This window comes from Melanostigma gelatinosum (assembly GCF_949748355.1).
Source record: "Melanostigma gelatinosum genome assembly, chromosome: 8".
Classification (NCBI taxonomy): domain Eukaryota; kingdom Metazoa; phylum Chordata; class Actinopteri; order Perciformes; family Zoarcidae; genus Melanostigma; species Melanostigma gelatinosum.
In genome coordinates, this window is record NC_136641.1 from 26718163 (window position 1) to 26782702 (window position 64540).

A 64540-nucleotide genomic window follows, 5' to 3' on the forward strand; every position below is an offset into this window, starting at 1 on the left:
AGTTCTGTAGAAGCATTCAGCACCAAATGTCCTCTTAGATATGATTCATAACAATACGCTCATAGAAAATGGAACTGAATAAAGCGCTGCTGAAATCCGGAGATGAGTCAGCATTCTTTCACTTCCTGTTCCCTTGAGTGGTTTTGAATTAGTTTGTGCGTAGATGTCTGAAATAAAGTCTGTGTTTAACACAAGCTGGAGGGATTTTGACGTCAGTAAAACTCTGGTGGAGTTATCGGCTTTTTACGTGTTTTAAAGAAGACGACTGAACGAGGTCACGTGACCTGCTCGCTCCCTGCAGCTCTCTATAAATTCTTTCGGCTCGACTTTAATTCAAAGTGCGCAAACACAGTCAATGAATCTTGTTTTTTACACGTGCCGCCCTGAATCTTCAATGTGAATGCCGTGAGCGATGAGGTCGTGTTCGCTGCTCTGTGACAAACAGTCCGAGACATCGTGTCTGGGTGGAAAAAGGTTTTTCAAACACAGGATGTGTGTGTGCTCCAAAACAAACACTGCGGCTCAGTCGGAGGAAATGTAATCTTCTAGCGAAGCCTGAATCACGCTGTTCATCCCCAGCAGTGAGTGATGCTGAACGTCTCGGGGGTGTGGGGCAGAAGAACCCTCACAGATTGGCCTCGGTTCCACTCACAAACGATTGATTGCCAGGTAAACAACATTACCAATTTAAATCTGCCCTCGGGGTTGTGAGCAACTGTTTCCTGACTGGATGAAAAATGGATTGAAGCTGCAGCAGCAATTTAAATCTTCTTTTTTCCATTAAGGTCATGGATGAGTTTTGAACAGCAATATATTGAGAGCAACATGCTCTGATGGCGCTATAAGTCCCCCTCATAGGTAGGGTTGGGGATCGTTTGGCTTTTTTCCGATACCGGTGCTAAAACGATACTTTTAAAACGATACCGGTGCCTAAACGGTGCCTGAACCGATACTTTTTTCTTCAAATTGAACAATATATTAACTGTTTAAAGTATACTATAAATACAAATAAATACAAAACACTTGGCTTCAAACTACAGCTTCAAACTTTTTAACTATGAACAATATGTTAACTGTTAACAGTTTACAGGATACTTAAATAAATATAAATAAATACAAAACACACACACACTCTGTACACACACTACAGCTTCAAACTTCAGCAATTATTTTGCAGAAATATGAGAATATTTTCCTTCTCTGGCAAAATACGACACGTCTCATGACTTATTTTATTTTACCAGTTGGTGGCGGTAATGCGCCAATTCGTCGTTTGCCAACCGCCAGTACTCCTCAAAGGAGGAGAAGAAGAAGCTTTGGCGTGCCGGTGTTGTTGTGCTTATGAGCGACAGCGCTACGTACCCGTTGTAATAATACTGTGAGTGAGGAGCGGAGGACCGAGTCCTGCTGCCAGGACGGAGTCATCAGAGTAGTGTCAAAAAAGTATTTCAATCGGCTCAGGCACCGAAAGGAAGCACCGAAATCTGCGTTGCGTTTCGGTCCGGTAGATACCGGACGTATAGGAACCGGTGCCGTATTGGCACCGAGTTTCGGTACCCAACCGTACTTATAGGCACACTATGTTGACGGTAGCGAACGCTACGCTAACACACACAACCGCTCAAATGAGAGCAATCGCAGCCTCCGAATGTGTCGCTGAAATTGGGGGATGTGGTTATTCAATGCAGAGGCGTGTAGCATGTCCTCTCTCCCTCCCACATACAGAAACAAGAGATATTCATGCAGTAACTACATTTCTCAAGGTTTTATTTGTCCGCTTGGCTCCTGTTGCTGATTTGGGGCCTGCGGAGGCTCAGCGAGGCCTCACCGCTCACCGTTCCGATGTCCAGACTAACTCTCCAGTGTTAATAGAAACGAGTTTATTCCTGAGTGCACTGCGATGGTGCCAGCCATCAGCAAAACAAATGCTTGTAATGCACTAAAAGTAGGGCACTGCCAAAGAGCTGCTGCCTGGTGTGACACACTCTTGTGTATGTACGGTGTGTGTGTGTGTGTGTGTGTGTGTGTGTGTGTGTGTGTGTGTGTGTGTGTGTGTGTGTGTGTGTGTGTGTGTGTGTGTGTGTGTGTGTGTGTGTGATGGTGGTCAGGTTGGCACTGGATACAGCTCGGTTATCCAAAACAGCCAATCTACACCGCGGTTCCACGGCGTATTGCGTTACAAGGGAATCCACACTGGTCAGGATGAAAATGGACGCAGCTAACGGGAGAGTTACTCATCGCTATCGGAGTCTCAGTTACTGACAGCATGCCCAGCCAGAGGCCTATCGGACTCTCCCCTCGGCTGCTGCTGTCACCTGAGTCCACCTGTACTGAGGACAGGAGGTGATCCGGTGTGCAACAGAATGTCATGCAAGTAAGACAACGTGTAACTAGGGCTGTCAACATGCACATACATAAACACAGCGTACTTTATGTTTCAATGAGGGCACATGCATCAGAATGGATTCAAGGATCGTTCATTGTCTTAATGGAACACAGGGATGCACAATGAAATTCATATGTAGCTAATTTGATACACAACAAACACATGATGAACAAAACAAAAACAGAACATTCCTGTAGAGCAGGGGTCTCAAACTCATCTTCTCTCCGGGCCACATCAGCATCACGGTCGCCTCAAAGGGCCGGTTGTGACTGTAAGACTGTGTAAATGTAACTTCTCCTAACATATTGGTAAATAACTCTGCATTTGATTGTTGTTGATTCAAGTGTAAACATATTGTACATGCAGTTATATAAATGTAAAAATATATTTCAGCACATTTCTGTTATTGTTGGAATGCTGTTAAGCTAATACTTCTACTACAACTTCTACTACTACAAATATCACCACTGATGAATTTCTTTAAGCTACAGAAACTGTTCAAATATCAAAATGTTCAGCTCTTTCAGGAGAGGTGTGATATGACTTTTCATATTTGTAATCTTTAAACTTTTTGAATTATTAAGCTTTTTGCAATTTGGTTTTGAATTGGATATCTATTTTCAGCAATGTTTTTGAGATTAATTTCAGTTTTCAGCATTCCAACGCATTTTCAGCAGGAACTGCTTTTTCTAGTTATGACTTTCTATCTCATAATTTCGACTATGGGGATATTTTTATTATCAAATCTAACTTTACATTTTATAAATTTTTTTATCTGGCAGATTTGCGGGCCACATAAAATGACGTGGCGGGCCGGATCCGGCCCGCGGGCCGTATGTTTGACACCCCTGCTGTAGAGCATTTTTTTGAATTTGCATGATAAAGAATGTAACAATTCTCTGTGCGGACAATGTGGCAAACACAGCTGTGACTGTTTGAGCACCGAGCCTCACGATGTAAACACAGAGGCCTCCTCTTCTGGTCCACCACAGTTCCGCTTTATGCTAGTGATTAGCATTAGAGCTATCCGCAAGCTAACTGAAAGGCTAACGGCCACTCTCCTCAAATACTCTTCTCTCAGCAAAAGCTAAATTCAACAACCATAGCCGGGTTACAACCAGTAGAGGGTGGAAGCGATGCATATGTCTAAGACGATATGTCGAGTTAAAATACTTTGCACTGAAATGTGGACCTGAATCCATCAACAACACTAAATATACAAAAACCTTCAGGGTTAGAGAGTTGATAGACGTTTTAAGTCTCTTTCTCTTTCTTTCATGCTGTCTTAGTCGTCAGCAGCATCCACACAGAGCTGCTTGTTTACTCCTGAATCAGAAGAGAAAAGCAAAAGGACAATAATACAGTCGCTGATTATCTAAAGCTGAGCACTGCTGTTCACAAGCCGAGGTTATTCACAGTGATGCTCGTCTGTCACAGTTTGTCTCCAATGTTTCAGATATAAGAAACCTTTCACAGCTTTGACTGGGTAGAAGTACAGACTGGAAATTAGTGCCAGTTACACAATAGCGAGCTGAAAACCAGCAAGAAATTACGAGGCAATACAAAATAAAATGAGATTAACAATGATCACTTGCGTGGCCCATGAAAGGGAATAAAAGCAGCCAAGCTACTGATTGCCAACTGTGCTTTAGGATCCCTGCAGCACAGCCTCACCTGTTGCTCAAAGACCATCGCTCTCACTTCTACTGTAATACTCGTTCACTCCTCTCTGTGCGCTGAAGCTTTCTACAGCGAATTGCTCAGCGGAAAAGTCGACGCAAATGTATTTTGGCACTTCAGTGATGAGCTCCGTCCGCCATCAAAATTGAAAGTGTCGGACTTATCTCTGCCTCCTTCTTCTCCTCCTGTCCTTTCCTTCCTTCCTCCCTCTCTCTCTGTGAGGCCTTGCAGCAGTTTTCATCTCTTTCTTTTATTGTTGGCACATCCACTTCCCACAAGACTCACTAAACTGAAACCAGGATCTTTCCCGAACCCACCGCTGTGCTGTTGATGCCTAAACCACAGACGGCGCTCAGGACTCACCGTCCACGCAGAACACCTGATGTGACGCCACGGGGTCGCTCATAAATGTAGGCCTTCATCAATTTTCACAAATTCTGTCTGGGGTTCTGTCGTGTCTTTCCATTTGCTTGGCGAGATTTGGTGGCTCTCCACCATCAAGGCCGAATGAAGACAGTGCATGAGTCACGACTCTTTTGTTATATTTCGTTTATTTTCCGTACATTTCCACAGTATAGCCTCCATTTAAGAACACATTCTTTGTCTCTTGGGTTTAATTAAGCTTCTTTTCCTCAGACTAAACTTATGATGAGTGGTCTTTTTGATTGTCTTGGAACACAAACTATAAACTTACACTTTCAGTCGACACCAACGTCATCCAGATTATGTTGCTGGCAGATCTGTCATGTGACAAATATCACTCCTCTGTATAATTCCTGTCGTTTTTCAGCAGTTTAAAATAGAGAACGGAGAACATCCCCAAGCATCCCACGAGGATCGAACGGAAGAGCTCACAGACTTCTGACCGTGACTGTTTTTGTAAACCTCGTCCCTCTTGACAGTGATTCATTTCAGGTGCAGATACCGGCTCCGTGGAAGCAATAAAGATGCGCGATCGCTGCACGAAACAAGCAAAGACAGCTGCAGCCCATTCAGCCGACATGCAAGCGCTTCTGATAAAAGTCTAAAACCAACTCTGTCAGAGGGAAAAACACCATCATCGACACAATACAGTACGAAGCAAACAAGAGACATTAATCATTGTGTCGAGCGCGATAAACATGCTTTGAGAGACCCGCTTCTGCTACGCAATTATCCAATAGAGCATGTTTGTGTCGAAGCCCTTCGGCTTCATTCTCCAGAGAATGTCGGCTGATGATACACGGCCGTGTTTCCTCAAGTGGAAAGAAGAGATAGAAGTTAATCTGTCTGGTCCGCTGTGTTCTTACATGCTGACAAAAGCCTTTGAGAGATGTCCCACAACGACAAGAGGTCATTTAATACCATATACATATTGGCATTCAGCTTCTTTGCTGTAGTGTGTGTGTGTGTGTGTGTGTGTGTGCGTGCACACGTCCAACCTTTGCCTGTGCAGGTGTGTGTTCCTCGACGAGGAGGAGAAAGATAATTAAACATGATTTAAAGGGCACGAGAAGATTCCAAAATGAGAAAGCCACCATTTAGAAAACTGTGACACAATGATTGCCGTCGTCGAGGTAAAACTCATTACAGAATACTAACGGAGGTATTAGCCATCAAAATAGAATCATTTGTGATGAGCCGATCGATCATCTGTGTGCTTTAAATATTGAGCGCTACCTTTCAGGTCAGGCTCTTCTCATCCAGCGTTCGTAGCTTCACCCACGAAAAAACATCTCAAGTGATCAATTGGTGAACCAGGAAGTAGGTCTGTAAATAAGCACACACACACACACACACACACACACACAGGTTGGTCAAACAGAAACCCATCCTTGACTCAGGAGAACTTTTGTTCCACGGGTGAAACGAAAGTTCACTGTTGATTCATTTGTCACATAACTTGCGTTATAACTTGAGTAATAACACTTCCACAGTTATTTTAAACTCGAACAACGATCTTCACTGAAAATATCGGAGTATTTTATGATCTTTTATTAAACATAACTAAGTCATTGAGCTGCCTCCGTAACGAGCGCCAATAGATACGTGATGTCATGGATGCGTCGTAGGAAAAGGCGGGAAAAGGAGCAGTAACTCCTCTCCAGGTATCACACGGTCTGCTGTTCAAACAGGATACAACGCGGTGGAACACATTCATCATCCAGGCTGTTCCCTCTCGAGACTTCCAGAATTGATCTGATTGATAATCTGGTCAAAGGATTAAAAAAAAGTCAAATGAAATAAAGACCACGCTGTGCACCGATGTGACGGATCACAACTGGTCACAGTCTTTAAATAGAAGACCGACCGAGCACGGACGTCTCCAAGATCATCTGAGGGGCAAAACACACTGCCTTTGATGAGGAAGATATGTGGTCATGCTTTCACTTCAGATCAGTTTATCTTCGGTCCATCCATTGATAGTGTGTGTGTGTGTGTGTGTGTGTGTGTGTGTGTGTGTGTGTGTGTGTGTGTGTGTGTGTGTGTGTACCCATGTGTTTGGGGACGGAAAAGATGCACCGCTGTAATCCAACAATCCGACCTCATCTGTCTCTGTCTGAGCAGGACAAAGCTCCGGTGAGCTCCCTTCTCACATGCATCAGCCAACCTCATTCGTCGTGGATTGAAATATAATAGGAGAGTGTGTGTGTGTGTGTGTGTGTGTGTGTGTGTGTGTGTGTGTGTGTGTGTGTGTGCGTGTGTGTGTGTGTGTGTGTGCGTTGAGATTTTAGGCTATTTTGCTTCATAACTCGTCTTCGTTCAGACTGACAGGAAAGAAAACATCCTAAACACACATTCAGGTTTTTATTTTACTATTTTGTAGATTTCTGCTAAATTGACAGAAGTTACTGTGATACGGGGTCAGATCAGCCTCAATAATCACAAATGCACGCAGAACGATTCACAAATACATTCCAATGCACAAATTTATACGATTTATATAAAAAAAATCACAAATATATTTCTGCATTTGTAAGTATTTCTGTGTGGATTCTTTATATTTGTTTGTGGATCACACTGCATTTCTTTGCAGATCGCTACACATTTCTTCGTGGATTTTTGAGACTCCCCTGAGTGGCTCGATTCACAAATGCGTTTTTTCAACATTCTCTTTTTCAACCAATCACATGAGCGCAGCTCCCCCCTCCCCTCCCCCCCCCCCCCCCCACACACACACACACACACACACACACACCTCAAACAGAAAGGACAGACTTGTGCCCTCTGTGTTGCGCTGCAGTCGGGACCTTAACCTCCTGAATCAGCGATGTGTGAGCGTCCGCCACCACGCTGGGAAATATCCTATTTCACAGCGGATGAGAGGCTAATCTGGCTGTAATGACGATCACACATACACACTATCCACTCATACTGCACTCGTGTATTGTTCTGTGTGTGTGTGTGTGTGTGTGTGTGAGTGTGTGTCTGTGTGTGTGTGCAGACAGTCAAAGGCTTCTGATAAATCAAACGCCATTCGCTGTTGTTTTATCACCTTCTGACCATTTCCTTGTTTTTATTTTTTACGTTTCACTCTAAAATACACCATTAACGTGTCAGACTCACAGCGACAATACATCATCCGTCTCTCTCTCTCCCTCTCTCTCTTTCTGGTGAACGGCAGCATCAAGCTAATGGTGAGAAATGGATTTCCCCACAAGCGTTGTGTGTGTGTGTGTGTGTGTGTGTGTGTGTGTGTGTGTGTGTGTGTGTGTGTGTGTGTGTGTGTGTGTGTGTGTGTGTGTATTAAACTCTGACATGACTTCAGCTGTCTGAAAATGAATTCCAGTGTCACTCAGCTCCTGTTATACAGCTTTGGTCTCAAACCGCGTTACGTCTCAACGTACACATGACTTTCTCGTGTGAGTTTTTAATGGGAATAAAATGTAGCCTGTCGCTACAGTCTGCTCGCTAATGATTTGTTTTATTCATGAATGTAGTTTATAATAATGTTCTCGAACCATTTCTTACTAGTTTCATCCCGCAGCTGGGATGGTAGATTTCTGAATCTCCATATGTGTTGTTGTCTTTCTAGTGCAGAAGAACAGAAGTCACGTCACACGTGTTATTCTATAGAATCTCTGGCAGCCTGATCGATGCCTTTGAGCAACAACCTGTTCTGTAACAAAAAAGATCTGAACTCTAATCTCAGACAGGCCGAGCCCACTCACTGTCTCTCCCATCAGTCATCGTCACAACTCACACAGATCAATGGTTTGATCGACTTCCCCACACACACACACACACACACACACAGAGGCTTATCCCCAACGCGTTTAAATGCACGTGCACAGCGGACGTGCTCTCGTTAGCATGCGGCGCGGCCCGTCTCCACTTAAGGAGTCGGTCGCTGACGACGTTGGCGGTTGTGCAGCTGAAGGCAGTCGCTGGGTTGGAACGCGTGAGTCGGTTATTGCTCTCCGGTCTGAGACACCGAGTCCTCACCGAGCCTGAAGAAGAACAGCTGTTAGACGTTTCTTTATTTTAGCGACAGCCCGCCCTCCATCCTCATCCTCCATCCTCATCCTCCATCCTCATCCATCCTCATCCTCCATCCTCCGCCCTCCATCCTCATCCTCCATCCTCATCCTCCATCCTCATCCTCCATCCTCATCCTCTATCCTCCGCCCTCCATCCTCATCCTCCATCCTCCATCCTCATCCTCCATCCTCATCCTCCATCCTCATCCTCCATCCTCATCCTCATCCTCCATCCTCATCCTCCATCCTCATCCTCCATCCTCATCCTCATCCTCCATCCTCCGCCCTCCATCCTCATCCTCCATCCTCCATCCTCATCCTCCATCCTCATCCTCCATCCTCATCCTCCATCCTCATCCTCATCCTCCATCCTCATCCTCCATCCTCATCCTCCATCGGCCCGACTTCCCCCTTTAGAGCACAATCGATGCTTACCAACAAGGTTGCCTGGCACCAGTTGCTTAGTAACCACCAGGCCATTGCTTTCTACTACAGAGCGTCTCACTAATTCTATGTCAGAGCTAAATTTAGAAAACCGCCTTTGATTCCCCCCCCCCCCCCCCCCCCCCCCCCTCGCTGGATTGACAGACGCTGGCTGCACAGAAGGAGTCTGTCTGCCTCCGAACGGCAGCTTGATTTCCTCTCCTGCAGCTGTTGTGAACAGGTAGAGTCCCATTAAAGAGACGGAGGTATGATTCATTCCTGTCAGCCGCAGCTCAGCGCCGCTGATTATCAATCAGGTGTGTGTGTGTCTGTGTGTGTGTGTGTGTGTGTGTCTGTGTGTGTGTGTGTGTGTGTGTGTGTGTGTGTGTGTGTGTGTGTGCTGACTGACAGATGAAGAACAGAAAAGTAATAAAGCCGACATCATGTCTCAAATGTTAATCAATGCAGAAATGGAGTTTTCTGTATTGGTGTGCAGTGAACACGACGTCATCTTGATGCGATGGAGTCACATCACTGACTGTATCGGTGCTCAGCTTCTTCTTCCAGGTTTTAAAGATGATTTCTCTCTTTTAAAAGAGTTGTGGATGAATATCACCGGAGCAGATCTCGGGTCATCTCAGCCTTTCACAGCCTTGTTAAAGTGGAGGAAGCTCAACATAAAGAAAATACAACCAGAGCTAAATATAGACGTTCAGACGAAGAATGGCCTCAGATAAATGTGTGGGGAGAGTTTTTCACAACACTCCAGAGGAGAGCAGCTGAATGGTGACAGGAGCGTATTTGTAGAGCACCTTTCCAGACTTCCGACAGCTCAAAGTGCTTTAACACTTCATGTCGACGTTCACACACCAACTAATTCACATTCACACACATTGGTAGAGCTGTGGCGAAGCCTTCAGGAGCAATGTGGGGAGACGCACCGGAGGACGGCCCGCCAGAGGCCCGGTAACGCGTGAGGTTCTGTGGTCCATCCCAGCCTTCGTGGGGAGGCAAATAAAGAGCAGGCTGTTTTTTTCATGTTCGTGTAGCCGTCTTGCATTACGGCCGGTTGTGTCTTGAGAGACCTCCGAATCGATCAAATCAAATACTTGATTGAGATCCGATCGGTCGAGGCTGGAGTTGGTGCTGTACTGTCACATTGTTAACGTGTAACTTCCACTACTTTACTTCCAGTCATGACGTAATCATGACGTGGTCTGTAAAACAGTGTCCATACGAAAGGAAAAGGAACAACACGGCCATAACAAACACCAGGCCAGCCGCCTCTCCTGTCAGCAAACACACCGCGCTTCACCTGACTGATGACAACACCGTTCATTTCCCCTTTCTCTAAAACAAGAAGCAGATAAAACCGCCAGCCGCCCGAAGCGCTCCGGCAGGCCCGAAGCGGTCGGCTGCTTCACCGGCGCCGCCCTGATTGAGCTTCTGATGACCCGTGTCTTTCTATCCAGCCTGCTTCCTCCAACCTTCTGCTCATGTAAGATATGCGTTAACTCCCCGGCTCCGTCTCTGAAGAATGAGACAGCTGCGTCCAAATGAAGCAGCGTTATCGTTCCGCGTGTGCAGCGGGGATGATGAGAGGAAAGGTCTCCACGCTCGCTGGAAGGTGCAGCGGCTGAACGACTGCTGTGTGCGGTTCAGGACATGAGCGGCTGAACGCTTCCTGTCTTTAGAGTCAGAGGCTTACAGTCGGCCGCTCGGGACGGTCGACCGCATTCCATTTGTTTGCGTCTGCAGAGCTTTTCCAAAGGGCCAAATGCAAACAGACCGCCGGCATTCACAGCCGCATGCAAAGGGCCGCTCGGGTTTTATCCGTTTGTGAAGCGAGTCATGTCCCGAAAAACAATGAGACAGAGAGCAAGGCCGCTACCAGCTCAGTGCTGAGGATGATGCACCGCATCGATGCACCGCACCATCAACTCTCTGTGAAGTGTTGGATATGGAGAGCGGATATGGACCGTTTAAAATCTTTGTTGAGTGATGATGAAACCTACAGGAGAGGAAAAAAGAAACAAAGAGGAACAAAGACAGAGGGACAGAGGGACAGACAGAGGGACGGAGGGGGACACTTTACTGGTCCAGGACATTCTACAGTCTCAGAGACATGGACTTGTATTCTGAGGCGTTGTTGTTTACCTTTACATACTTAATGCAGATGTGTCTGTAACATACAGTTCATCACACCTGTGTGTTCCTGTGTGTTCACGTGCGTTCACGTGCGTTCACGTGTGTTCCCGTGTGTTCTCGTGTGTTCTCGTGTGTTCTTGTGTGTTCTTCTTCTGAGGATTCACAAAGAGTCGTGTTCTTCATTCTCTTGTCACGCAGGTTGTCGGGTTGTGTCTCGAAATGATTAAAACACTGAAGGATGTGAAGAGAGCACCGAGACGAAGGCTACTAGTCAACTCGTAAAGACACGCACCAACACACACACACACTCACACACACACACACCAACACACACACACTCACACTCACACTCACCAACACACACACACACACACACTCACACACACACACCAACACACACACACTCACTCACTCACCAACACACACACACACACTCGCCAACACAAACACACTCACACACACACACACACACACTCGCCAACACAAACACACTCACACACACACCAACACACACACACTCACACACTCACACTCACCAACACACACACACACTCACACACACCAACACACACACACACACACTCACTCACACTCACCAACACACACTCACTCACACAAACACACACACACACACTCACCAACACACACACACACTCACACACACACTCACACTCACCAACACACACACACACTCACACACACACTCACACTCACCAACACACACACACACTCACACACACACTCACACTCACCAACACACACACACACACACACCAACACACACACACACTCACTCACACTCACCAACACACACTCACTCACACACACACACCAACACACACACACTCACACACTCACACTCGTCAACACACACACACACACACTCACACACACCAACACACACACACTCACACACTCACACTCGTCAACACACACACACACACACTCACACACACCAACACACACATACACACTCACTCACACTCACCAACACACACTCACTCACACACACACACCAACACACACACACTCACACACTCACACTCGCCAACACGCACACACACTCACACACACCAACACACACACACACACTCACTCACACTCACCAACACACACTCACTCACACACACACACACACACACTCACTCACACTCACCAACACACACTCACTCACACACACACACACACACTCACACTCACCAACACACACACACACACTCACTCACTCACACACACACACCAACACACACACACTCACACACTCACACTCGCCAACACACACACACACTCACACACACCAACACACACACACACACTCACTCACACTCACCAACACACACACACACACTCACTCACACACACACACACACACACACACACTCACACTCACCAACACACACACACACACACACTCACACACACCAACACACAAACACACTCACACTCACCAACACACACACCAACACACACACACCCACACCAACACACACACACTCACACTCACCAACACACACACTCACTCACACACACACACACCAACACACAAACACACTCACACACCCACACACCAACACACACACTCACTCACACTCACCAACACACACACCAACACACACACACCCACACCAACACACACACACTCACACACACCAACACACAAACACACTCACACACCCACACACCAACACACACACTCACTCACACTCACCAACACACACACACACCAACACACACACACTCACGCACACACTCACACTCACCAACACAAACACACACACACCAACACACACACACACACTCACACACACCAACACACACACACACACTGAGAAACTGAGACACAACTTAAGCACATGGACGTAAACAGACATCACCTTTTGAGTTCAACATGAGGAGAACTCGTGGACGATGATGTGACGAGTCATTGCTTCTGCATTTTTTTTGTTCTGCTCAATTTCATCTTCCATTTCATGTCTTCACCCCCCCCCCCCCTTTGTGCTGCTGCATCAGCCTCCCCCTCTCTCTCTCTCTTTGCCTCTCTGTCTCTCTGAATCTGGGGCAGTGAGTCGGATGTCAGTGTTCTGTGTTCAGTAGCGGCCTGACAACACAGTTGGTGGGTAGTTGGAGTGATGAGGAGGAATGATCTGTGTGTGTGGAGAGATGCAACGTTGAACAAATACAAACAAAGACAGACCAGGCAGCAACTTCTGGTTCTGTTCTCTCTGGTGTCCACCAGGGGGCGACTCCTCTGGTTGTATAGAAGTCTATAGAAAATGACTCTACTTCTCTCTTGATTTATTCCCTCAGTAAACATTGTAAACATGAGTTTATGTCTCAATCTCTAGTTTCAAGTCTTCTTCAATACAGCGTGATGTTCATTTAGTACATTATGCTCCATTTAGAGTCACACAGACCATAAAGCAGGGGATGCTTTAGGGCGGGGCTACTGTGATTGACAGGTCTCTACCGGAGACGTATACAGCGTCTCTACGTCACTCCTCAGTCCAGATATGATCACTTCCTGTTCACTGGCTGCAAAAAAACAACATGGCGACGGCAAAATCACCGAACTCGAGGCTTCAAAACATCCACAAACCAACGAGAGACGTCATGACGACTCCGTCCACTTCTTAAATACAGTCTGTGATTCAGACATGTAAACATTCTCACCCTCAGCTTTACAGTTCAGCTACTCGTTGGCATCAACTTCTCCGTTTGGGCTCTATAGAGATTGAGACAATCAACTTTATGCAACTGCACCGCAGTTAAACCTCTTCCTGTTGTGACGGGTTCCAAATGTCAGCCGAGAAAACGTCTCGTCAGCTTCACTGAATTCCACTGATTTCAAATCATTTCAGTCGATTTCACAAAATTCAATCAAATTTGAACTCCCCTGAAATGAAGCGAGCGCCGTTCATCTGAAGCTGCAGCAGCGTGAGACAGCAGCCTCTCTTCATCTGCTGCCGTCTTCCTGCTCTGCTGTGTTTCCATCACGAGACCTCGAGCAGCCCGTTAACGCCGCGCGTGGCCAACACGGATCAGTGCGCATGTCCACGCCGGCTGATTGCTTTCCTTTGAATCAGTCCGAATGACTTTGCCTCCTCTATCGGCTTGCTGTGATTTCCCATGAGTGAGTTCTGTCTTTCACTTAAAGCGTGCGTGTGTGCGTGCGTGCGTGCGTGCGTGCGTGCGGCGCTGTCGAGTTCTTCCCTGAACACTTGAAAGGTCGAGGCAGCTGTGGAAGCGCTCAGCATGCTTCAGATGTCTGTTTATGGCGGCATGTTGTTTTTCTTCGGTGGGTTTCTTGTTGGGAACTCAGAGTCCGTGTTGGATTTGGTGCAACACGTCCTCTCTGGCAACTCGTGGAATACAGACGCTTGGTCAGTTTCTCGAAGCTTCACTGAGCTTCAAACTGTGGAAGCTGTGCTGAGGTTTGGACTCGGTTTCCACTCCTTACATGCAGAGTGTCTTTTCAAAATAAACTTCCGTCTTCGCAGAAAGTTAGGCAACAACACGACTTAGCTAGGTTTAGGAGGGCGTGGTCGATGTTAACTCGAGTGACTAACGGCCGCAGACTGTAGATAAGAAGTGGACGTAGTCATCGTGACGCTCCTCTTGGTTTGTGGACGGATGTCATGAAGCCTTGAGTTCAGCGACTAGTGACAGAGAGAGAAACATTGATGCGTTACAGTGTTGATATTGCATGCACTGCTGGAGTCTGCTTACATGAAGCACAGATAGTAAAACCACCAAATGTAAACGACGGGGTCACTGAACTCGCCCTGAGACAGACGGTGTTACACTACTACGCCTAGAAATCCACCTCCGATCATGATGAAGAGGAGAGGAGAATACTTCATATGAATAAATACATTGTACTGTCTGCTAACTTCTCAGCCTTCCTGCTCTTTCTGGAAAAATACAAAAAGATTGTTTTATTTTGCACCTGGAGCTTTTTGTGCTGCCATTTCTGCTCTTCCACACACACACATCATCTAGAAGTCACACGGAGAGAGCTGGAGCATGTTTGTGCCGCGGCTGCCTCACTAGCTGCAGACTTGTGCTGGCGATGGAGGCAGAGCTGGAGGCTGGAGGCTGGAGGCAGAGCTGGAGGCTGGAGGCAGAGCTGGAGGCTGGAGGCTGGAGGTTGGAGGCTGGAGGCTGGAGGCCTCCGTGGTGGAGCTGTGGTTCCAGAGCGCCTCACAAAGAGCCGGCGCTCCACACGACTCTTCATTGCGTGACCTTCCATCACAGCAGGACTGTCTCTTTTGTGCTGCACATGTTTCGAGCACCAGCTTAAAAGCTGTTCCCAGCCTCCTTTTGAGGACATAGATTTGGTCATGGAGAGATGAGAGTGACAAAGAACAGCAATCTGTACTGTCGGATCTGCAATCTTTCCCTCTTTCTTGCGCTCGTAGTTTCTCTCATGCCGGTAAAGAGAGATGGTGCAGAAGACGGGCGAGTTAGAGAGCTCCTTCCATTCCCTCGATGGCCGACTCGCTCTCACAAGGATGAAAGGGATCAGCGGAGTCACAGATATAGTGTCTCCTTGTAAATGCAAGCAGTGACAAAGTAACATTTGGTAAATTGGGTTCTTCAAAGTTTTGCTGTGAGCAGCAACTGCCTCCCAAAACGTTGCTTTTACCAATTGTCCTGAAAGAAACAATGCTTGAGAGAAAGTGAGCAGAACAGAAGGAAGGCTCCTGATATTGGACCCGTGCGTCCCGCTCACAGCTCGGTCACCTGCCAACGAACAAAGGAATCCACACAACACCTTCCATTTGGATGCATTTTACAAACAAAAGCAAAGGTTCCCCCGGCAACCCTGAGGTCATACCTGGAGCAACAGATTTGGGTGGAGGGTGAAGCACACCAGGACTGAAGTCATCGCTAAATATTCAAACGTCTTCACTTCATTCCATGTAGCCAGAGAACAAACAGCTTAACTAGAACTACTCGGTGTTCATTATCACCAATTAACGGACGGCCTGCAGCCAATCAGAATGCATCCAGACCACGGCATGAAATCAGGGAACGAATCTCAGAATGAAAAAGGAAGAAGCCGTTCCATCGGCACATGCAGGGGACAGACGGAGATAATTGCAATAACGTGTCTCCGGGTCACTCGCTGATGATATCTGCATGTTGAGACTCTCCTCTGGGCTGTGACAGACTGCTGCTGAGATGAAAGTTAGCAAACACACATCTGCCTCCTGCAGACACCTCGGAGTCAGACATGTTGAACTGTTCTGAGTGATGTGCGTGTGTGTGTGTGTGTGTGTGTGTGTGTGTGTGTGTGTGTGTGTGTGTGTGTGTGTGTGTGTGTGTGTGTGCGTGTGCGTGCGTGCGTGTGTGTGTGTGTGTGTGTGTGTGATAGAGAGGTTTTGCTGAGCAGGAGGCATAGTGATTAGTAATTGTGAGGAATGTAAGTTTTAAAGCGCTCCTCACTGGATGTCATGTGATTCAGTATATTTGCGAGGAGGCTGCTCATTTCATGCATTGTGTCTGTGAGAGCGGGTTTGAGGAACGCATCACGTTGTTGTATCAATGAGCAGCAGCTTCATCACCTGGTTATTTTAAAGTTGTATTTGGTAAAGTTACCTTATAAAGAAGTCTTTAGTTCAGTGGAGGGTAGAGCTGTTCCCTCGTCTCCACCACAACTCAATCAAAGGTCCAAACGTTGGAGTTGTGTTTGTGCACTTTGTATGAAGCGGTACGGAGCTGACAGCAGCAGCAGCACTGCTCTCCTGGTTGTCATTAAGTAACGCTGCAGTTGCTGCTAGATGGATTTTGAGCCAAGCTAGCTCCACCTCTCTGTTTCCAGTCTTTATGCTAAGCTAACCAGCTGCTTGCTGGTGGTATCGACCCTTTGATCTTTAACTCTCGGCAAGAAAGCGCTTTTCCCAAAATGTCGACTGATTGGAAGGAACTAAAATGCCTCAAAACATAAATGTCTTTGCTCCGAATGAACTGATTACTTCCTGTTTTTTAATTTTTTTATTGTGCAATTTTATGTGTGTGTCTAGTGTTGCAACCTTCAATTATTCATGTGTTCTTGTGTTTTCTCTCACACCTTGGGCTGCTCCAACGGGCAGCACAGCAGAGTCACTAGAGGCATGAATAAGTTAACAACGCGGCTTCATATCTGACACACAGCTACACACAGAACCAAGTGTTCTACAGCAGCTAGAGCGGTGCACACACACACACACACACACACACACACACACACACACACACACACACACACACACACACACACACACACACACACACACAGAAACAAGACTCCACTAACATCTCTGCATCAAGAAGTGTCAGTCCAAACAACAAATACAGCAGCGCAGAATGAAACATACACTCAACTGTGTGTATCAGGGAGGCGGCAACCTCTAGTTCTGTTTGAAGCCGATGTTAAAGTGTCTTAAAGCTGCATTCTCTCTAGTGTCCACCAGGGGGCGACTCCTCTGGTTGTATAGAAGTCTATAGAAAATGACTCTACTTCTCTCTTGATTTATTACCTCAGTAAACATTGTAAACATGAGTTTATGTCTCAATCTCTAGTTTCAAGTGTTCTTCAATACAGCATGATGTTCATTTAGTACATTATGCTCCATTTAGAGTCACACAGACCATAAAGCAGGGGATGCTTTAGGGCGGGGCTACACGGTGATTGACAGGTCTCTACTATACGGCGTCTCTACGTCACTCCTCCTCAGTCCACATATGATCACTTCCTGTTCACTGGTTGCAAAGAAAACAACATGGCGACGGCAGTAAACCAAGATGACGACAGCGAAATCGACGAACTCGAGTCTTCAAAACATCCACAAACCGACGAGGTGATGTCTCGATCATACGTCCACTTCTTACAGACAGGTTTTCGTTGAGCAGTATCAGTAAAAATGTGTTCTCGCCTTTACCAGCCGCATTGATCGACGTCAAATGTACAAGCACCACTGTGTGTGTGTGTGTGTGTGTGTGTGTGTGTGTGTGTGTGTGTGTGTGTGTGTGTGTGTGTGTATGTCTGCCCAGCTCGTCAATGTCAGACGGCGCTCACACATTCCTGATCTCGGGCACATCGTAATAAATAACCGAAGATGGAAGTGAAGCCGTGGTTCTGTAAACGGCGCATAGGCAGCAGTCAGACGAGGACACGGCTCTGACCGAAGCTGTCTGACCCTCGGGCTGTGGCTCTACGTGGAGCTGGGATTTAGGATCCCGAGCAGCGGGCTCTGTGCCTCAGACATCCTGTAGGAGAGGCAGCCGAGTGTGGAGCAGGTGGATGTCAGTGGATTCAGAGATGCAGCGCATGGCGCGGGGACGATGGCGGTGATGGAGCCTCGGGGTCTTCGCGCTCTCTTGTTCTGACCAGCAGAGATCTGCTCAGGGTGTCAGTGTGCTGGACTCTCCAGTGTTTGTGGGCCCAGCGCCTGACTGCGGAGCCGGATCTGGTTTCATGTCGTGTACCGGTGTGTGTAATCCAAGCGCTGCTCTGAGAGAAGCGACGAATGATTAAAAGTGCAACTGATGACAGGTGCAACAGCCCCGCAGAGAACAGCCAGCGAGGACCAGAGCAATGAGCCGATCCAAGCTGGAGACGGCCGGCTTCCTTGAGAGCAAACTGAATGTTGTAGAAGGAAGGAGCCGCCGTGTTCTACGGCCTTCACCAGCAGCACGAGGTGAAAGAGGTCTCACCCTGCAGCAGCCTCCTGCTGTCACAGCTGCTGCCCTGTGCTGCCCTCTGCTGGTACGCTCACACAGTCTTCTGTGGGCAGAATATGCAGTCATGATGAAACAAGAGGGCTTCTGTCTGTGCCTCGCTGTTGGTGATGATGCGGTGGAAAGACGTTTCACCTTTAAAACCACCAGCCTGCTCTCACCACGCTGACATCTGCACTCACCGGCTCGTCCTCCTGTCCAGCAGCTGCAGCAGACTTCTCCACCAGCGTGACTCACCATGTACTACTGCTCACACACACACACACGCACACACGCACACACATGCACGTGCTCGCTGGTGGTACAAGGTGACATTCACCAGGCCGTGCAATTAACTGTGTGTGTGTGTGTGTGTGTGTGTGTGTGTGTGTGTGTGTGTGTGTGTGTGTACGTGCGTGCGTGCGTGTGTGTGTGTGTGTGCGTGTGTGTGTGCGTGTGTGTGTGGGAGAGGGTAAAACCAATTACAACTTTGCACAATTTTATATTATTATTTCACGAAATTGTTTATTGTATTGTATTGTATGGTATTGTATTTATTGTATTGTATTGTATTTATTGTATTGTATTGTATTTATTGTATTTATTGTATTGTATTGTATTGTATTTATTGTATTGTATTGTATTTATTGTATTTATTGTATTGTATTTATTGTATGTATTGTATGTATTGTATTGTATTGTATTGTATGGTATTTATTGTATTGTATTGTATTTATTGTATTTATTGTATGTATTGTATTGTATTTATTGTATTTATTGTATGTATTGTATTGTATTTATTGTATGTATTGTATGTATTGTATTGTATGGTATTTATTGTATTGTATTGTATTTATTGTATTTATTGTATTGTATTTATTGTATTGTATTTATTGTATTTATTGTATTGTATTGTATTGTATTTATTGTATGTATTGTATGTATTGTATTGTATTGTATTGTATGGTATTTATTGTATTGTATTGTATTTATTGTATTGTATTGTATTGTATTTATTGTATGTCTTGTATTGTATTGTATTTATTGTATTTATTGTATGTATTGTATTGTATTTTATTGTATGTATTGTATGTATTGTATTGTATTTATTGTATTTATTGTATTTTATTGTATTGTATTGTATGTATTTATTGTATGTATTGTATGTATTGTATTGTATTTATTGTATTGTATTTATTGTATGTATTTATTGTATGTATTGTATGTATTGTATTGTATTTATTGTATGTATTGTATTGTATTGTATTTATTGTATTTATTGTATGTATTGTATTGTATTTATTGTATTGTATGTATTGTATTGTATTGTATTGTATTTATTGTATTTATTGTATGTATTGTATTGTATTTATTGTATTGTATGTATTGTATTGTATTGTATTGTATTTATTGTATTTATTGTATGTATTGTATTGTATTTATTGTATTGTATGTATTGTATTGTATTGTATTGTATTTATTGTATTTATTGTATGTATTGTATTGTATTTATTGTATTTTATTGTATTTATTGTATTGTATTGTATTTATTGTATGTATTGTATTGTATTGTATTTATTGTATGTATTATATTGTATTGTATTGTATTGTATTTATTGTATGTATTTATTGTATTGTATGTATTGTATTGTATTGTATTTATTGTATTTGTTGTATTTATTGTATTGTATTGTATTTATTGTATTGTATTGTATTTATTGTATGTATTGTATGTATTGTATTGTATTGTATTGTATGGTATTTATTGTATTGTATTGTATTTATTGTATTTATTGTATGTATTGTATTGTATTTATTGTATTTATTGTATGTATTGTATTGTATTTATTGTATGTATTGTATGTATTGTATTGTATGGTATTTATTGTATTGTATTGTATTTATTGTATTTATTGTATTGTATTTATTGTATTGTATTTATTGTATTTATTGTATTGTATTGTATTGTATTTATTGTATGTATTGTATGTATTGTATTGTATTGTATTGTATGGTATTTATTGTATTGTATTGTATTTATTGTATTGTATTGTATTGTATTTATTGTATGTCTTGTATTGTATTGGATTTATTGTATTTATTGTATGTATTGTATTGTATTTTATTGTATGTATTTATTGTATGTATTGTATGTATTGTATTGTATTTATTGTATTTATTGTATTTTATTGTATTGTATTGTATGTATTTATTGTATGTATTGTATGTATTGTATTGTATTTATTGTATTGTATTTATTGTATGTATTTATTGTATGTATTGTATGTATTGTATTGTATTTATTGTATGTATTGTATTGTATTGTATTTATTGTATTTATTGTATGTATTGTATTGTATTTATTGTATTGTATGTATTGTATTGTATTGTATTGTATTTATTGTATTTATTGTATGTATTGTATTGTATTTGTTGTATTGTATGTATTGTATTGTATTGTATTGTATTTATTGTATTTATTGTATGTATTGTATTGTATTTATTGTATTTTATTGTATTTATTGTATTGTATTGTATTTATTGTATGTATTGTATTGTATTGTATTTATTGTATGTATTGTATTGTATTGTATTGTATTGTATTTATTGTATGTATTTATTGTATTGTATGTATTGTATTGTATTGTATTTATTGTATTGTATTGTATTTATTGTATATATTGTATTGTATTGTATTGTAGTATTAGTTTGTTGTCATGGTATCCATTGGTTTCATGGTCCATCTGTTACTCACTGCTTTGCTGTAGCTGCTGCAGTGGAGCATCTCTGTTTTAAAGGCTTTATATGAACACACTTCTTGTTGTCACCGTGTTGTTCACGTCTGTGTGCAGGAGACAGACAGAGAGGGTCAGAGCTGACAGGAGGAGCCAGACTTCATTAGTGGCTCAATTAACACTTTCCCAGACAACATCTGGAGGACACACCGGCCCCAGCTGCTGTTACGCACCTCTGTGTGTCTCTGCTCGATTCTTCTGCTGTAAACTCTGGCAGGTAATGTCCTCTGGGATTAACAACGTTTTATCTTAAAACGTCATAGGATGATTAAAACACGTCATAGTTAGAGTATGTTATCATGGAAAATATTTTAAAAGGGTAAAATGAGGGGATGTACATATAGTATATTATTTTTAAAAAGGTGAAGAAGTCAGTTTTGTTGATGATGAAAAAGTAATCCATCAAAGTATAGTTTGTCATAAAAACGTGAAAGAAATGGCGACTTTTGATGTAGACATGGGCGAGTAGATGATTATTATGTTTATTGTGCTCAATATGTGGACAGTTAAAATAAATATCATTGAGATTGTTTAACCTGCTCGCGTCACAAGAGAGAAGCCACGCCCACCTCAGAGTGTCCGCACCTGTGTGGATATTTATACATATATATTTATATACATACATATAAATATATATAAAAAATATATATATATATTTATATACATACATATAAATATATATAAAAAAATATATATATTTATATACATACATATAAATATATATAAAAAATATATATATATTTATATACATACATATAAATATATATAAAAAATATATATATATTTATATACATACATATAAATATATATAAAGAAATATATATATTTATATACATACATATAAATATATATAAAAAATATATATATATTTTTTTTATATATATATTTATATACATACATATAAATATATAAAAAAATATATTTTTTTTTTATATATATTTATATACATACATATAAATATATATAAAAAATACATATATATTTATATACATACATATAAATATATATAAAGAAATATATATATATTTATATACACATAAATATATATATATATAGAAAATACATATATATTTATATACATACATATAAATTACATATATATTTATATACATACATATAAATATGTATAAAAAAATATATATATGCAAGTCACAGTATAGCGCGTCGTTGTAGGTCATAGTCTGTCTCATGTGTTTTGCAGCTGCATGTGATGAACTCGTGATTTGAAGGTAGTGAGATCTGTGATGTCTCAGTCGGTGGTATCGCACCTCTTCCACATCTGTCCAGCTCCACAATGATAAAATACATCAACGTTGAACAGAACCAGGCGTGTCTTCATAAACACGTCAACTTTTAATACTTTGAGACCTCGGGGATCTCCTGTCAGGAAGTTCGACCTGTAAACCGTTACTCATTCATAAACCTGCTGTTGAGTTTAAATATGTATTCAGGAAAACAAAAGGACTTCTTTGTTTCAACAGATGTTTTATTGGAGTCACAGCAGCAGCACGACATTCAGGACCTTACATCACATCATCGACATTCACGACTATCATCTAAATCAATAAGCAGTGAAACGATCATTTCACGTTGAGCAGAATTCAGTGACTTTAAATAATGAATAAATAATGTTCAGCACGGTAAAACAACCAGCGAGACAACCAAAGACACGAGTAAATGTTCATGTTCATGTAAATGTTAAAGTTTAATGTTGTACTTCAGAGGTCCTCATGGTCTCATCGCCTCACTGAACTAGAATAAATGATTCATCCACACAGAAAGTAGTCCCTTCATTTCACTCATCTACTCAGACACACACGACTGTAAACACACACGAGTTTCACCAATAAATAACATTTCATAATTCATTTTTCATAACTTACTTTATGTACAATTGTAAAACTTTCATGGGACGTTGATCCTCCTGAGAACTCGCTCCAGCTTGTGCGCCTCATGTTTCATCTGTAAAGTATTTTAATGAACAACACTTTGTGAGACTCTTCTGAATAAACAGATCTTCAGTTTGCTGCACTGGTTCTCTCGACGAGAAGCCGACGGGATTATTGATGACATTCTGTGTCACAGCAGAAACTAGGAACTAAATTTAGGATTCGTCGTCTCATACGGACCTGCTCGACGCTCAACATGTTCACAGACTGCACCGCATCCCTCTGACACACTAACAACACGAACTAAAGAGACTTCATGTCTCAGATGAATACTTGAGGTTAGAAGACTCTGAGGATCCTTCAGGTGTTAACAGATGTAACTACTACATGAGGAGCACGAACTAAGAGGCTTCACTCTCAGAATGCACATTGAGTATAAAGTGACACATATATTCAGTGATGACTGGTCCTTATTCTGACAACACCGTGTGTGTGACGCCCAACTCCACATGGAGGGAGGACCGGTGGGACACAGCGCGTTACTCTGTTTGGGGCACGGAGATGGCCGGTCCTTTGGGGTCGTCGAAGCGGTCCATGGTGCGGAGCTGCATGATCATGTGCAGGCCGTAGGTCAGCACCAGCACCATGAGGAGGCTGGTCATCAGGCCCATCCAGATGCCCGGGGAGAAGAAGCCCGCGCAGTCGCTGGCGTAGGAGAAGTCGCTGCCGCTCACGTTGAAGCCCTGGATCTGTGGAGGGACACGCAGAACAAACAGGGAGCGCTTCAGCAGCTTCATCCCTTTCATTTCAGGCTTCAACAGACTTCATTCACAACGGACATGTTGACTTGTGATAGCAGGACAAGCAGCTGAAACCTTTGGAACAAGTGTCCAGCGGACATTTTTAATATCATCAATTACACCCGAGCTCCTTCCTGCTGTCCGTTCATGAGCCGACAGAGCCAGGAGGCAGGAACGCCTCCAGTCTGGATGCTAAGCTGAAGCTCTTCAACACTTTCATTTGTCTCGAGAAAGAACACAATCTAGGAAACACATGATGAAGAGGAGAAAGGGGTCCATAGCTCTGCCAGAGTAAGATATGAGAACGTTCTCCATCACTCAGCAAGAACACAAAACAAACTCTCCTTCTCACCTGAAAGTCTTCAAAGGAGACCCTCCACTGATTGGCCGGATCGCTGAAGGTGCGCGGGACGAGTTGGGGCCACCGGAAGTTGGTGACGGACTCGCAGCGGTACGAGTACTCGGCGGGGGCGTAGACCTTCCTGCTGCCGTTGAACTTGGCTTTGGTGCCGTCGTACTCCAGCTCCACGGTGTCCAGCGTGAACCAGCGGCGGGCCGACACTTTGTAGAGACGCTGGCTCATAGCGAAGCTGGAGAGTATCAGGGAAGGTTACAGGCAGCCATCAGCAGGAGGGAGCCAGTCAGAGCTCAAATGGACATGAAACACAAGCCGCAGGATCTGTTCAACACACTCACATGAGTTTGAAGCTGCGGTGGCCGAGGACGTTCTCATAGTTAAGAACCAACCTGCAAAGAACCACAAATACAAACACTTCTAAACACCGCTACTGTCTCTTTAAGACACACGGTCTAATAACCACTGCTCATGAAGTAGATCTCAGCTTTTGACCCACTTGGATCTGCTTTTGTCGCAGCTTGATCCGTGGAGTTTGGGGACGACTCCCTCCCCGAAGGTGGACGGGGTCAGGTCGTGGTCCTCCCAGCGACCGCTCCGAAGGATGCTCACCGACAGACCTTTAGCCCAGAGCAGGATACAGGTCTCCTCACCCTCCTGGGGGGGGAAAGCTGATATTAGTATATTGCTCTTACTGTCCTCCTGCTGGAGACTGAAATATCACAACAACAACTCTAGTTATTAATCAAACAAACAGCAGGAAATACTTCGTTGAGGACTATTTTCAGCGGCGTATTAATCCACATTTGGTGCTCGAGTGAGTTTATGTATGTGGGGATTGAGACAAAATAAACGTGTGTGTGTTCGTGGTAATGAAGGAACATCTCACACACACACGCTGTTTTCTGGCTAAATGAACAGCAGCATGCAGGACTGACGATGCAGAAGACATGATGAGTGACTCCACCTTAAACTCCACCGGTGCGTAGATGCCAGCCTTCTCCTTGATCCTGCGCTGCCTCTCCCGTTCTCTCTCCCTCTCCCGATAGCCTCCTTTGGCCTGCAGGAGAGAGCGTCCTCCCCCGAGGCCGGCTTCCATGGCGAGAGACGCCGCCTCCTGAGAAGACAGAAGACACACGATGAACACGATGAACACTCTGAACCTCGAGCAGCGTCGAGTCTTCTCACATGTTCCTCTCTGTGAAACAGAACCAGCATGACAGAAGTAGAGAACTACAACATGTCCAGTGCAGAATCACAGTTCATTACATCAACCATTAAAAAGGAAAAACTAAAGTTGGATTTCTTTGATATATTTTACAAAAATTGGAAAACAATATAATCTATACAGCAAACATGTTTCAAGTGTCTACAAGTGTACAAATGTAGGCAAAAAGGCTTTACGTTCTATATTCATTGAACTATTCACATCTTTTCTTCCTCCTCTCCTCTCCCCTCCTCTCCTCCTCTCCCCTCCTCTCTCCTCCTCTCCTCTCTCCTCTCCCCTCCTCTCTCCTCTCCTCTCTCCTCTCTCCTCTCTCCTCTCTCCTCCCTCCTCTCTCCCCTCCTCCTCTCTCTCCTCTCTCCTCTCCTCTCCTCTCCTCTCTGTGTTCACTTCCTGTAGTTCAGTCAAAGTGTCTCCTCCTTCTTGTCACATGACTGTTGGTCTCAGATGAATCCATCATGCCTTCATAGTTTCTCTGAGGAGCTCACACTCTGATGTTTTTACACACTCTGGTTAGTGAACTCTTTTGGTGAAATATCACCATTTTAAGCTTCCTCCTGGTTGATTTGTCTGACTGAAGCGTTTGTCACGCGTGATGTGTTCACGGGCCGTGGGAAAGATGCCCGTCGGTGTTCACAGCGTCTGGCTGAGCTGGTCGGTGTCGCTCTGGTGAACGGACTCACCCTGGAGGGCTGCAGGGCCGTGTAGATGGCCGTGTACGGGACGGCCTGAGTCTTCATGGTGCTCAGCACCTGACCTATGACCTCATCTGAAAAACAAGGTGTTGTGTATTCATTCATCATAGGTTGATGTATTATTACTGCCGTTTTATATCTCAGCACTATTTACCTGCGTATGTATTCATAATGATGCATCATTATTATGTTTATAACTCACATTTGCATGCATCTGTACACATGTTTTTGTATTTTTCACTTCTGCTTTTGTTCTCACATACAAATGGAAACATTTATGCATTTAAATATTGCACCTTTAAATGAAACAAATCTTCACAACACAAAGAACTACAGACGAGTTGCAGATTAAAAGAGGAGAAACTTCAGAACTGCTCTCTATGAACACTCACCGTTTCCACTGAGAATCTCTTTAGCAGACATCAGATCAGCGCTGCAGGAGAGACGAGACGACAGTGAGACAGTGAAGGAGAAGGAGAAGAAGAAGCAGAGGAGCGGTTAAATAAAGCGTCCACTGAGGGGATCTCCAGCAGCAGCAGTGGTGGTTTGTTAAACACGACGACGCCTCCCTGGTTTCTAGTTTTAGTCTCATATTTGTGCAACAGCATGTTAATGTTAAATCATACTTTAGTTCAGAAGAGACTAGAAACATTGTGCAATATTTACTGAATATTGGAGAACCATCATCAGTAAAACCATAAAGGTTTCCATACAGAACTGCCACATTACCAGCATCAGTCTACAAACCCACCCGATGCCGTACGGCAGCCTGAACACCAGCAGGGCGGGCGAGGAGGCGTTGAGTCTCAGCTGACTCAGCGTCTCAGGGTCCATGTACAGAGGGGAGGTTTCTAATTGGTCCTGCAGCTGACCAATCACTGCATTGGAGGCGGGCCAGGACACGGCAGGTAACACCAGAGGAGAGGACGAGGACATCAGAGCCCCCTGAGGCACAGGAGAGACCAAACATCCGTCAGTGACATGTGACCCACACACACACCTTATAAACGAACCAAACACACGTCGTGTTGGTCCGTTTATATTTACATGATAGTTTCACTTTGATTTGTTGCTTCCTCTTATGTTTACTTGGCTCAGAAAAATGCTTTATGGTCTGTGTGACTCTAAATGGAGCATAATGTACTAAATGAACATCATGCTGTATTGAAGAAGACTTGAAACTAGAGATTGAGACATAAACTCATGTTTACAATGTTTACTGAGGTAATAAATCAAGAGAGAAGTAGAGTCATTTTCTATAGACTTCTATACAACCAGAGGAGTCGCCCCCTGGTGGACACTAGAGAGAATGCAGCTTTAACACATGACGCTTCATCTCACCTCCAGGTTGGGGAAAGCCGTGTCCTGCTTGTTTCCAAAAGCTCCTCCGTACATGGTGAAGTCCTCGATGCTCATCTGAGGGGACGAGGAAACACAATCTCAACTAGAGAACTCACCGTTACAACGAAGAGCTGGAGAGAAATATCATTTCAGAGGGTTTATAATGACGTTTGGATCATCATCAGATCAAATATGATTTTGAGTGCAGGTGAGAGGAGCGAGTCATTTTAAGACGAAGTACCAAACGTCTCTTTGTTTTTACTCAAGGCTTCTATTGAGCTTCTTCAAATGAATCTTTGAATGTCCGTCACCATATTGTATGACCTCTTCACCCTGAACTAACTCTCAATTTGAATAAAGTGACTCATCAGATTTAATGACTCAGCCTTTTATGACAACAGTGAAAATGCTTTTGAAAGTCGAAACGCCAACAAACATGGGTTGAAGCAGAATCTTTTGTGAAATGATTTCATCTTCTTTTCTTCCAATAAATGTTGACTTTTAGACTTTACAATGTTCTGGAGTTACTGGAAATGTTTGAATCACTCGAGTCTGAAGCAATCGTACGCAGCCACCACAGGAAACTTATTTTACTAATAATATAATGTAATAATATTAGTGGAGCCTGATCGGTATGTGACAGTGAGAGGAAATACTGGGTTTCAACAAAATGAACAAACATGCATACAATAGAACGCTGCACAGTATTCGGATGTCGAATCAGAACGTCAACGTTGTGACATTTTACAGTATTGAGTACAGGCCTCTCATCTCTTCTCAGTGGTACATCCGTCACATGACGTATTCAGACCCCGTGTACTTGTAAAGCCACAGATTCAGATGAAGCATACTAAATGTGTGGACCTTGTCCTGGAGGAACAGCACCACGTTTCTTGGGCCGTCACTCAGAGCCGTCTCCAGGTACGAGCTCAGCTGCTGCTGCCCGACGATGTGACCGGCTGCAGGCGGAGACGGACTCGGCCGGGAGACGCTGCAGGAGGAAGTATTCAGAGCGTGTATTCATGTAAACATACCCTTATAATAATGTGAAGACACTGCATTACATGTACAACATCAAGCATTAAATACCTTAAAGTATGTGCAGCAGCATGAATGCTAATTTGTTTGTTTTATATTATATATTATCGATACATTATCTAAATTGTGTCTCCTTTTCCAAGGCTGGCAACTGGGAATGAAACATCAAGCTCAATTTTGTGAAATCATTATTTATAATAGTATATATTAATGTTTCTTTCCAGTATTTCAGATTCTCATACAAATCTTAATATCTTGTTTTTGTAGTACAATAGCAAGGACTACAATATGTACCTCTGAGATGTGGTACAGTACAAAGTACAATATGTACCCCTGAGATGTAGTACAATAAAAAGTACAAGATGTACCTCTGAGATGTAGTACAATAAAAAGTACAAGATGTACCTCTGAGATGTAGTACAATAAAAAGTACAAGATGTACCTCTGAGATGTAGTACAATAAAAAGTACAAGATGTACCTCTGAGATGTAGTGAGTAGAAAGTAGCATAACATGTAACGTTACACTTTCAGATCTTTATTTTATTTTATTTACGTCCTTCTGCTGCTGACTTCCCTCTCTTGGACATCAATAACAGTCTCATCCTATCTTTATGTGGAGAACACATTTGTTGCTGTAATTCAATCAAACTGCTCATCCATCCAACACAATGAGACAACGGCTCGTCAGGTGACAGGTGATACAGCACCTGTCACTCATGAGGATTACCGGGAAATGATCACGTTCCGCTGCCTTCATTTAAATTTAAATAAAACCACATACATGAACCACAGTTAAACATCATTCAAACGACATTCTAGAAGCTAACTGTCGATGCTACGCTCGGCTAACCGTTAGCTTAAAAGGTAAAAGCGGTTTCAACCGCTCTCGAGACGATAAAACGCGATAAATCCACCGGGACTCACCCTACGCTCGTCCACAGAATGAGCGGCACCTGCTCATCGCAATTCACCGAATCCAGCGCGTTCAACAAGGCGAGAAAAACGGTCAAACGCGCGGAGACGCTGCGGAGGTGAAGCGTCCCTGTGGTCGCCATCTTTAGAATCTCTTTGACAGCAGGTGACGTAGGATGAGGTCACGTGACGTGAGAGACGCGCCTCTGTTTTCACTGCAGCATCAAATACTGCAACACACGCAGTATAAAGTAGTACTTTATGTATTTAAAACATGAAGTACATTTCAATTTATTACACAAGTACTGTACAATTTGAGGTACATTTTATTATACTTCATACATATATAATGCAAATATTGTACTTAAAATATCTATCTAAATAAACTAAAATCAGATTAGTATTTATTAGATTATTAAAATGTCCATTTTATTTGACTTTATACATATACTCCACTAGATTTTGTGAACCAGTATTGTACTTTTTACTCCACCACATTTAGTTACTTTACAGATTATTAACAACATATAAATCAACTAATAAATTGTGATGTTATCAGTTAAGCTAACCAGCATTAGCTGCACTTTGATCAGCTGCAACATTAAAGTGATGAAAACATGAATGCATCAATAATATCATATATATGATCATCATATGAGGATGTTTTAAAATATGATAAAATACTTCACTATTAAACTAAACTGCATTATTATTTATATCCTCACGTGACACGACGACATGATTGGGAAGCGTTACATTCACAAGGCACAATTAAAATGTATAAAAGTTGAGCATTTATTGGCGTTCACATACAGCAGGAAAGAGTAAGAATCAGTCAGGCCATAACATTCATAAATCATCTCCATTATAAAAGCCTGTGATTAAATAAGTTATGTACATCTGTAACGGGGCAGCATTCGAAAGGATCTAAAGAAAACTCAGCGGTTTAATAATGTACAAGAGCGATGACAGAGCGAGGAAACACGGTGACGTTGTGAAGAACAGAAGTGAAACGTGTGACGGTAAAACAACCATTAAAGTAACAATCATTCACTCTGCATGCCTGCTTCTGATGAAACACGTTGACCAGTACAGCGCTGATCGATTCCCTTCATTCGATCATAAATCCCTCGTGTGTGGGTGCACAGAGGAGCACCCGAAATACTCAGATCTAGTATTTCATGGTGTGAAGTTCTCCTCAAACAGGTTGATGCAACCTGAACACCAGAAAACAGGAATACTGTTTCATGAAATCCTCAGTTTTTAAATGTTATTTCTGTACCAACATGGTCGTGCTTTTATCTGAACTTTCTATTCCTGTTTTTGTGAGACACATTCATCAAACGCTCTGACTTCATAATTGTAAATGAGCTTAATTAACGGCCCAATAACACCACAAACCTGCTCCGGATGTGCTGCTTTCACAGATCAAATAAAGGAACGAGTCGCCTGAGGATCGCACCGTCAGCGAAATAAAAGAAGAAACGGTTCCATGTGAAAGATTCTTATCGAATATCTCTGACTGCAACTGGAGCCGTCAAAGTATCGAAGAGATATATATATATATATATATATATATATATATATATATATATATATATATATATATGGTCCGCTATTGTGTCCGTATCAAAGAGAAAAAAATATCTAAATACTAAAACAAAGTTAATTCGGCAAATTCTCCGAAATCACTCGTAGAAGAGTTTTTTTCCCCGTGAAGCTTATTGTTGGCGGCAGAGTCCGCCGTTCCCGCCCTGGATTTTTAAATTGCCTTCTTAAGCAGGAGGACTCCGCAGGAAACCAGTGTTACGTTGATATGAGATCATTCGTCTCCTACAGCCGCTGCGAATTCTAACACAACATCTCCTGCTGCTGGCTCATATTCAAAGTGTTGACTGGCTTTTATTGTGAAACACGAGGGTGAACGAGCACAAAGAACGTTTGCGTATGTTTTTTTAAATATTACCGCGTGCAGCAGGAAGCCAGACGACTGTGGCTCGGGGCACGACGGACAGAAAAAGGCTGATTATTGACAGACTCCTTTATCAAAAACCACCTGAGTTTATTTGGCTGCGATGTAAACAGATGCTCTGTTTCTGATAAAAGTAGCTGCTCAACGAGTGTTTGCTGTCGTATCGAACCGATCTTGATAAAAGGCGACAAGACACAGCTGCAACTACCGCTAATCGCCACAGGCGGCGCCAAAGAGAACCCAACGGAGATCTTCCAGATTGTAACTTCAAGGTTCGGGAAAGATCGCAGTGAGTAATAAAAATGCAAACATGAATTGCAGATCGGTGACTCCAGCCTGCTGCATGAACAGTCCATGAAGGACAAACTACTTCCTGCATTCCGCTCGCTGGAGCTAAAATAAGCAGTTCACTCAGTACCCCTGAATGTGCTTCACGCCACACACACGCTCGAGATCTTTCAATCTTCAGGGACCAACTGCCTGCGTCGAGGTCACGCAGCATTGATTGGTATGAATTCAAGTCATCGTCCATCGATCTGTCGTTTCAACCCTGTTTCTGGGCGGCAGTGGGATCGGAGACAAACCCAGCGACTGAATATGCTAAAGTAAGAAAAACATGCTTTTACAAAGACGTCTCATCAGCAGGAATGGATGCTCAGTTCATTTTTCCACCGATAGTGATCCACAAACGGTCCAGTGTGTGTGTGTGTGTGTGTGTGTGTGGACGTCCGGTTTCAGAGGTTTTACCCTCGGTTTCGGGTAAAGGATCCTCGGTCTTGTTGGCTGTGAGGAGTGTAGCGACCAGGACTCTGGACTCAGGACGTGGTCTGGACTTGTCCGTGGAGGGCCTCGGCCTGGACTTTCAGGCTCCGAAACTCCTCCTGGATGAAGTCAGTCAAGGTCTTCCTCATTTCCAACTGAAAGGAAAAATGTAAAGAAAAGATGCGTTCTCCTTTTTCCAAATGCAAAAGCACATTGAAGAATGCCTCGAGTGGGACTTTAGCCTCCGTTAACTATAACCAGTGAAGCCAACTGCAGCTGAAACTATTTACTAAATTATTCGCAGACTATTTCAATCGTTGATAAGTTTAGTTTCAGCTTCTGAAATGAGAGGATTTGATGATTTTTCTTGGGTTTTAGAGTCGGACAAAACGAGCAACTTTAAGCCATTTTCTCCAATATTTTACTCGACTTCCTCAACAAATCGACCAATCGAGTTGTATTTCGGCGGTTATTTTAATCTTCAATTGATAAATCATTTGGTCAACAGAACATCAGCAAACAGTAGAAAAGAACAGATCAAAACCCAAAAGATATTAAGTTTATGATCACAAAGACTAAAAACAGAAAGAAAATATTCACATTTGAGAAGCTGAGTTTCTGCTTTAAAGACTAATTGTTTATTCAGCGCGACGATGTTTCTGGCGACCAAATCTAATGTTTTGCTCCAAAACGTTCTCAATCTCTAGACACGCGTGTATGAAAACACATGACATACGCAGCACAATGAAACACGCCGACACCTTTAGTGTTTGTCTCACCTGGCTCTTGTTCTCGGCTCGGAGGGATTCAACGAGCTCTTTCACGCTGAACGGTTTCCCCACCAGGACGGTGATCCTCTGGAGGGAAAAACAACCGCTTTAAAAGCAACAATAAACATTTCATTGAAGTCCTGCTGGAGTCTGACGTCAGCGTTCCCACCTTGCCGGTCCGAGGGATGTAGGGCGCCACATTTGGCAGAACGTCATTCAAACCTGAGACAGGAGAAGAACAGACTACTTGGTCTTCTTGGTGTTTCACCGAAACACAGAACTTCCAGAACCCCAAAGCCTTTAACATCACATCCAAACTGTTACTGTCAACGCAATTCAAAAGAATAAAGTTGATTGAATTATTTCATACAGACAGCAATGAATGTATATTGTCATTTTGTTTATTTCACAATCTATTCATGTGAACTGTTTTGATGAGGGCTATCTAAAGCTTGTCCTTCAAATGCAGTTTTGAAACATGTTCCCGCTACAGACCTGGCTGTACTGTGCAGCTCTGCCTCAACAATACGAGATGTGATCCAATGAAAACAAAGTGGGAACTTAGTTGCACGTCAGTCCTCGTCTTTCTTTCCCCTCATTTCGTCTCTGTACTGTACGTCTGTACTGTGATCTCAAACAAAAGGCAGACATGTTTTAATTCTTCCATCATTCTCTTCCTGCCTGTGTGTAGCGGACTCCATCTTTAATAAAGCGATGAAACAGCAGCAACATGCGGTGATGTCATCTTACTCACCCACATGCCAGAGCGGCAGGATAATCGGATTAAGGGAGCACTCCGCTATTAGCCGACCAACGCCTGAAACACAAACAGGAAATGATCTGAACCACAATCAGACTTTCACACCGACGACAGCAAAACCAGCGCTCTACGTTCATCTTCACCAATCTCTGATGCTGAACATCACACTGTACAAACACTCAAACTCATGCACTGTACTCACCCCACTTTAACCGGATATATTCTTCACTCATGTTGACTCTGCCTGTTTCATAAGAAAGGAGAGAGGAAGTGTTTATTATCTCAGGCGGCAACCTCCAGTTCTAGTGAAGTCAGAGCTTCACGTATTAAAGCTGCATTCTCTCTAGTGTCCACCAGGGGGCGACTCCTCTGGTTGTATAGAAGTCTATAGAAAATGACTCTACTTCTCTCTTGATTTATTCCCTCAGTAAACATTGTAAACATGAGTTTATGTCTCAATCTCTAGTTTCAAGTCTTCTTCAAGACCCTAACCCTAACCCTAACCCTAACCCTAACCCTTCAATACAGCATGATGTTCATTTAGTACATTATGGTCCATTTAGAGTCACACAGACCATAAAGCAGGGGATGCTTTAGGGCGGGGCTACTGTGATTCTACGTCACTCCTCCTCAGTCCAAATATGGTCACTTCTGGTTGACTGGTTGCAAAAAGCCAAGATGGCGACGGGCGAATCACCAAACTTGAGGCTTCAAAACGTCAGTCAACAAACCGATGGCTGACGTCATGACGACTACGACCACTTCTTATCGACAGTCTGTGTTATTTCCACAACACTCAAACGAAATCAAACAGCTACAGAGAAAGAGACACGACTACAAGTAGAGTGAAATGTGAGGAGCAAAGCTGGAATACCTTCAGGAAAAATGTGCACCCAGTCTCCTCTGTTCATTTTCTCCAGAATAAAATCCATCCCTTTCTGGTAAACGCCGTCGCCTGCAGAGAACACATCATGACGTCAGACGGTGAGACAAAGTTCAGGGATTAATAACACAGAGACTCACCTCTGCAGACCGGAACGCACTTTCCACGACTGAAGAATCTGGAGTGCAGCTCTTTTGTGAAACAGATGTCTGATGCTGCCGGAGACCTGCGCGGTTACAGAGAAAGATTATGACCCAGAAAAATAAAAGCAAAATGAACGAAGTGTTGGAATGATTAAAAACTCACCAGCGCATCTTGTTGAAGGTCCACAACTGTCTGAACTTCAGCACACCTGTCGCAAACACGGGGTTATTTTCACTGTGTTCTCTGATGTGGCCGTGTGATTTGAGAACATCTGTTTCTTACCCCAGATGTGCGGGTCATCCATACAAGACTGGTGATTGGACAGAGTGATGAGGGGCGTGTCCGAGGGCCGCCGGTCGATCAGGTCCAACAAAACCTCGTGGTTGTGGACCGTCAAGCAGTTCATGTACTCTGAAGATTGGGAGGGAGAGAGAAAACTTGTGTGGAAGAAGTATTCTGATCTTTTACTGAAGTAAAACTACTTATACAACACTGAGAAAATACTCCACTCCAAGTAAACGTTCTGCATTGTAAAACTCACAGGAGTAACAAGTATGATCAGCTAGATGTAGTTTACGTAGTTAAAGTAAAGGAACACTTCATCCTTCAGTTTATCACAAACATTCTACACATCTGGAGATCCGTGGTTGAACGTACTGGTCCAGAAGTAGGAATAGGAGCCCACCATCCCCATGATCAGTGAGCTGGAGATCCTCCATGCCAAAGCAGGGCATTGTGGGAACGGCCATCTGACCTCCAGGGGCATCACAGCGCTGCACAGACTACATCCACACACACAGGAACCTGGAACCACAAACACAACGGGGGAAAAAAGCGGTTTAATTCCACACGTGTTTCTGGAAAGTCTATAAAAATAACCCTTCATTGTCTGTACGAGATGCTCATTACGTTAACAGCATTAGATTTTCTAAAATGACTGATCTACACGTTGCATCTGCTCTTATACTCTGTGACATTTAAATGTATCTGCATGTCTTCAGTCTGTTTGCAGAAGTACTCAGATATTGTACTCAAGTAAAAGTAGCAAAACGACAGTGTAGAAATATTCTGTCCAGCATGCTTTTCTTTTTACTAAAGTATAAGTACTAAAGTATCAGAACATACATATATACCGAAAGTGCCAAAAGTAAAAGTACTAATTTTGCACAACGGGCCATTTTAGAATGATGTTTATAATGAATCTGGATTATAATGATTGATAGATTAAAGTGTTCATCGGTTTAATGTTGCATAATATGGTAACGGTGGAGCTCATTTCCATTACTTTATATACTGCTGGTAGCTTGCGAATTTGCCTCCAGGGATCAACAAAGGTTTATCTTGATCTGTAATAATACAGCATGATGTTTTCTTTTTTGTTGATTATATGTTGTATTATGAATCTGAATCTGCAAAGTAACTAAAGTCATCAAGTAAATGAAGAGGTAACAGGGTTCCCACGCTTGCCTTGAAAAAAATTTCCATGCTACCTCCTGATTTTCCAGGTACCATATTAAGTGATGATCTATAGGCCCCTGAAGCTTTCCGCCCCCCTCACACACACACACACACACACACACACACACACACACACACACACACACACACACACACACACACACACACACACACACACACACACACACACACACACACACACACACACACACACACACACACACACACACCTGACTACTTACTTGATTTAAAAGATGTGCCAGTCAAGTCTACATTGTAAATGCTTAGAGATTATGTCTTATTGATAATATCAATGCATGAAATAATGCAACAAGCTGGAGATGAACAACAAACGTGTTTTGTAGACCCAGACAGCCAGAACCTCACTGCACCGACTGTCTCCCAAAAATGACATTCCCCCAAAAACTAAAATGCATTCTCAATTACGTTTGACCAAAAACGTATTTTCTCCATGATTACGTTTGTGTTTGACGTATTACAAATACATTTCTAATCAACATTTTAACACCACCACCGCATCTCCTTCTCCCTATTACGCGGTCAGAATACGACCACAACACGCCGCCTGTCTGCAGCAGAAACGCGCTCATCCAGGCCGAGCAACGAGGAACATTACGCGGCTACAATACCTCCACAAAGGCCCGCGTGTAAAATCCGGGAGTATTTGTCATACGTCAAACACAAACGTAATCAGGGAGAAAATACGTTTTTAGTCAAACGTAATTGAGAATGCATTTTAGTTTTGGGGGAACGTCATTTTTAGGAGACAGGACTGCACCATTAGACCACCATTACATTGTTCCTCAGCTCGCGCACCCCTGGGGGTGCGCGAGCTGCTTTGGGAATCCCTGCTCTACAACATGGGATCATCCATTTCTATCTACAGTAAAAAGCTGTTCACATGTAAAGGGTTTTTATAAACTCATCTTAATTCTGTGCTCAATAGTTTCATTTTATTACTATTTTACACATCATCCAATAAAATTTTCCAGGACAACTGTTTCAATTTCCATGTAAGCGTTAACTTTTGCTCAGTTTCCATGACTTTTCCAAACCTGGAAAATTAAAAAATAAATTCCATGTTTTCCAGGTACCGTGGGAACCCTGGGTAAAAAGTATAACATGCACCTCTGAGATTTAGTACAGTAAAAAGTACATTTACCTCTGAGATGTAGTGAAGTAGAGTACAATATGTACCTCTGATATGTAGTACAGTAAAAAGTACAATATGTACCTCTGAGATGTAGTACAGTAAAAAGTACATTTACCTCAGCGATGTAGTATAGTAAAAGTACAGAGTAGCAGAACATGGAAATACTCAAGTAAAGTACAAGTATCTCAAAGTACTTGTCAGTGGAGGACTGTGAGCTAAGGTCACAATCTTCTTCAGAGGTAACTTATGTGTTCAGCGGCTAGCTGACGTTAGCCTGCAAGCTAGCTGACGTTAGCCTGCAAGCTAGCTAACGTTAGCCTGCAAGCTAGCTAACGTTAGCCTGCAAGCTAGCTGACGTTAACCTGCAAGCTAGCTAACGTTAGCCTGCAAGCTAGCTGACGTTAGCCTACAAGCTAGCTGACGTTAGCCTGCAAGCTAGCTAACGTTAGCCTGCAAGCTAGCTAACGTTAGCCTGCAAGCTAGCTGACGTTAACCTGCAAGCTAGCTGACGTTAGCCTGCAAGCTAGCTAACGTTAGCCTGCAAGCTAGCTAACGTTAGCCTGCAAGCTAGCTGACGTTAACCTGCAAGCTAGCTAACGTTAGCCTGCAAGCTAGCTGACGTTAGCCTACAAGCTAGCTGACGTTAGCCTGCAAGCTAGCTAACGTTAGCCTGCAAGCTAGCTAACGTTAGCCTGCAAGCTAGCTGACGTTAACCTGCAAGCTAGCTGACGTTAGCCTGCTAGCTAGCTGACGTTAGCCTGCAAGCTAGCTGCTAGCTTAAGTTTTCACACATTCAGCTCTGAGAGACAGAACTGTCACACTGTAGAAAAAATAACAATGAATAAACTGTTAAATGAAAGGGCAAGTTTTCGTCTTAGCTTCACAGCATCTGTTTAAAGACTTTAATAACTTGGGAAATATAGAAAACATCACAAGATCAAACATTTACCTCTCCTCTATCTGCTAAACAGACAGCTGGTGGTCACCGACCCCGGAAGTAAAAGTCACCGCACAGAGTTTTGGGTATTGTGGTTTCTTTCGGGGAAGAAGCCTGTTTGAACGTAATAATGTTGACGATTTGCTGTTGGCAGTGAGCACCGGTTTGTTTTTTTCACTTGGTCTTCAGAGATTACGGCTTCATCAATAGTGTTTGTTCCATTTTATAGTTTTTAATGTAGTTTACAAGCCGGTTTCCGTGTTGAGGTCGTCATAACACGACGCATGCGCAGTAAAATCTGATCCCCAATCATATGTGGGTTGAAGGCTATTTAAGTGGTAAGTATAAATAAGTTGAATTATTATCATGTTAATTCTTATAAAATAATAAAATCGAAAAACGAAATACAAAACTAAATACATATATATTCAAAAATGTATGAATGCATTTTAAAATACACTTTAAATAAATACAAAAAAAGAAATACATTAAAAAATATATAAAACAAACCTACATTTATACCTACATTTACTCAACTAAAGTACAAGTACCAATGCATTGTACTTGAGTATTTCCATTGTATGCTATTTATAAAGCCTATATTGTACTTTATACTGGACTACATCTCAGAGGTACTTATTGTACTTTATACTGTACTACTACATCTCAGAGGTACATATTGTACTTTTGACTACACTCCTCTACTGTTAGTAATAAACTGAAGGATGACGTGTTCCTTCCAGTAATATTCATTTCAGAAACATCATATATAATAGTAACAAACTATTTTTCACACTTTAAGTACATTCGGCTGATAATACTTACATACTTTTACTTAAGTAAGATTTGAATGCCGGACTTGTTTTGTAGTATTTGCACAGTGTGGTATTAGTACTTTACTTCAATAAAATATCTGAATACTTCTTCACGCACTGTTTAGTTCTTTGTGTTCCATGTAGACTATACTGTGTTTTATAAATTGTTTCAATAAAGCAAAACAACAACAAAAATTCCGGCGCCCCCATTTTGCGTCATCAACCAGCGTCCAAGGATTGCAGTAGCGGTACCGTTGGTACGGAAACAACGGAGGAGTTTCTGCATTTAAACAAAGTGAATGAATAGTTTGACTGAGCCGATTGTTTCATAATCGGATCCTCCACTCTACTGCAGTCTGTGGAGACTAAGACGTGCGTGTTAAAAGGTTTTTTAGAATCAGTTTTTAAACAACTACTTCGCTCTCAGGTTAGCTACCGTTACTAGCATGAACGTCACTTCCGGGTCCTCTGGCCGCGCTAAACTCTCATGAAGCACACTCAGGCAGCGTGTCGCCATGTCGCAGAGAAAGAGGCTGTCCAACACACAGATCTCCTCGCAGAGCAAGGTGAGTGTACACCAACAACACATGTTTAGTTATGTTAAATGCATTCTATATATTAGTTATGTTAAATACATTATATATAGATATCTATATACGTCTTGGGTCCATGTTTACTTCATGTCAGCTGATCACGTTTACATTCACATACGGCTCAGGGCTCATGGTGACAGCTTCAAGTTGCTTGTTTTGTCCGAGACCTAAAGTTATTCTATTAACTGTCATATTCAACAAAAACAAACATGAAGTACTCGCACTGGACTGGCTGGAGCCTTCTGCCATATTCGTAACCTCATATATATTCAAGCCATCAGTTAATCCAACAGCTACAACATTGTGACCATGATGTTGTGTTGGACCAGCGGTTCCAGACCCGGATCATTTTCATCATATTTCCTCTTTTTTTCCAGTCTGACGCTCACTCTCGTATATGCATGAATGTTGCTGAATGTAGCTAGTGTGTACGTGAAAGACAATCTGGCGGCAGGAGCAGACGTGCATTTATTTATTAAATTGTAAGTTTTAAAATTGAAATGTTACAAAGGGAATTTTTGTATTTCATGTTTTTGTGAAAAATCCCACTTAATGTTTTTTAAACTATATTTAATATCAATTATTACACCATTAGACCGCCATTACATTTTTCCTCACCACACTTTGGGAATCCCTCTGTTAGACACCAATTCAATTTATTGATGTGTTATTGTTCTGTAGAGGCAATCGGGCGGCTCAGTGGCTCAGGAGGAAAATGACGACACAACCTTCACCCAGCCGAGTACGTCCCAGGTCCAAAGAGGGATGCAGAAGCTCACACCTGCACAGGTCGACCAAAAGGTAAGACACACACACACACACACACACACACACACACACACACACACAAAGTGTTATTTCAGATAATTACAAAAGCGCATTTTCTTTTCCTTTGTTAGTGAATTGTTCACACACCTTGCTTTGTCCGTGTGTTAGACAGCTGAGGTGGTGCAGTACTTCTTGGTGAAGGACCAAAAGAAGATTCCGGTACGCCGAGCAGGTACAGCCTCACGTGCACACCGTGCAACAACATTCACAGGTTCATCAGCCGTCAAACTGAGAGACGCGTGTCTACACCTTTAAATCAGCCATCGGTGGACAGAGCGTCTCAGTGAGATCTAAGACTTAAATATTAAATAAATAGTGCAATGTATGTTTGTATGTTTTCAGATCTGGTGAAACACGTGGTGAAGGAGTACAGAACCATTTACCCTGAGATCATGAAGAGAGCCTCACGCACTTTTGACCAGGTGTGTTCAGTCTGAGGGGATCAGCAGCTGGAATCAGATCAAGTGTCATAATTAATAAAAATCTCATCACAACAAAAACTCAGTCACAATGTTGCTCTTTCTCACCGTGTGAAACAGGTATTTGGCCTGAAAATGATTGAAATCGACGCCAAAAATCACATGTACATACTGATCAACAAGCTGGAGCCGGGTGATGGAGCCTCACCCATCAAGTGAGTGCTTTTGTTATCTCTGTAATTTAACACTCAAGTCTTCAAGTGAACGGTTTGAACCATCACAGCGTGTGTGTGTGTGTGTGTGTGTGTGTGTGTGTGTGTGTGCGCGTGTAGAAGCCCGACCAATCCAAAGATGGGTCTGCTGTTCGTGATCCTGAGTGTTATCTTTATGAAAGGAGGCGTCGTCAGAGAAAGTGAGTGAGAGCTTCATTGCTCCTTACAGGTCGGAACCATGAACCCTCTGAAGCCCGAGACGTTTGGAGACACTGTTGAATTTCTTTGATCATTTATTTTACAAAACTCGGCAAACAATGGAATCTAAATATCTATTTTTGAAGTGTTACCAATGTTGGGGGGGGGGGGGGGGGGAATGGGGATCTAGGTGTTATAAATATTGAACTATTCACATGTTTACATCCTCTCCTATCTCCTCCTCCTCTCTTATCTCCTCCTCTCCTCTCTCTTTTCTCCTCCTTTCTCCTCTCCTCTCTCCTGTGTGATGAAGATGTCTGGCTGTGTTTTGTGATGAAGATGTCTGGTTGTGTTTTTGTGCTGCAGACCTGATCTGGAACACGCTCAACAAGCTCCGCGTTGACCCCGGGTATGTCAGGATGTGTGTGTGTGTGTGTGCGTGCGCGCGTGTTGTGCACCTGGTTATCAACGACTCTGAATCTGTTTGTAGAGAGAAACACGAGGAGTTCGGAGACGTAAAGAAGGTCGTCACAGACGAGTTTGTGCGTCAAAGGTGAGAATGAACAGTTCAATTCAAGTGGCAGGAAGAAGGCCTTCGCCTGTGTGCATGTGAACAGGTTTATATAGCCCCCCCCCCCCCCCCCACCCACTGAAGGTGTGAACCAGTTCTGATCCTGGAGCTGTATAGTGGGTTGATAGCTCGTTTATAAGCCAGCAGGACTGTGACCAGAAGGTTGCAGGTTCGAGCCCCCGTCAGGACGTGTGTTACAGTGTACTGGTGTGATCAGAGCCGCAGTCTGTCAGACCATAGACTCCGGTTTATACCACACCACAGAGCAGCCGGAGGGTGGATCCAGACCACCACAGCAGAGTGGTCTGGACCAGCACGGACTCCAAACAATCACTATGATGTGTCATTCCAACGGTTCTGTGTCCAACTCTCTATACTCACTGTGTGTTATATTGTGTGTGTGTGTGTGTGTGTGTGTTATATTGTGTGTGTGTGTGTGTGTGTGTGTGTGTGTGTTATATTGTGTGTGTAGGTACCTGGAGTACGTGCGAATCCCCCACACGGAGCCGGTGGAGCACGAGTTTCGATGGGGTCAACGTGCCGACGTGGAAGTCTCAAAGACCAAAATCCTGGAGTTCATGGGTCAAGTAAGTATCGGTGTTACTGGTGTACTTTGTTCAGTCAGTACCCGGAGGACTCGTACCTCATAAAGGATCTGGTGTCTCAGCTCCATGAACAGGACCCTCAGAGCTGGAGCCAGCAGTACAGAGAAGCCCACTCCGTGTCCGGCTCCACGCAGCCCGGCAGCAGCAGATGATCCTCCTTTCACTTATTTATTTCACCTTTTCTATTTTATAAAATGTGATCATAGTGAACGAACAGACAAATCTGTTTACTGCTTATTCTGCACATTTGTACGTTCATACTTCACCTTTTTAGTCCAGGGAGTCTCAAATGCTTGATGTCTCTTATTAAACACATTCAATATCACACACCGTTACTCAGGTATCCATTGTTTATTTTATTGCCAGGACTTTAAGAAGGTAGCAGCTCAGGAAGTAAAGATCTGTGAGAACCGCTTCTACGTCAGCGATGGGGAACCTTCAAATAAACAAATTCGACTTTTTATTTCTCTCGTTGCTGTTGAACGTCATCGATGACATCATCAGTGGTCACACAGCACAGGCTTCAGGACGTGTACACGAACATAAAGACAAACAGGAAGCACGACTTCATACGTTTGCTACCACAACAGCTGGATGTGCGCTTTAAAAGAGCAGTTCTAGTTTTCTGACAGACACTCGTCACATTGTGTGGGAGGAAGTGAACGAGTTTATTTACATGGTAAATATGTGCTGGTGTCCCTCAAAGACCGAAACAAATAAAGGTCCGCTGAGATGATTGTGTTCATTATTGTTTCTCTACGTTTAGGCCTGAGCCCTCAGAGACTTAACTCACCTGGTGACGGGTTCAGTGTGACAGACTGAGGCGCTTGAAATGGTGTAAATATTATAAGAGCCGTCACCACAAACGTCCTCACGAGATCAGAGGTAACGATCAGAAATCTATGTACTTGTTTTGGTCCGAACAGCTTCAACAGGACAATAAATGTTTGATGAGTGAATCTGTGATGTAATAGATTTCGTCCTCACGGTTCTGTAGATTTTAAATGAAGTTAACGGAGTCGTTGGATGACCAGCTCCATGACATGCAGGAGTACTGGACCCAAAGAAAGCCCGACTAAGAGGTGCGAGCTCCCACATCTTCACCTCAGGTCCCAGTGAACCTTAAGAAACCTCAGGGCGCCAGATCTCATGTCCCTCAATACAACACGTGTCAAAGTTAGAAAAACATGTTCCCGCACACGTGTGTGTGTGTGTGTGTGTGAGTGAGTGGAGGGTGCATAGAATCATCATGTATCTTGGACTCATGTGAGACACATCATGGTATATTCGGGCAGTTAAAGTTCCATTTGTCCCCTCTACTTTCCCTCCCAAAGGATTGTGGGATGTGTGGTGTGACTTTGCAAGTTTCATTCAGCATTCACACCAAAGGGACACATCCAGCCAGGAGAAACCCACCGGTGTGATTCAGACTGAAAGTGACTCAAACTTACGAAGCGGTTCAGATTTAAAGGGACAGTTCACCACAAAATCAAAGATGCATGTTTTTCCTCTTCCCTGTAGAGCTTTTTACCAGTCGAGGTCGTTTTAGAGTCAGTAGTTTGGAGACGTCTGCCTCTCTAAACATAGTTTTTATTTTTCTCTGTGTATGTAATTTATTGACCCTAGGGTCACGTGTTTTTTATGCTTTTAAATGTCTGCTCTGTTAAGCACTTTGTGATGTTATGTCTGTGAAAAGCGCTCTACAAATAAAATGCATTCATTCATAGAGGGGTAAACATGCTTTGAGCACCAAAAACAGATCGGTAAACAGAGCTTGTTGTGAGCAGTTTGTATGTAGGAACTATTTTCTTTCAACTGTAGTTCCGACATGAAAACTGCTCACATCGAGGTCTTCTGGAATAACCGGGTCATCATTTCTGTTAAGAGACTTGAGAGACAACGTATTTGGTGCATTAAAGTGCAATATTGTTCCCATTTCAGTCGCCAACAACTCGCAGCCAAACAATCTAGATTGATAAATAGAGCGACAGGTAAGAGGAAAAATAGGTATTTTAGTCTCTAACTCTCAGCAAAGAACTGTCCCCTTGAGCCTCATTCAGCATTGTTGCCACGTTCACTGTGAATCCTCCTCTTCCTCGTCCTGCCCCACCGTGACCACTGACAACAGAATGACACCATCGTCGTGTGGACTCTTATGATGCACCTCTGTGAATGCAGAGACCAGATAACATGATGCAAAGATGGCTCACACCGACATGCCGGGTCAAGTTAACAACTGGCTTGAATGATTAATGCAATTAGTACAAGTGGGGAAGAGGAGGGGCAACAGAGTGACGGGATGAAGAGCAGAAGGCGACGTGAACAGTGTTCAGCAGCTCATTTTTCACAGTCAAGGCAGCCTCTCCTTCACTTGTCACACACATGTGGCCTGAGCCCTGCATTATAAAGTGCATTTACAATGGAAGGAGGCCGCCGTCGCAGAAAGCTCATTACTTCATGACATCACTTCCCTCGAGGCTCTGGGTGGAAGAGAGACCAGCTCCCTGCAGCGGCCTCTAGATGTGGTCTGGGACCGTCTCTAACGCCGCCGCCGGTTCTCTGTCCACGTCCACGTTCTGAGGAAGACACAAACTGATACTTTATTTACCTTCATCTGGAGTTCACTCCCTCAACCCAACTGTTACAGGTTCACTGTGATCGGCTGGTTACACTCGGAAACCAGTGTCTTCTTACAACAAGTAACACACACACACACACACACACACTAATATATATATACACACACACGAATATATACACACACCAGGGTAGGAAATTCACATATTTTTTTGGGGGCAATTTTTGCCCCCACTGACTGAGATCCAGGGCATTTTCAAAAAATTGGGGGCACTTTTTGAAACTTGTGAAATAACATTTAACCGTTGTTCAAAATAATACATATACTTATTTAGGCTTACAATATATGAGCAATTGTCATCAAATGGCAATAATAAGACTATTAGGCAGTCGTCTACAGATTCAAAGTGTTTTCTTAGATTTCTTAAACAAAAAACAAACATAAATCAGACAATCATATTCAATTTTATTCTTATTTCTTTGTGGTTATTTATTGTTATTACATTTTTTAAACAACTATTAACAATTATTAAGTCAACGATGCCTTGATTACATATACATCAGTCATTGTATGGAATTATTGAGAAAGATATTTTTGTAGCACCTCAAATATTGTGACATTACCCATTTTTGTATATGTATTTATATATACACACACACTCACATATATGTATATATATATATATATATATATATATATATACACACATATATATATATATATATATATATATATATATATATGTTTATATATATATATATATATATATAAACATAAATATATGTATATATAACATACTCTACACTAAACATCACAGTAAATTGTAATAACTGATTACAGCAAAAGAACAATAACATCTAAAATACTACCTTCCTCCTCTTTGTGAAATACTACAGAGTAATTCAATTACCTCTGGTTTGTCTCTGTGAGTGTTGACAGCTTCAATGTTCAGGAAGACAGTCTCCACTTTACAACCTGAGAGAATAAAAAAACACAAACCACCACAGGTACAGTCAGAGAACGATGTAAAGATTAGAGGAGTCATGGTGCCGAGGACACGTGTCCAGCAGAGACGCACCGTAGGCCACCGGGGTGAGCTTCAGCACCGTGTGCAGAGGACACTTCAGGTAGGGCAGCTCATCTGACAGGACACACAGAGTCACATTTATCTCATTATAACATGGCACAGATCAGAGGACTCTCAGCTCCAAGCCCATTGGTTCCTACCGAAGGAAGTACATCTTTAAAAACACAAATGTATAGTTTCATCAGTAATCTCCTTAAACAGCTGATCACTGTAGTTGTTCATCACATTGTAGTCTTTTTCTCACGAGCAGTCTTGTCCAGGAAGTAGGCGAGCAGACATCTCATCACCGCCTGGTGACAGATGACCAAAACATTCTCCTGTCTCTCCAGCTCCATGATGACCGGCTCCAGACGCTGGACCAGGTCCTCGTAAGACTGGTTCACAGAGAGAGAGAGAGAGAGAGAGAGAGAGAGAGACAGAGAGAGACAGAGAGAGAGAGAGAGAGAGATACAGAGAGAGAGAGAGAGAGAGAGAGACAAAGAGAGAGAGACAGAGAGCGAGCGAGAGAGAGAGAGAGAGAGAGACAGAGAGAGAGAAAGAGAAACATGAGGTGGTAAAAATCCACGCTGAACTTTGGATTCAACAATCACACAGAACCTCTGGACGCAACACAGCTAACAGGTACCAACTGAGTAATAAAATAATAAAATAAAGTAAAGTAAAGTAAAATAAGACAGACAGACAGAGAGAGAGAGACCAGTTATTGTTTCAAAATAATGAAAAACTTTCTCAACATTTGGATTTAGAACATTGATACTAAAATATTGATAACATCCATTATTTAGAGACACTAAGTCATTATCGCGACTTACATTATTTAGTATTTTTTTTTAAATCAAAGTGGCAGAAATGGGCTTCCATAGAATATTGTCACCCAGTCTGAGCTTTGATTAAAACTAAATTAACTAAATTCAGTGTTTGTTCCCGCATAAGGAGTCCAGATCTGTTCCAGTTCAAACACACACAGACATTCAAAGGAAATGAGTAAAAGAAGGGGTGTGGTCACCTCTCCTTTCGGGTAGCGGTACCGATACTTGTTTTGGTCCCTCAGTGCAAACTCCTCTGGGTAATTCTCCTGAATCTCCTCATACATCATGTCCTCACAAACCCCCTGAGACAGAAAACACAGAAACAAATGTCTAAAACACACACAACCTTCTTCCTTACACAGCAAACAGAGTTTAAATATGTGTATAATCTTCCAATATACAAACTAACAAACTGTATAAAAACTGGATGAACATACTCACAGCGTCTATCTCATTGAGGGCCTTCCACTGTTCATACGGGACCCCCAGGGCCTCTGCGGTCTGGATGGTCCTCTTCATGTGGCTCGTCCACACCTTCAGGTCGCTGATGGACTGCCCACGCATGTACGTCCCCAGAGCACTGGCAAACTGACACACACACACACACGAGGACATGAGACAAGAAACAGGATGTGTGTATAATAAAAAAGACACCAAACACTGCTGACCTTTGCGCCGCGAGGCGACAGACCGGAGTCTCCCCCGATGCGACCCACGAGGTTGAGCTCGCTCTCGCCGTGGCGACACAGGTAGATGGACCTCGGGGTAACGTGTATGTTCATGAGGTAGTACACTATCCGGCTCTGAATGTGGTCCCGGACGCGGTTCACCAGGTACCTGCTGCCCACGTTGAAGATCTTGATGTAGGACAAGCTCCTGCGTAAGGACGTGATGAATGGTTTGACTCAAACAGAGTAGCAGAACTCGACAGTCATCTTCAACAATCGGAGATTCATGGAAGCCCATTTCTGAACTGTGATGAAAATAAGTCATTATAATGAGAAACTTAGTATGACTTAGTGTCTCTAGATAAGAACTTAGTATCTCTAGATAAGAACTTAGTGTCTCTAGATGAGGACTTAGTAACTCTAGATAAGAACTTAGTGTCTCTAGATGAGGACTTAGTATCTCTAGATGAGGACTTAGTATCTCTAGATAAGAACTTAGTGTCTCTAGATGAGGACTTAGTATCTCTAGATGAGGACTTAGTATCTCTAGATAAGAACTTAGTGTCTCTAGATAAGAACTTAGTATCTCTCGATGAGGACTTAGTATCTCTAGATAAGGACTTACTTTCTCTAGATGAGGACTTACTTTCTCTAGATGAGGACTTACTTTCTCTAGATGAGGACTTAGTATCTCTAGATGAGGACTTACTATCTCTAGATGAGGACTTCCTTTCTCTAGATGAGGACTTAGTATCTCTAGATCATGACTTCGTATCTCTAGATGAGGACTTAGTATCTCTAGATCATGACTTCGTATCTCTAGATGAGGACTTAGTATCTCTAGATCATGACTTCGTATCTCTAGATCATGAGTTAGTGTCTCTCGATAAGGACTTAGTATCTCTAGATGAGGACTTCGTATCTCTAGATAAGGACTTAGTGTCTCTAGATAAGGACTTAGTATCTCTAGATAAGGACTTAGTTTCTCTAGATGAGGACTTAGTATCTCTAGATAAGGACTTAGTGTCTCTAGATAAGGACTTAGTATCTCTAGATAAGGACTTAGTATCTCTAGATGAGGACTTAGTATCTCTAGATGAGGACTTCGTATCTCTAGATGAGGACTTTGTATCTCTAGATGAGGACTTAGTATCTCTAGATAAGGACTTAGTATCTCTAGATAAGTACTTAGTATCTCTAGAGCATGACTTAGTATCTCTAGATAAGGACTTAGTATCTCTAGATGAGGACTTACTTTCTCTAGATGAGGACTTAGTATCTCTAGATGAGGACTTAGTATCTCTAGATCATGACTTCGTATCTCTAGATAAGGACTTAGTATCTCTAGATAAGGACTTAGTATCTCTAGATGAGGACTTAGTATCTCTAGATGAGGACTTAGTATCTCTAGATAAGGACTTAGTATCTCTAGATGAGGACTTAGTATCTCTAGATGAGGACGTAGTATCTAGATGAGGACGTAGTATCTCTAGATAAGGACTTAGTATCTCTAGATGAGGACTTAGTATCTCTAGATGAGGACTTAGTATCTCTAGATAAGGACTTAGTATCTCTAGATGAGGACTTCGTATCTCTAGATGAGGACTTAGTATCTCTAGATAAGGACTTAGTATCTCTAGATAAGGACTTAGTATCTCTAGATGAGGACTTACTTTCTCTAGATGAGGACTTAGTATCTCTAGATGAGGACTTAGTATCTCTAGATAAGGACTTAGTATCTCTAGATGAGGACTTAGTATCTCTAGATAAGGACTTAGTATCTCTAGATAAGGACTTAGTATCTCTAGATGAGGACTTAGTATCTCTAGATAAGGACTTAGTATCTCTAGATGAGGACTTCGTATCTCTAGATGAGGACTTAGTATCTCTAGATAAGGACTTAGTATCTCTAGATAAGGACTTAGTATCTCTAGATGAGGACTTACTTTATCTAGATGAGGACTTAGTATCTCTAGATGAGGACTTAGTATCTCTAGATCATGACTTCGTATCTCTAGATAAGGACTTAGTATCTCTAGATAAGGACTTAGTATCTCTAGATGAGGACTTCGTATCTCTAGATAAGGACTTAGTATCTCTAGATAAGGACTTAGTATCTCTAGATAAGGACTTCACCTGTCCTTGTTGTCATCCAGCGGGACGTAGGTCAACTTGTAACATTCGATCCTCTTCAGGAAGTCGGCCACGGCCTCCTCTTTGTCACAGTCTGCATAGTCAGGACTGCTCAGCTTCACTTGCTATTCAGAGACAGAGACACAGACAGAGAGAGAGAACATTTTCATCCTTCATTTTGCTCTTACAACTGTTCCAGAAGAAAATATTCCAATTTGCAAAAAAATACACATTTCTAAAGATTTGCAACTTTTTCTCATCAAAATGTCTCAAAAAATAACTTGACAGATGTTATATAATGTATTTTAACCAAAGAAACAGTTATTGTCGTCATACCTTCTTCGCCAGAAGACATGAAAGAAGACTTTTTTATCCACATTTTTTTACGATAGACTTTTAAAATCTTGGTAATGTTTTTAACGTTGTATTTTTAACCGCATGAAGCCTTCTAGAAGTTAAAGTTTCGGGGCAGCTGTGAATCAGAAAACAGGAAAAAAATTTAAAAGGGGAAGTGAAATTAAAAACTGTGATACCAGCAGGAAGATCATTCTCCATATGTTCAAACTGTCTTTTTTTGGAACAAATGCCACACGTAACTTGGCAGAACGTCAGAGTGTCAGTCTGTTCCACCAATAACACAAATAAGAGGCACACTGGGAGCTCTGCCTCCCAACAGCTCTTGGTTCAAAGCAGTGATCTTGGACCCACAACTTCCTGTTCTGACACACACTCTCACACACACTCACACACACACACACACACACACACACACTTTAATATTTGCAGCGATGATTTCTGGATCGTCACATATCGACTCCACGAAGAAAACCTGGACGGGTGAGAAAAGAAAGAGAGATTGAAGCAGATGTTTCATTTCTTAGGTTTTTGTTGTTGTAACGGAACAAAAAACAAAACAACCCAAGAACAAACCTTGTAACCGTTCTCCTCGGCGAACTGGAGGATGACCTCTCTGCGCTCCAGCGTGGTGTTGGTGGCATCAAAAACCTAAAAGAGCCAAATGTGATCAGTGCTTCAAGTGGGGAAAAAAACAAGTACTTATTCACATGTAAGCGTGTAAATCTGCTGGTATGAGTAATCATTATGAGCCTAAATACGTTAATTCTACAGGCCATAAAAGATAGGAGGAGATATTGGGTTTTGGGGTCCTAACCTATGAACATTTCAGGGTTTTTGACTTGAAACTATGCAACCTTAAAACCTGCATTCTCTCTAATGTTCAGCAGGGGGCGACTCCTCGAACAAAGAGGAGGTCTGAGACGAGGACGTCTCACTCCGGAACTTCTAAACTACCGATAGCAGAACCATTAACAACGGACCGCATCAGTACTCCAGGATTTTACTCATTTAGAACCGGTTCTGATTTTGGGAGGCATCCTTAGTCATTATTAATATATAATTATTGATATCAGACTCACTGTTTACTGTTCATTCTCCTACAGTTGCATCAAAAACATACTGATTTTAGGGTCAGACTCACCACCACCTGCCCCTGCCCTCTGGTGAAGTAGTCACACACGTCTTTGAGGGCAGCGATGGCACAAGCTCTGTGCACAGAAAGAACATTAAGAATGCCATATTTCTAAGAGAACGCCAATCTGATCTGGACGCTTTCATACATATTTGATCGGTTTATACGTAAAGTCACGCATTGGCGGTGAGACGGTTCATACTTGCGGATCTTCATGGCCTCGGTGTTGTCGGGTCGGAAGAACTCGAAGCTGTTGTAGGAACGAGTGGCGTCTCTTCTGTACTGGCCGACGTTAAACACTGAAACAAAAAGAAGATATATCTCCGTAAGAACATGATGAAACAAAGAAGATATCTCTGTAAGAACAAGATGAAACAAAGAAGATATATCTGTAAGAACAAGATGAAACAAAGAAGATATCTCTGTAAGAACAAGATGAAACAAAGAAGATATCTCTGTAAGAACAAGATGAAACAAAGAAGATATATCTGTAAGAACACGATGAAACAAAGAAGATATATCTGTAAGAACAAGATGAAACAAAGAAGATATCTCTGTAAGAACAAGATGAAACAAAGAAGATATATCTGTAAGAACAAGATGAAACAAAGAAGATATATCTCTGTAAGAACAAGATGAAACAAAGAAGATATATCTGTAAGAACAAGATGAAACAAAGAAGATATATCTGTAAGAACAAGATGAAACAAAGAAGATATATCTCTGTAAGAACAAGATGAAACAAAGAAGATATCTCTGTAAGAACAAGATGAAACAAAGAAGATATCTCCATAAGAACAAGATGAAACAAAGAAGATATATCTCCGTAAGAACAAGATGAAACAAAGAAGATATCTCTGTAAGAACAAGATGAAACAAAGAAGATATATCTGTAAGAACAAGATGAAACAAAGAAGATATATCTCCGTAAGAACAAGATGAAACAAAGAAGATATATCTGTAAGAACAAGATGAAACAAAGAAGATATATCTCTGTAAGAACAAGATGAAACAAAGAAGATATCTCTGTAAGAACAAGATGAAACAAAGAAGATATCTCTGTAAGAACAAGATGAAACAAAGAAGATATCTCCATAAGAACAAGATGAAACAAAGAAGATATATCTCCGTAAGAACAAGATGAAACAAAGAAGATATCTCTGTAAGAACAAGATGAAACAAAGAAGATATATCTGTAAGAACAAGATGAAACAAAGAAGATATATCTCCGTAAGAACACGATGAAACAAAGAAGATATCTCTGTAAGAACAAGATGAAACAAAGAAGATATATCTCCATAAGAACACGATGAAACAAAGAAGATATATCTCCGTAAGAACACGATGAAACAAAGAAGATATATCTCTGTAAGAACAAGATGAAACAAAGAAGATATCTCTGTAAGAACAAGATGAAACAAAGAAGATATATCTCTGTAAGAACAAGATGAAACAAAGAAGATATATCTCTGTAAGAACAAGATGAAACAAAGAAGATATATCTCTGTAAGAACAAGATGAAACAAAGAAGATATATCTCTGTAAGAACAAGATGAAACAAAGAAGATATCTCTGTAAGAACAAGATGAAACAAAGAAGATATCTCCATAAGAACAAGATGAAACAAAGAAGATATATCTCCGTAAGAACAAGATGAAACAAAGAAGATATCTCTGTAAGAACAAGATGAAACAAAGAAGATATATCTGTAAGAACAAGATGAAACAAAGAAGATATATCTCCGTAAGAACAAGATGAAACAAAGAAGATATATCTGTAAGAACAAGATGAAACAAAGAAGATATATCTCTGTAAGAACAAGATGAAACAAAGAAGATATCTCTGTAAGAACAAGATGAAACAAAGAAGATATCTCCATAAGAACAAGATGAAACAAAGAAGATATATCTCCGTAAGAACAAGATGAAACAAAGAAGATATCTCTGTAAGAACAAGATGAAACAAAGAAGATATATCTGTAAGAACAAGATGAAACAAAGAACAAGATGAAACAAAGAAGATATATCTCTGTAAGAACAAGATGAAACAAAGAAGATATCTCTGTAAGAACAAGATGAAACAAAGAAGATATCTCCATAAGAACAAGATGAAACAAAGAAGATATATCTCTGTAAGAACAAGATGAAACAAAGAAGATATATCTCTGTAAGAACAAGATGAAACAAAGAACAAGATGAAACAAAGAAGATATATCTCTGTAAGAACAAGATGAAACAAAGAAGATATATCTCCGTAAGAACAAGATGAAACAAAGAAGATATCTCTGTAAGAACAAGATGAAACAAAGAAGATATCTCTGTAAGAACAAGATGAAACAAAGAAGATATCTCCATAAGAACAAGATGAAACAAAGAAGATATATCTCCGTAAGAACAAGATGAAACAAAGAAGATATCTCTGTAAGAACAAGATGAAACAAAGAAGATATATCTGTAAGAACAAGATGAAACAAAGAAGATATATCTCCGTAAGAACAAGATGAAACAAAGAAGATATATCTGTAAGAACAAGATGAAACAAAGAAGATATATCTCTGTAAGAACAAGATGAAACAAAGAAGATATCTCTGTAAGAACAAGATGAAACAAAGAAGATATCTCCATAAGAACAAGATGAAACAAAGAAGATATATCTCCGTAAGAACAAGATGAAACAAAGAAGATATCTCTGTAAGAACAAGATGAAACAAAGAAGATATATCTGTAAGAACAAGATGAAACAAAGAAGATATATCTCTGTAAGAACAAGATGAAACAAAGAAGATATCTCTGTAAGAACAAGATGAAACAAAGAAGATATCTCCATAAGAACAAGATGAAACAAAGAAGATATATCTCTGTAAGAACAAGATGAAACAAAGAACAAGATGAAACAAAGAAGATATATCTCTGTAAGAACAAGATGAAACAAAGAAGATATATCTGTAAGAACAAGATGAAACAAAGAAGATATCTCTGTAAGAACAAGATGAAACAAAGAAGATATATCTCTGTAGGTTATTTTGTCAGGTTATTGTGTCAAATGAAAATATTTTCGTTGTCTTTTCATAATCAAACAGAGAAAGAACAAACAACGTGATGAGTTTGAGGTTTGTGAGTGTAATCACTGTGATGCGACACCTTTGGTCGTGACTCCGATCCAGTTCAGGTATCTGGTGAGCTTCTTAGAGATGTAGGTCTTCCCTCGGGCCGGGAGTCCCACCATCACGATCATGGTGGGGGAGTTGGTGAACTGAGGCACCGACGCTGAAACACACAGGAGGGTTATGTGTATGTTATATCTTGTCACACCAGGCGTTCACGTTAACGAGGACGCACTGTCGCCGACACGGAGGCATAAAAACTGGAAACAGTTTTGTGTATCAGACCTTAGTTTCTTCAATCCTCAGATTGACCTGGTGACCCTTTGAAGGGGCCCGACCCTCAGCTTGGGACCCCGTGTACGAAACGAACTGTATTGAAAGTAGATAAAAGTAGCTACAACGGCAACACGCTGCTCTGACATTGATGCTTCACTGTCGAATAATAACATAATTAATAAAAGGAGACATTTCACTGAACAACATGTACTTTTTCATATTTTACTCAAGTGAAGGATCCAAGTACTTCTTCCACCACTGTTGAAGCATCTTTTGGGCACAGAAGAGAACCATACCTGACCGGGTTTATCCTCCAGCAGAGAACGTGAGTTTCTCCACAAAGAATCACACAAAAAGCACCCGTTTAAATCTTATGTTTGCCAGAAATGTTTTGGGAAATACGTCATTCAGCATAATCAACGACTAATCAACCAAAGAGATCTTGGTGGATTGAGACCAAAATTGACCATTTCGTGGACTAATGGACTAAGAGGAGGCGCCTTTAATAAGATCTTGACATCAGGCCCAACACCACGTGTTCTCACGGTGGCCCCGTGGGGTGAACGTCCCGCCGGTCTCTCACACAGAAGATCCTCGAAACAAACCAACACAGAAACGTTCCCTCTGCTGCTCCACTGACCCTCCATTCATGAGTTTATTAAAGAATAACCCCTCGTGATGTAGCATCTCATTTAAGAGGTCCTATAGACACACACACACACACACACACACACACATCAGCATATTAAGCACAAATTAAAAGCATAAGGAAGTTGATTTCAAGATGAAAAAACAAAGACGTCCTGAAGCGATGGAAAGAGATGAAAGACCTCAGAGAGAGACGGAGGTTATTACGATCAAAAGGAGATCCGTTTTGGGGAGAACCTGCGTCTGATTTCGTTCAAAATTCTGGCGTAAAATAGAAATGGATGTGGAGCACATCTGGTGTGAAGTTAAACTGAGATAGAATAATGCACAAGTATCGACTCGTTACACTGAAGCGAGACGAAAACAAGCAATGGTTGTGTGTGTGTGTGTGTGTGTGTCTGCTACTCACAGCCTCTGCGTTGGCTCATCCTGCTTTTCATCCACGGACCCCATGTCTTCTCCAGAGGATGTTGAGTGAGCGTTCTTTGTGACATGGCTTCACCAGCCAAGTGTGTGTGTGTGTGTGTGTGTGTGTGTGTGTGTGTGTGTGTGTGTGTGTGACAGGACGACGAGATAAAGAGACACTCTCCAGGTGAGAGAACTGATTTTGAACTTTCTCCCAGGATGTCAGCAGTTGGTTGGGAAGGGTGGGAGGAATTTGAGTCAGTCAGCACACCTGATGGGAGCGTCTGATTGGTCGATTCAGCCGTCACTGTCAGAATGAGGCCGTCCACTAATCACTAACTGTGACTCTGAACTTTGCCCCAGCATGCGTACAGGAAGCGGAGTCGAGGGACCACGCTGAGCAGCTCCTTTATGATCATGGCAGATGATGTCTAATGTAACCTGTGTGTGTGTGTGTGTGTGTGTGTGTGTGTGTGTGTGTGTGTGTGTGTGTGTGTGTGCGTGTGTGTGTGTGTGAGAGAGACATACTGGATGTTTACTGTGAGTGTTCATGTTGGTTGTTGCATGTTTTGGTGATGTTAACAGCGACATGTGAAGACACACATCTGTTCAAACCATAAGCAAGTACTTACGAAGTACTTTTACTCAAATACTTTTGTACATTTTTTGAAACTCAGAGTTCGGTATTTGGCCGTAGCCATCTTTTTCTTTTTTTTGCAACCAGCAAACTGAAATATTGTGACTGAGTAGTTATTATCAATTAATTAAATGTTTAATCAAAACAAGTCACGGACTGGAATCAGTCATCAGCGGAGTCCTGTGATTGGTTGAAAGCGTCCCTGCACTTCCCCTGAAGGAGGTCTTGGAGGAACAGATGTTCCCTGGACCTCATCCCTGATCTCACTCACACATCAGCTCATGCAGGAAATGTTCCTGAACATTCCAGGACTTCATAAAGGAAGAAGATACCCCCAATAATTGATCACAATAATTGATCACAATAATAATAATAATAATAATAATAATAATAATAATAATAATAATAATAATAATAGAGTACGATATTTGCTTCTGCAACGTTTTGGATTAAACGTGTAAACTAATAAATAATAGAAATACTCACGTAGAATTATCTTAAAATTGAACTCAAGTACAGTATTTGAGTAAATGTATTTGAAGTACTTTCCATCTCTTTTACTGGAGACACTACATGCAAGACTTGTACTTGTAGTACAATAGCTTTACACTGAAGTACTTCTACTTAATGAGTACTTCTACACCGCTGATGTCACCTCACCTGATGACGGCACATAGTTCACAGGAGTCATCTCATGCAGAGTGTGTGTGTGAGGTTAGTGTGTGAGGTTAGTGTGTGCGTGCGTGCGTGCGTGAGAGAGATGAGGTTAACGTCCATCTGTCTGCTCTTAAAGCTTCCTGTTCAAACCTCACCTGTGCTCTGGCACCGCACGCGCCGCGCCGGTATCCCGCCCTTCCTGGACTCCATTAGTTTTCTTTTAGCAGAGATTTCATCGGACACGTGGGTCGCTCCTCGTAACAACACCCCATCCTCTCCCAAAATACCCGCCTGGCCCTCCTGACACCCCGGGTCCCCGCCATGCTTCCTCGAGCGTGCAGCTCTCTCTCCGGTCCACCGGGGCGGACGACACCCAGCACTCCGCGCGCTGCTGCCGCCGCAGGGACAGACACAGGCAGCACGTGCTGTTCCCAATGTTGGCTGCCAAAAAAACTCACAGGCTGCGCAGAAACATACCACATAACTGACATGAGGATGCAGACATGTGTGTGCGCGTGCACGTGTGTCTGAATGAAACCGATTCAAACAGTGTGTTTGTTTTTGTGTAGCGTCAGTGGGGCGGTGACGTATAGCCACGCGCTCTGCTCGTTAATCAATGAGAGTGATCGACAGTTTGCGTTACGGGGCTGCGCACGCGCACAGTCTCTCAAGCTGCGACACGAATGAATGAAAGAAAGAGGAAGTGGTCTAGTTTATGCGTGCGCGCGCGCGTTTGTGTTACATACATTGCTGTTTAACACGGACATGCGACCGTCGGCTGTGTGTGTGTTGCTGTCACTCACCGTGCGGCCGCTGGAACCGGAGCGCCCTCCTCGCGCCCCCCTGGGGCTCGGTCCGCTCTTGCGCAATCGCCGCTCCGTTCATCCTCCCAATCTATTCCTGGCGGAGTGTGTTATAAGAGTGTGTGTGTGTGTGTGTGTGCGTGTAGCATGGGCAGATGTGTGTCGCTGCCTCCGCTCCGTTGCTGTGTGATGGTCGGTCGATGCAGGCAAGTTGCAGCTTGCCTAAATGGTCCTTAAAATGTGGTCGTCGTCCTCAGTGTGCTCCCTTTCAGTTTAGTATTCCTCCGGTCTCACACACACACACACACACCATCTGCGTCAGGGAAACTAGTTGTAACCCGTCGTTACTTAATCTCCTTCCTCGATGACAACAAACCGCTCTAACTGGTCTCTGCTCAAATAAATGTTCCATCATCCACCACGCCTGTCCTCTGTCCTCTGTCCTCTGTCCTCTGGAGAGCTGCTGCCAGCAGCACCGATGCTGCGTGCTCACTCTGTGTGTGTGCGTGTGTGTGTGTGTGTAGGTGTGTGTGTGTGTGTCCCATTGCAGAAATACTGTTTATTAGTTGTATACAGGCGATAACTTCCAGTTTTTGAAGAGTGAAGTCAGAGCTTCACGTGTTAAAGCTGCATTCTCTCTAGTGTCCACCAGGGGGCGACTCCTCTGGTTGTATAGAAGTCTATGAGAAGATGACTCTACTTCTCTCTTGATTTATTACCTCAGTAAACATTGTAAACATGAATTTATGTCTCAATCTCTAGTTTCAAGTCTTCTTCAATACAGCATGATGTTCATTTAGTACATTATGGTCCATTTAGAGTGACACAGACCATAAAGCAGGGGATGCTTTAGGGCGGGGCTACACGCTGATTGACCAGAGATGTATACGGCGTCTCTACGTGACTCCTCCTCAGTCCTAATATGGTCACTTCCTGTTCACTGGTTGTAAAAAAACAAGATGGCGATAGCGAAATTGCCGAAGTAGAGGCTTTATAATGTCAGTCCACAAACTTCTTATGTGCAATATGGTTGGATACCTTTTAAGATGCAATGACATTGTCACAGCAAAATTTAAAGGGGCACTCCAACTATTTTACAAATAGTTAAGTCGTGTCCACACTTCTCCGTTTCCATTTTAAAACGCATATCGTCTGCTTTGTTTACACTGAGCGGCCACACTACGCACCGAAAGCGGATACGTTTAAAAACGTTCCTGAGGACGGATGAGGTTGAAAAGTCCGCGGTTACCTCGTAGTGTGGACGCCGTCCACGCTTAGACACCCACCTTCGCCACTTGATCGGTTCTTAGCAGTCACGACGTGTCCTTCCCTGATTCGTCTCGCTCCGATCACGTGACCATTTTCCAGAAGAACACAAACAACAGCAGCCACCATAGTCAGAGAACAGACAACGAAACCGAGGAAACAAGTGAGAGACGTGGTGACTAACTTTAGTGACCCATAATCTAGTAAACGTTGATTTGTAAGTGTTCATTTTAAAGTTAAGTAGTTGTGTGTGTGTGTGTGTGTGTGTGTGTGTGTGTGTGTGTGTGTGTGTGTGTGAGAGAGAGCAGACCTGCAGCATTGTAAGTCTGAAAAAGTCTGAAAAATAAAACTTGTAAAATGAAATTTGTCTGTTTGAGTTCATAACTTCCGTTCGTTGGTTGCAAAAAGCCAAGATGGCGACGACCGTAATCCAAGATGACGACGACCAAAACGTCGAACTCGAGGCTTTAATAAAACATCAGTCCACCAACCAATGAGTGACATCACAATGACCACGCCCACTTATTTTATACAGCCTGTGATTGCCACCAACTGAAACGTCTCCCCCGTGTGAGGAGATTAAAGGAGGCCGAAAATACACTGATCCTCTCAGAGATTGATGTACAAGAACACACACACTCACACACACACTCACACACTCACTCACACACACACACACACACACAGAAGAGAAGCTACTGTTCAGGATATGCGTATCCATGTTTATTTATTAGTTGACAGTCGGGGTTAGTTTGTCAGATACAGTTCAGCGCACAATGCAACGAGCAGGTACAACATCAGCACACCTCAATATTGCAGAACACCCCCCCCCCCCCTCTGTATATGTGTGTGTTGAATGCCTCTCACACACACACACACACACACGCCCCTTGCAGTGACACTGATTCATTCATCGTGTTGTCGTCACTGACCTGTTATTACCATGGTACCAACTGATAATAGCACTGTTGTTGTTATCAATAGCAGTATTGTTAATATTTATACCTACATTTTTTTTGTCTTTTTTTTTTTACTACTTTTTTATGCTTCATTTTCCCCCATCGTGTTTATATGTATAAAAGAAGGCTGCGACAGTTACAGACAGACAGACAGACAGACAGACAGACAGCATCAGGAGCAGAGAGACAGACAGACAGACAGACAGACAGCATCAGGAGCAGAGAGACAGACAGACAGACAGACAGACAGCATCAGGAGCAGAGAGACAGACAGACAGACAGCATCAGGAGCAGAGAGACAGACAGACAGACAGACAGACAGACAGGCAGACAGACAGGCAGCATCAGGAGCAGAGAGACAGACAGACAGGCAGCATCAGGAGCAGAGAGACAGACAGACAGGCAGACAGACAGACAGGCAGACAGACAGACAGACAGACAGCATCAGGAGCAGAGAGACAGACAGGAGCCGAGACGATTGACAAGGCATCAATGTTACAAACCAGGACAAAAAATAAAAGCAACCTTGTGGACGTCCTGCTGTTTCATGTTGGATGGTGAGTTCACTCATGAGACTTCTGAGGTTTTTTCTCCGTATGTTAAATGAATCAAAGAGCTTCATCAAACACATCAAAGAGCCTCACTATTCCTTCATCATCATCATCATCACACTGTAGTTCATTCTGACTCAACTCCCTCATACAAACACTCACTAGAGCACCAAATGTGGATTCATCCGCTGCTGAAAATAGTCCCAAACAAAGTCAGACAGGAAGTCAGGACGTATTTAGAGACGGACTAACATGTTGTTGGGTTTTGGCGCCCTGTGTTCCAGTGCAGTGACTCCCGTCCTCCTTTCTGCTCCACAAACAGTAAAAACACTCTCAGGGTCCAGAACACGGTCTGATGATCAGCGTCACGTCACGCGCACATGGAGTTCATTTCTGCCAACGAAATAATAAAAGTATTAAGATGTTAAGATTGATCTCTGGTATCGAACCGTCCATGTTAACATTTGTGACTTCTTCATAATCAATATCACTGCATCACTAAGCGCTAGAAAGGAACTCGATGAGGGGGGGGGGGGGGGGGGGGTCTCGCTATGATTCTAGTCTTCTCTAAATGTGGTGGTGGGGGGGGGGGTTGATACAAAGACTGCAGCAAAAATCAAACAGAGCAACAGATAATTACAATTTGATCATCTTATAAAAGAAGCAATGGAAATAAAAAAAATGACAATCTCAAGGTTTACATTCTGAGAACGATACGTCAGCTTCTCTATTTCTGTCAACTCCTCCTCCTCATGTCCTCCTCTTCCTCTTGCTCCCCCTCCTCCTCCTCCTCATGTCCTCCTCTTCCTCTCTCCTTCAGAGGGTCCCATATGGTTTTTGCTACAAAGGACCGGCCCTCCATGTGGTTCCCATAGTCCTCCACTTTATGCATGCATCAGTGTATACGTGTGTGTGTGTGTGTGTGTGTGTGTGTGTGTGTGTGTGTGTGTGTGTGTGTGTGTGTGTGTGTGTGTGTGTGTGTGTGTGAGCGTAAAATGGATGATTGACAGACGGGTGGACAGGAAGAGGGAGGAGAGGAGGCTATCTTAAGGCAACAGATCTGCCATCGCTGCGGGTTACAGAGCAGAGATGGAGAGCGTGAACAATCACACACACACACACACACACACGCACGCACACGCACGCACACAGTAACAGTCTTTACACTCTTAAAACCAGCTGAAGGGTCTTTCAATGCCTCGGGGGGGGGGGGGGGCATGCATCTTAGGTCTGGCAGCCGCGCATGCACGCAAAATAAATATTAATAACGGCGTAAACAAAGACACGGAGCGGTGACGTTTGATGACGAAGCACAAAAAGGTGATAATATTGCTGACGGAGGTTTATATGTAAAAACAACTGAATGCGTTCATGACAATGAATACGTTTGTACATGAACAGGACACATATTTGGTCAGACGAGATGAAATTTCCCCCTTTTTTGTTAATGTCTCACTCTTCATCACATCAGCCATCATCTTCCTCTCACTGGACTCGTGTTGCACCAGCTGTTTGTTTTGGGTTCTGACGAAGCCGGGAGGTTCCGCCCGACCAACAGATCCTCGAAAGAAAGGACAGTTTGTTGCCTTGTTGTCTGAACCAGCAGGAGAAGAAGGAGAATGCTGCGCATCCCGACGCTGGAACCAGTTTGTGTGGTGCAACTGGTTTTAATGAACTCAAACAATGTTCAACTGCTTTGAACTCATGAACAGCTGGTGCAGCTGGATCCGGTCCTCCGCCTTCGTCTGTTCTGTCTGATCTGATGGGTTTACGTGTGTGTGTGTGTGTGTGTGTGTGTGTGTGTGTGTGTGTGTGTGTGTGTGTACGTGTGTGTGTGTAAACTTGGAGTAGAATCCTGTAAACAACTGTGGAATGTATTGAGACAGTGTGTGTGTGTGTGTGTGTGTGTGTGTGTGTGTGTGTGGAGTCAGGAGTGGTCTGTCCCTTTGTGTTTGGTTGCAGGCAGCAAGGGTGTGTGTGTGTGTGTGTGTGTGTGTGTGTGTGTGTGTGTGCGTGTGTGTGTGTCTAGCTGGGCCGGTTGAGGATGGGCGGGGCGGTGGGGGGAGGCGGGGCCGCGGTGACGGGGGAGGCGGGGCCGGAGCTCTCGTGGCCGTGGGGGGCGGGGCCCTGGCCGCTGTACTGGCCGATGAAGGAGCCGTCCTCGTTGAACTGGATGTCCACGCTGTCTCCGTACTCGGCCAGAGAGTCGTCGCTGCCCATCTTACTCTCCCCGTTCACAGACGGCTGGCTGTCCGAGCGCTTCTCGTCCGCATCGCTGGAGGAAACAGAGAAACACGTGAACCCTCAGAACCAGAGACCACACACACACACACACACACAGTGTTTCTTTTGTGAGATTTAGGTTTCTCTCACACCAACACGGGCACAGAGACGTGAGATATGCGTGTTGGAGTTAAAGAGGCGGTTAACTTCCTCACCTGTCCAGAGATCTGCAGACAGAAAAGAACGTGAGAGATAAAAGAGGAAAGAGAGCCGGGAGAGTTAGAGCCAAAGACCAAAGGAAGCGAGCAGCATCAGTGCATTTCATTCCACAATAAACTGGTTGATATCTGAAGCAGTGGGATGAGGAGGAACATGTTCGCAGTGGGGGTGTTAGTGAGGACGTGCGTCAGAGTCCACATGTAAAAGCAGTGCGCTCTTCCCTCTCTGCTCTGTAAAGTACATCCAATGTACTTATACACAAGTTTGAGGTACTTTATTTGCTACTTTATGCTTCTACGCTGTTACATTTAAAGTCCAACTTAAATCAAATATCATCAAAAATTAAGAATGTTCTAGATTAAAGTAGTACATTTCCCAAAAAAACACTCTTTTTATCATTTTATTAAAATGCTAAATTTACACGAATATTTTTTTGAATATTCTCTGAGATTAAAGTAATTCATTTACGAGAAAGAGACATAAATATTGACTGCCGTTACAATGGTTTTGCCACAATTTCTGATTTCTTTATGATCTCAGAGAATATTCATGTTTTCTTTTCTCGTACATTTTCCGACTTTAATCTCAAAGAATATCTCCATATATCTGCAACTGATACAATTCAGATTTCTTTCTTGGAATATTCCCTCCTATTCCTCCCTACGATAGCTTTAACTGTATGCTGCAGCAGAACAGCTGCTCTTTAAATCACATGCCCCATGTTCTCTTTTCATAGAAAAAACCAAAGAAGAGAGACATTTTCGTTGTAGTTCAGTTTTCATGACAGCGCCCCCTATCTGTGCACAACCTCACTGAGCACCATTCGTTCTCCGTCTACGTTGATAACGAACGTGTTTCAATGCGTCCAATCAAATCTTTGCAGAAAGCAGGAACTCAACCAGAACGTTGCATAAGATCTGATTTCTGCTTTGATTTCAAAATGAAACAAATGTGCAGACTCAACTAATGTTACGCGATGATGCGATGATGCGATGACGCGATGATGTGTTAATGATGACGTGTTTCTGGGATCCTTCAGGGAAAGACTCGGAGAGAGGCTGAACCCACCTGTACTCTCC

General features: G+C 42.7%; 4 protein-coding genes across 7 annotated transcripts; 1 reads left to right on the top strand and 3 right to left on the bottom strand.

Moving 5' to 3' along the window:
* Positions 1–23279: 23279 nt before the first annotated feature.
* Positions 23280–29997, bottom strand: atp6ap1a (ATPase H+ transporting accessory protein 1a). The gene is made up of 11 exons (XM_079272928.1): positions 29862–29997; positions 28763–28889; positions 27899–27973; positions 27309–27502; positions 26950–26990; positions 26546–26631; positions 25605–25754; positions 25137–25294; positions 24979–25029; positions 24635–24872; positions 23280–24231 (listed from the first exon to the last, which is right to left on the bottom strand). The coding sequence occupies exons 1-11, from the start codon at positions 29990–29992 to the stop codon at positions 24022–24024; spliced, it is 1461 nt and encodes a 486-aa protein (XP_079129054.1). The 5' UTR covers positions 29993–29997; the 3' UTR covers positions 23280–24021.
* A 1441-nt stretch (positions 29998–31438) lies between these two features.
* Positions 31439–38826, bottom strand: tafazzin (tafazzin, phospholipid-lysophospholipid transacylase). Of its 2 annotated transcripts, none has more exons than XM_079274486.1 (11): positions 38722–38826; positions 35798–35944; positions 35423–35551; positions 35303–35348; positions 35137–35222; positions 34988–35068; positions 34316–34357; positions 34108–34170; positions 33523–33575; positions 33363–33440; positions 31439–32738 (listed from the first exon to the last, which is right to left on the bottom strand). In XM_079274486.1, the coding sequence occupies exons 2-11, from the start codon at positions 35904–35906 to the stop codon at positions 32637–32639; spliced, it is 789 nt and encodes a 262-aa protein (XP_079130612.1). In that variant the 5' UTR covers positions 35907–35944; positions 38722–38826; the 3' UTR covers positions 31439–32636. The 2 variants fall into 2 exon arrangements, with proteins under 2 accessions (XP_079130612.1, XP_079130613.1); XM_079274487.1 differs by having other exon boundaries at positions 35826–35944; positions 38722–38732.
* A 936-nt stretch (positions 38827–39762) lies between these two features.
* ndnl2 (necdin-like 2) lies at positions 39763–43285 on the top strand. The gene is made up of 10 exons (XM_079273980.1): positions 39763–40090; positions 40799–40918; positions 41054–41117; positions 41288–41367; positions 41485–41579; positions 41697–41776; positions 42141–42183; positions 42265–42327; positions 42818–42932; positions 43013–43285. Exons 1-10 carry the CDS (start codon positions 40040–40042, stop codon positions 43100–43102), a joined length of 801 nt encoding a protein of 266 aa, XP_079130106.1. The 5' UTR covers positions 39763–40039; the 3' UTR covers positions 43103–43285.
* Position 43286: 1 nt separating this feature from the next.
* On the bottom strand, positions 43287–58519 carry LOC306781228 (6-phosphofructo-2-kinase/fructose-2,6-bisphosphatase). 3 transcript variants are annotated; one of them, XM_079273978.1, is made up of 14 exons: positions 58244–58519; positions 54855–54980; positions 51917–52013; positions 51724–51790; positions 51156–51230; positions 50998–51054; positions 50229–50350; positions 48093–48300; positions 47866–48012; positions 47622–47726; positions 46860–46989; positions 46607–46669; positions 46439–46503; positions 43287–45526 (listed from the first exon to the last, which is right to left on the bottom strand). In XM_079273978.1, exons 1-14 carry the CDS (start codon positions 58323–58325, stop codon positions 45467–45469), a joined length of 1404 nt encoding a protein of 467 aa, XP_079130104.1. In that variant the 5' UTR covers positions 58326–58519; the 3' UTR covers positions 43287–45466. The 3 variants fall into 3 exon arrangements, 2 of the variants coding, with proteins under 2 accessions (XP_079130104.1, XP_079130105.1); XM_079273979.1 differs by lacking the exon at positions 50998–51054; XR_013772195.1 differs by lacking the exon at positions 43287–45526 and having other exon boundaries at positions 46478–46503; positions 46841–46989.
* Between the last annotated feature and the right edge of the window lie 6021 nt (positions 58520–64540).

Bases quoted from the DNA above. Each gene is read 5' to 3' on its own strand.
- atp6ap1a (XM_079272928.1), bottom strand. From the start codon at position 29,992: ATGGCGACCACAGGGACGCTTCACCTCCGCAGCGTCTCCGCGCGTTTG. The intron at 27,503-27,898 runs GTGAGATGAAGC...CCTGTGCCTCAG, and splicing joins CGGCTTTCCCCAACCTGGAG to GGGGCTCTGATGTCCTCGTC. The intron at 25,755-26,545 runs GTGAGTCCGTTC...CTGTCTTCTCAG, and splicing joins CGGCCCTGCAGCCCTCCAGG to GAGGCGGCGTCTCTCGCCAT.
- tafazzin (XM_079274486.1), bottom strand. From the start codon at position 35,906: ATGCCCCTGGAGGTCAGATGGCCGTTCCCACAATGCCCTGCTTTGGCA. The intron at 35,349-35,422 runs GTAAGAAACAGA...TGTTTGCGACAG, and splicing joins GGATGACCCGCACATCTGGG to GTGTGCTGAAGTTCAGACAG. The intron at 34,171-34,315 runs GTGAGTACAGTG...TTTGTGTTTCAG, and splicing joins ATATATCCGGTTAAAGTGGG to GCGTTGGTCGGCTAATAGCG.
- ndnl2 (XM_079273980.1), top strand. From the start codon at position 40,040: ATGTCGCAGAGAAAGAGGCTGTCCAACACACAGATCTCCTCGCAGAGC. The intron at 41,118-41,287 runs GTACAGCCTCAC...GTATGTTTTCAG, and splicing joins GATTCCGGTACGCCGAGCAG to ATCTGGTGAAACACGTGGTG. The intron at 41,368-41,484 runs GTGTGTTCAGTC...CGTGTGAAACAG, and splicing joins CCTCACGCACTTTTGACCAG to GTATTTGGCCTGAAAATGAT.
- LOC306781228 (XM_079273978.1), bottom strand. From the start codon at position 58,325: ATGAACGGAGCGGCGATTGCGCAAGAGCGGACCGAGCCCCAGGGGGGC. The intron at 46,670-46,859 runs GTGAGAAAAAGA...GTGTCCTGTCAG, and splicing joins CTTCCTGGACAAGACTGCTC to ATGAGCTGCCCTACCTGAAG. The intron at 46,504-46,606 runs GTGCGTCTCTGC...TTATTCTCTCAG, and splicing joins GCTCACCCCGGTGGCCTACG to GTTGTAAAGTGGAGACTGTC.